Genomic DNA, 64,677 nt, shown 5'->3' on the forward strand with positions numbered 1-64,677 from the left:
GGTTACCGAAAGCACAGTAGTCACCGGGGTTGATATTGTCATGAGCCATCACTTACAAGAAACCAGCTTCACAAAAGAGGCCTACAAAAAGTACGTCAAAGATTACATGAAATCACTCAAAGGTAAACTCGAAGAACAGAAATCAGAAAGAGTAAAGCCTTTTATGACTGGGGCTGCAGAGCAAGTTAAGCACATCCTTGCTAATTTCAATAACTACCAGTTTTTTTATTGGTGAGATCATGCACCCAGATGGTATGGTTGCTCTCCGCCTGGACTACCGTGAAGATGGTGTGACTCCCTTCATGATTTTCTTTAAGGATGGCTTAGAGATGGAAAAATGTTAACAAACTGGACCCGTCACCATGACTGGCTGCTGTTTACCATCCATCCAATACCAGTGTAGGACAAATGGGACTGATGTCATCTTGAGCTTTTATCTTGACCGTGATTTATTTGGAGTGGAGGCATTGGTTTTGTTTTTGGTTTTGTTTTTGTTTTTTAGAGGCATTGTTTTTGTAAGGAAAAAAAAACATGTCTTGTAGGTTGTCTAAAAATAAAGTGCATTTAAATTGAAAAAAAAAATCCCTAGGCTACATAGAGAGCCTATGGCCAGTCTGAGACATGTAAGACTACCTTAAAAACAAAAACAAAAACAAAAACAAACAAAAAACAATTTAAGAAAATAATATACTCTGTAGCAGAGATATAATGTAATTATATACATAACAGGAGGTGTTGTTTACACTTTTCTTTGGAGAATAGTTTTGGGCTTTTTTTTCTTTTCTTTCTTTCTTTTGGTTTTTGTTTTTCGAGACAGGATTTCTCTGTGTAGTCTTGGCTGTCCTAGACTCACTTTGTAGACCAACCTGGACTTGAACTCACAGCAATCTGCCTGCCTCTGCCTCACAAGTGCTGGGATTAAAGGCGTGTGCCACCATGATTTTTTTTTCCTAGACAGGGTTTCTCGGTATACACATGGCTGTCCTAGACTCACTTTGTACAACAAGCTGGCCTCGAACTCACAGAGATCCACCTGCATCTGCTGGGATTAAAGGTGTGTGCCAGGACTCCCACCAGACTTTTTGTTTGTTTGTTTGTTTTTCGAGACAGGGTCTCTTTGTGTAGCCTTGGCTGTCCTGGACTCGCTTGGTAGACCAGGCTAGCCTTAAACTCACAGCAATCCACCTGCCTCTGCCTCCCAAGTGCCGGGATTAAGTGTGCGCCACCATGCCCAGCCCGAGACAGTGTCTTATACTATAGATTGGGTTGGCTTGAAACTTACTAGGTGTCCCAGGCTAACCCTGAAAGGGTAGCAATCCCCCTGCCTGAACCATTAGCACTTGGTTAACTTTTTGATTTATAGAAAAGTTGCAGAGATTTCCTTTAAAACCCTTCGCCCACTTCTTCGAAGATTAGTGAGTTGCGTAACTAGGGAGCGTTTGCCAAAATTAAGAAATTAACATTGGCACAGAACTGTGAACTGAACTAGACCTTTCCTGTCACCATCCCCACCAGCAAATATGTGACTTAACATTTGCTAATTATCCACAGTAGGAAATTAGGAAAAATAGATATAATAATTATGTATGTATATGTATGTATAATCCTGCAATCCTAGAATGTGGAATATATTGGGGCATGGAGGCAGAAGGATCAAGGTCAGCCTCAGCTACCTGGGGAGTCTGAGGCCAGCCTGGTCTACATGACTTTGGGGCTATCTGCAGCATTCATACGCGTATACCCACACTCAAAAACACATATACATACAATTAAACGTTTCAAACTTGAAGGACCAGGGAGGGAAAGTGCTTGCCTAGCGTGTGTGCCTCTTGGTCTGATCCCCAGCACAGTGAAAAGGAAAAGATAAAATTTAAGATTAAATAGAAACAAATTATAAAACTAAGTCTTGGAGGCCCAGGGTAGCTTTTAGTTCCAGGAGTTGAGAGGCAGAGACAGACAGATTTCTGTGAGTTTGAGGCCAGCCTCGTCTACATAGTGAGTCCCAAGCCAGCCAGGGCTACTACATTGTGAGACCCTGTCTCAAAAACAAGGCGAGGAGAAGCTGTCTGTGAAATGGGCGGGGCTATGCACTCTCCAAGTTCATAGCAGCTTGTCCCTGGAAGAGCTTATTCTCCAGACATCCATAAAATCCACGATGAAAAACCCCAGAGAATCCCAGCACTCGGGAGGCAGAGGGATGCAGATCGCTGTGAGTTCGAGGCCAGCCTGGTCTACAAAGTGAGTTCAGGGCTACACAGAGAAACCTTGTCTAGAAAAACTAAAAGAAAAAAAAAGAAAGAAAGAGAAAAGAAAAGAAAACCCCTAGAAGATTGCTGTATTCAAACTGTTCCAAGCTGCGTGGTGGTGGTTGTGGCGGCGCACACCTTTAATCCCAGCACTTGGGAGGCAGAGGCAGGTGAATCACTGTGAGTTTGGGACCAGCCTGGCCTACAAAGTGAGTCCAGGACAGCCAAGGCTACACAGAGAAACCCTGTCTCAAAAACACCAAAAAGAAAAAAGCAAAAACCAAAATCAAACTGTTCTGAACCGCTGCCTTACCTAATCTCTCTCTCTCCTCTGTCTCTGTCTCTGTCTCTCTGTCTCTGTGTGTGTGTGTGTGTGTATGTGTGTGTGTCTATGTGTCTGTGTGTCTGTGTATATATGTGAGTCTCTGGTCTCCTGGAGCTGGAGCTGTGAGCTGCCATATGGGTGCTAGGGTCTGCACTCTGTGGTCTTCTGCCAGAGCAGTACTCGCCTTCCACTGCTGATCCACCTCCCATGTTTCTGACGATGGAGCTGAGTACCAGTTGTTAGGTTTACGGTGAAATAAACGGGCAGCCAGATGGCTCTGCGTCTAAAGGCACTTGCTGCCAAGTCTGACCCAAGGTTGACCCTGGAGCCCACAGGATGCAAGGAGAGAGCCGGTTCCTGCAGGTTGCCCTCTCACCACCACATTCATGCTGTGCTACTCACACACATGCCCCTGCCTCCACCCCCCAAATAGATTTAAAAAAAAACTCTAAAATTAAATATCTTTAGAATTTTAGTTTCTCGATTGTACCAGTCAGGTTTTGAGCTCCCAATAGTGACTCTGGCCTTCGGCTACTGGCCACTACCATTGGCCTAGGTCTGTTCTGGGTGCAATATAATCTCTTTTTAGTGCAGGCATGGCACATGCACTTGCCATACGTAGCTATGGAAGTCAGAGAGCAACAGGCAGAAGTCAGTTCTCTCCTTCCTTTCTTCTTTCCTTCCTTCCTTCCTTTTTTGGTTTTTCGAGACAGGGTTTCTCTGTGTAGCCTTGCCTGTCTTGGACTCACTTTGTAGACCAGGCTGGCCTCGAACTCACAACGATCCGCCTGCCTCTGCCTTCCAAGTGCTGGGAGTGTGTGTGTGTCTGCACACCTGCAAACATGCCACGGCAGTATGCATGTGGAGAATAGAGGACAATTAGTTCTTACATATGGGTCTATAAATTAAATTTAGGCCATTAGGCTTGGCAGCAAATGTCTTTCCTTCACTGAGCCACCTGGACATCTCTAGCTTGCTGTCTGAGGCAGGGTATCTCTGCGGATCTGAGACAAGTCGGGTAAGTTTGGTGGGCTGGCCACTGAGCTCCCGCCATCCCCCTGTCTTTGACTTTGGGATCACAAGCATATGCTACCATACTTTGACCTTTTACCTGGGTGCTGGGAATTGAACTCTGGTCCTCCTGCCTTTGAGATCTGAGTGCTCCCCAGAGCCTGTTTCTTGTGAACCCCTGAGGCATGCTACCCACAGAGCCAACGCCATCCCCAGCTCTCTTGTCTTGCCCTCTGATGGGATCACAGTCATGTGCCAAAAAAGTTTAACTTAAAAAAATAAAAGTCGGGGGCTGGAGAAATGGCTCAGAGGTTAAGAGCACTGGCTGCTCTTCCAGAGGTCCTGAGTTCAATTCCCAGCAACCACATGGTGGCTCACAAACATCTATAGTGAGATCTGGTGCCCTCTTCTGGCATGCAGGCACGCATGCAGGCAGAACATTGTATACATAGTAAATAAATAAGTAAATAAATAAACAAATCTTTTTTAAAAAGTCTTCTTTTGCAGTTCTAAGGATCAAACCTAAGGCCTCACGAACGCCAAGTGTGTTCGCTCCCTCTGAGCGACTTGCCTGGCCCTTGGCATTTTAGAATGACTCAAATCAAGGCTGTGCGGCCGCCCCTCACCTTTCACAAGGCAGCCACTGTCAACTTGTTTCCAAAGTGGAGGAGAGAAGAACACAGAGGGCTGAGCTTTCTATTCATAGTGCGTGTGGGAGCTGCCATGGAGCTGGTAATATCTGTGCCCACAGGTTGGGACACCCTCTTCCACTCTCAAGGTACCTAGGAAACCTAATTAATTATGGAACCACTGAGCACGGCTGAGTTAATATAGAATCAAGGCCGAGGAAGTTAGGTGTCTTGGGGGATGTTTGTGACAAGCCGTGGGGCGATCTGGTGAGTCACCATTCTGCTCTTTAGGCGACACAATTGCCTCGCTGGAGGCAGCAAGGCCACTGGTTTCTCATAGGTCCCCCATCCCAGGCAGGGCTAGAGATGTGACTAGAGGCTGGGCAGCCCTCCTCACTCCCCTGGCTCCCCCTGAGAGTCAGTACACTCTGTCTATCCCTGCTCCCTTCAGAGCAGAGCTGCCCAACAACAGCCGGCTTCCCAGACCGCAGCCGGGTGGGTGTCCATGATGGTGCTACCGACCAGTTGTACCCTGGGGACATCTCTCTCTAGAGTCCTTCTGGAAAGGTTTCCTGTGGTCAAGCCCAGCTGGGCACGTACGTGCACAAGTTCCCTCCCAGCCTCTGTCCAGACCAGTTCCTGCACACAGAAAGGCCACAGCTGGAGAGAAGGCAGATATGTGCCTTTAGCTTGCTGAAGTGTCAAAGCAAGCTGTGTGGTTGGACACAGTGGCGCGTGCTTTTAATACATGGAAGGCAGAGGCAGGGCAGATCTCTGTGAGTTCCAAGCCAGCCGGGTCTACATATTGAGTTGCAGGCCAGTCAGGGCTACAAAGTGAGACCCTCCCCATCTCAAAGTAAAAATTGATGGCAAATATTCAATATGTTTAAAGCCATTCTCAGGTACATAGTGAGTTCAAGGGCAGCCTAGGCTATAAGAGACTCCAAAACAAAACAAACAAACAAAAAACAAACAACAACAACAAAAGAAAGAAAGAATGAATGAATGAAAAGAAAAGAAAAGAAAAAGAAAACACACAGCCGCATAAAAACCAAGTAGACCCAGGGAAGAATTCAGAGCCAGTTCTTTCTCTCTGAGAGAGACTAGTGACGCAAGTCCCACAGCACAGGGAAGACCACTGGGCAGAGACGGCCACTGGGCGGGATGAAGACAGCCTGGCTGTGGGGTCAGCAAGCCTCAGCCTCAGCTTCTGCTCTCTAGAACCTCCCAGAACATCACTGAGGGCCCCACAGTCTTCGGGAAACCTGAACCCACCCTGGCTACCGCCAACAAGGAGGGAGGGAAGGAAGCCAGGAAGGGGCCCCAGGTGACACAGAATCGGAGTCCAGATTCTTTCTCCAGGCCTTGGAAACTGAGACCAAAGTCACCTAGAGCCATCGATTCTCTAGGCCTGGTGTCCCCTACTTCCGCCTGGCGTTGATGTCCACCCCCTTCTCCCACAGCCTCCCCTCCTGCCCGCTGTGGCCATCTGGGTTTTAGGCATTTAGGGCAGTGTAGCAGAGACTGGGCTCCTGCTGGCTTGGGAAATCACTGTCCATTACAGAAGATCTTCTGGGGTGCCTACCTACGGGGCTACCAAACAGATGCCTTGTGTCAGGCCAAACCGTGGCTTGAACTTGGTGGCTTGCCTGTGGCTCACAAACCCAGCAGCAGAGGGAGCACCTGTGGGTGTGGCAGGTGCAGCTCCCCCTCAGAGAGAGAGAGAGCCCCACTGTCCCTCAATGAGAACTATTTTTGTAGAGGGAGGAGAGCCTAACGCAATTGATGCGGTCAGTTCCTGGCATCTGCCTGTAGCGTCTGCCTCATCTCACATGCCACTGCAGGAGGGACGGCTGGAGTTGCAGTGTTCCCCAGGCCTCTCAGCTGGATGGCACGCCCTTCTCACTGCACTATGTACCCAGCCACGTGGGTGGTGGTGGTGGGAGGCCAGTCCTCAGCCCCATGGTTCAGCCCACTCTCAACCACGTCCTTTAGAGAGTGGTCACCAAAACACCTGACAGTTCGGCAAGCTCAGAGCCAGCTTATGTGTGTGTGTGTGTGTGTCAGGGGACAGGACTGCATACCAGAAATGGGTAGCTCTCTGAGACAGGGCGTATGGGTGCATTAATCTCATGTGATCCCGGGGCTGGAGAGATGCCTTGGCAGTTAAAAGTGCTTATTTCTCTTGCAGAGGACCCAGGCTCAGTTTCCAGCACCAACACACATTGGGTGGCTCACACCTGCCTGTAACTCCGGCTCCTGTATGCATGAGGACACCCTCCCCAGCCCCCAGCCCCAACACATAATTTAAAACTAAATCTTTTAAGTAACACAACCAAAGAACATTTAAGGGCATGTCTGAATTGACAGAGTACTTTATGGTGTGTGCAAAGCCCTGAGGGTTCCAGTCTGGACACCGTAGAAACCTTGTGTCTGTCCTGTGTGTGATCTCAGTACTTGGGAGAAGCCAAAGAGAGGTGTTCAGAGGTTCAAGGTCATCCTCGACCACACTGTCACTTCTGGTCAGCCCAGGCTACCTGAGATTCAGTTTTAAAAGAACAAAATGAAAACAAGAACCCTGGTTGTCAGTTGTCTGTGTGTCTCTGTGTTTGTATAACGGTATCTATAGCATACATAAAGAATTTGAAGGGCTGGAGAGATGGCTCAGTGATTAAGAGCATCGCCTGCTCTTCCAAAGGTCCTGAGTTCAATTCCCAGCAACCACATGGTGGCTCATAACCATCTGTAATGTTATATGGCGCCCTCTTCTGGCTTGCAGGAGTACAGGCAAGCAGAACAGTGTATACATAGTTATAATAAATAAATAAAATTAAAAAAAAAAGAATTTGAAGACGTATGAATGTTTTTTTTTTGGAGACACTGTTTCAATGTTTGTTTTGTTTTGTGTGGGAGTTTTTTGTTTGTTTGTTCGGTTTTGGGTTTTTTTTTTCAAGACAGGGTTTCTCTGTATAGCCTTGGCTGTCCTGAACTCGCTTTGTAGACCATGTTAGCCTTGAACTCACGGCAATCCATCTGCCTCTGCCTTCCAAGTGTTGGGATTAAAGGCGTGCGCCACCGCGCCTGGCTGTGCATTTGGTTTTTGTCTTTAACTATTTACTTAAAGTTTTTTTTAGATTTATTTATTTTATTCTATGTGTGGGAAGTCACAGCTGGAATCAGCTGCCCTGTGGGTGCTGGGAACTGAACCGGGTCTTCCAGAAGAGCAGCTGGCACTTAACTGCTGAGCCGCCTCTCCAGGCCTGGCATTTGTCTTTTAGCTTCTGTACTTTATTGAGTTGAAAGAGGACAGCACCATGGGTGGTGTTACTTTATTCATATGTGGGAATTTTGGCAATCCTTAATATTTTTTTATTTTTAATACAAGATCCTTTTGTGATTATGAGGGAAAATGTCATAATAAAAGGACCAAACAGATGTGGTTGGCTGCTGGGTGGCCAGCCTGCTTCCCACTTCTGCAAACTGCCGGTCACAGCCATCACTCTGGGGAAGAGTTTCCAGATGGATAACGAAGGGAAGAGATCCGGTGGACTTGGTCCCCACCCTCTCCTCTCTCACCCCTAAGGACGGCAGACACAGTGGGCGATAGCGTACCATGGTCTGGTGTCCTTAGCCTGGCCCCGTCAGCACTAGCTGCCATGCCTCTATGTTTAGCTGAACTGCAGCCCAACCTTTCTGATCGGACCAGCCATTTTCTGGGCCTGGCAATGGCACAGTGTAGGACTTGTTGGCTTGTCTGGGCACTCAGGGCTGACCCTCCATCTGGAGAAGGCGTCTCCTGCTGTTTGGGTCAGGACCCACCCTAGTTTATTTGGCCATGGGATGTAGCACTGGGCCAGGTGGACACAGGTTCCTGAGCCAACCTGGGGTTCCCTGAGCCGCCTGGAGTCTTGCCTCTGCTCACTGCTACCGCAGCTGTGTGACTTCATATGTGTCCTTTTGAGGGTTGCTGTTGGAGTGTTGCTCCCCGACATATTCTTGTCCTCACCCCAGTAAAGTCGGAGATAGGAGTAAGCCCATATCAGTGGTGTGGGATCGCTGTAGGAGATAAAAAGTGTGCTGTGGGTAGCTTTGTTTAGTTGTCAAAGTCCGTTCTGAGGCCAGGATGTGACTCGGTTGCTGGGACTAGGACGCTTGCTTTGCATATGCAAAGCCTTGGGTTTCATCCCTAGAGCCGTATGTACTGGGTATGGTGACGGTGCACCTGTAAATTCCTCATCCTTGAAGATCAGAAGCCAAAAATCCTTGCCTGCACATCACATGTGGAGCTAGTCTGTTACTTATGAATGGATGTGCTTTTATTTTATTTATTTATATGCACTTTTGGTGATAATGTCTTACTATGTAGCCTTGGCTAGCATGGAACACACTATGTAGACCAGGCTGACTTCAAACTCACAGAGATCCAGCTGTCTCTTGCCTCCTCCCACACAGTGCTAGGATTAAAGGTGTTCTCTACCACACCTGGTGAGTTTTTCTTATCTTTTTTTTTTTTTTTTTTTTTGAGATAGGGTTTCTTTGTGTAGCTTTGGCTGTTCTGGTCTTGCTTTGTAGACCAGGCTGGCCTTGAACTCACAGAGATCCACCTGCCCCTGCTTTAAGTTTTTCTTATCTTTAAAATTTAAATAAATATGCATCCTGAGGCTGTTGTGGAAAGTCAGCATGATTATCACAAGCGCTACTGCTGAGTTCTTCTAGCATCTTCCAGTGACACAGCTAAGAGCGCAGAGAATGGGGACAGAACTCAGGGCCAAACGGCGGCGTGCAGGAGGCCTGGGTTCTGTCCCCGGCATCGTATATAAAACTGGGCTTGGTGGTGTAAGCAGGCAGGGGAGGCAGAAGGGTCAGGAGTTCAACATCATTCCTGTTGCATAGGGAATTCAAGGCTAGCCTAGGCTACACGAGAGCCCCCAAGGACTGATAGATAGATAGATTGATGATGGATAATGGATGGGTACAGGAAAAAGACAGAGGATGGACAGAGGTGGGAGGGAGATGACAGCTTAACCATGGTTCTGATCAAAGCACTGTGGGGCTGAGAGGGGGCTACTGTTTCCTGACCCTCTTCATGGCTTCCCGCCCTTTTCCTGGCTTCCAGTGGCGTAGGAGGACTTCCACTTTAATCTGTCATTTCCCCTTTCTCAACGAAAATGTCTCAGAGACAGAGACAGTGTGCCCTAGGGCTTTGAAATCATCCCGGTGCCTACCCTACCCCAGAGAACTTGTGGGTGGCCAAGCAGCTAAAGGATTAGGGCTCAGAAATGGAGACATTGGTCACCAGAGGGACACATGGCTAGCTCTGGTTGTCACTACTATCTGGGGGGGGTGTCATTGTGAGGTCCATAGTCCTCTGAAGGTATCACTCAGCCTTCTACTGTCCTTGGATGTCTCCGGGCACACCTGTCCTGCTAGGTTTGGGTGGGGGTGGGCATGTGCCTGGAGCATCAGAGCCCTATTATCCATCCCTCAGTGTCACAGGATGATGTGCCCGTGTCCTCACACTTCCATGCTTTCTAGGCCCCCAATTCCAGGATAGATCTGCTCTGTAACTAAATACCATTCTGTGAGCCTCATGGGTTAGAGTGGCTGAGATGGTCCCTGCTCAGCACAGGACAGGGGACAATTGGAGCTTGTCTAAGAGCCTTGGATGAGCCCGGGGAAAGGCAAGACCCACCTAGATGCCAGCGTTTGGCCCTGGAGCACTTCTCTGAGAAGCAGCTCTGTGGGCCTGTGGTTCCTACTCTAGCCAGGGTCAGCAGTGTCCCTGTTTCCATCCCCAGAGGCGCCTTTTTGCAGACATGACTTTAAATGAGGGGGGGGGGAGGGGCGCAAGGTGAGTTGTTAGGACCGCCGAGGTGGGAGCCGGAAGGCAGCTCAGGAGGCCAACACACAGGATGGTGAGGGTCTTGCCCGCTCTCCCCAGCCTGGCTCCCTTACAACGCCTGCAGAACACCCAGTACGCCGAGTTCTGTTGAGGGCTCGAGGCTGGCCCTCAGCACTGGGGTCTGCCTCCTGGCTGGGAGGTGGCAAAGCCCTGACTGTGGGCTGTGATTGATGGTGACTCAGGGTATTCACAAGGTCCCAGGGAACACCCCAGCTGGCCACAGAGGCAGGATGTCTGCTCCGCGTCAGAAAGCAGGGATTTTGAAATTTTACTTTGGGACTTTGGTAAAATTCTACAGAATCTTACGGAGAAAGCATCAAGCTTTGGGTATTTTGGGGGAAGTTACTAAAAAAGAAAACAAAAACAAACTTCACCTTCACATCTGTGTGAAGATAAATTGGCTGTTTCTCACTTCCATATTATATCCATGTCTTACGTTTTTTTGTTGCTGTTTTTTGTTGTTTTGTTTTGTTTTTTTTGTTTTGTGGTTGTTGTTTTTGAGATAAGGTCTCGCTGTGTAGCCCTGGCCGTGCTGGAACTTGCTCTGTAGACCAGGCTGGCCTAGAACTCAGAGATCCACCTGCCTCTGCCTCATAAATGCTGGGATTAAAGGTGCGCACTACTACCACCAGGGCCACATCCCCCCTCCTCCCCCCCTCCCCCCCATTCCCCCCCCCCCCCCCCGCCCCATCACCACCACAGGGTTTCTCTGTGTAGCCTTGGCTGTCCTGGACTCACTTTGTAGACCAGGCTGGCCTCGAACTCACAGCGATCTACCTGCCTCTGCTAGGATTAAAGGCATGTGCCACCACACCTGGCTACCACATATTATATTATATTATATTATATTATATTATATTATATTATATTATATTATATTACTGAGATTGGGTCTTCTTTAGTTGGCCTAGGCTAGCCTCCAACTCAATATATGCCTAAGGATGACCTTGCACCTCTGAGCCTCTGATCTCCGCCTCCCTGAGTGCTGGGCTTATAGATGAGAGCCGCCTTACCTGGCCTGCTCTCAATTATTCTGGCAGGGCGCTGTCATTTGAACAACACCTCAGAAAACAAACCACAACGCCCTAGCCATGGCCATTAGTCACCCCACCCTCATGAGCTGGCACGTCTTTGCTTTCATTGGTTTAATTTGGTCCGATTTTTTAGATATATCTTGCTATGTAGCCCAGGCTGGCATCAAACTTATGATTCTCCTGCCTCCGCCCCCCAAACACTGAGAGTTACAGGGAAGCACCATCATGCCCCCCTTTTGCATGTGTTTGTTAGCTTGTTTGTTTGCTTTTGGTTTTTCGAGACAGGGTTTCTCTGTGTGGCCTTGGCTGTCCTGGACTCACTTTGTAGACCATGCTGGCCTCGAACTCACAGAGATCCACCTGCCTCTGCCTCCCCAGTGCTGGGATTAAAGGCGTGAGCCACTATGCCCAGCTTTGCATGTGTTTTAAAACAATTTTTACTGCTTTGTGTGTGTGTGTGTGCCTGTGTGAGACAGGGTTTCACTATGTAGCATTGACTGGTTCTGGAACTCCCTTATGTAGACCTGGCTGACTTAAAATTCAGAGAGATCTGCCTGCCTCTGCCGCCTAGGTACCACCATGCCCAGCTGTGAAATATTTATTACATCTAATTTTTTTTTTGCTTAAACGTTATTTATATTATCATTATTATATGAGAAGGTTTTCCTCTGTGTAGCCCTGACTGTTCTGGAATTCATTTTGTAGACCGGCTGGCTTCGAACTCCCATAGATCTGCCTTTCTCTGCCTCCTGAGTGCTGGTACCAAAGGGGTGTGCCACCACTCCTGGCTTTGCATTTCGACTTTACAATGTGTTATTATGTGTGTGTAGCTGCACCGCAGCACAGCACACGTGTCGAGATCAAACGAGAACTTGAAGAATGGGTCCCGAGGACTGAACTCAGGTCGTCAGGGTTGGTGGCAATCACTTTCACGTGCTGAGCCACCTCACAGCCCCTTGCGTGCATTATTATTATTATTATTATTATTATTATTATTATTATTATTATTATTATTATTTTGCCTTTCATGAAGCCTCAGGCTCCATCCCTCATCAGCTGTCGAGGATCGCTGTGAGTTCGAGGCCAGCCTGGTCTACAGAGAGAGAGTCCAGGACAGCCAAGGCTACATAAAGAAACCCCGTCATGAAAAACAAAACAAAACAAACAAACAAAATGAAAAATAAATCTTTAAAAATGACAACCCCCATATCTTAGTCCTCCTGGCTTCATTTTTCACTATAACACTATCTTCAAGAGCTTATTATGGGTTGGGCATGGTGGTACAACGCTTTCAGTATCAGCACTCAGGAGGAAGAGACAAGTCGGGGCCAGCCTTGTCTACATAGGACAGCCAAGGCTACATACAGAGACCCTGTCTCAAGGATTATATGGCTCACTTATTTATTTATTGTGCATGTATCTATTTTTGTTTATGTCCTGTGTCCTGGGTGCTCCTGAACCCCTGGGTCTCGGCAGTGTCTCCACAGCCTCTTGCTAAGTCTCTCTGTGACAATGTGCCTTCTAAGAAGGGGAGGACTGGAGTCTCCCTGGTTCCTTCTGTATCTCCACCACTTAGCCCAGTGCCTGATATAAACAGCAGGAACTCTATACAACCCTGCTGCTCTAGGGAGGGCAGTGGGAAAGACTCTCCGCCCCTTGAGGTTGCCTGCTTAGCTGGTTCCAGTGGTGGCGACAGTGGGTGGCGTGGGGGTAGGGGAGCAAGACGGGGGGGGGGGGGGGACAGGAAGGTCCCCGACAGCCAGGTGAGTTCTGGGTGAATCACCCCTAATGAGCCGGTTAGGGCCACACCAAGCCGCTTCCCACACAGGCAGCCGGCAGGTCACTGCCTGTCCCCAGGAAACACCTCTCCCGAGGAGTGAGCAGGACCCTGGGCTGGGGAGGAAGAAAGTCCGCGTTTTGTCAGACCTCACCCATTCCTGAGTCCTGAGTCTCTCCCCTGGCTCCTCCGCCTAGCTGAGCCACGGCTCTGAGACCTTTCTAAAAGGAGTTTCACAACATCCATCCTGCGCCCGTCCCGGGTGAGGCCTGTTTGTCAGCCTGTTCCAGCTGGTCCCTAAGATAGCCAAGGGAAGAGCCAAGCGCACTGCAGACCCTCGGAGCCCCAAGGAGCTCCATAGAGACTCAGTCAACTTGAGTGCAGCACAAGGCTGGGTGTGAGCGGCTGGGGCACTCAACCCTTCCAGTCAGAGTGGGACAACCTCCATCACCATGCTACCCAGGACCTGTTGACACCCAGGAGGTGGGCCTGCCTGCCCAGGCCCTGTGACCACACTGGGAAACAGAGTTCCCTAAGTGTGCCGCCAGCTGTGGCATGGGGGCAAAGCTTCCTGTTGGGTGAGATCCTGGGTACCCATGGGAGGAATGTACGTGGGCAGCCTGGCTTCCTGCCTCATACGGAAAAGATAATGTGGCCTGAGTGACAGGTCCCTGAGGAGGAGACTCGCCAGGCCTCATCCCTGGGTAACTTTGGCCAGTCGGCCAGCTCTCCTTCATCTCTGGAGGGGTGGGGGGTGATTGAGGATCTTTGCCCCAGATCCTGAGTAGCCCAGCCCTCTCTGCATGCAGAATCCCACCCACTCCTCACTTATAGCTTTTGATTTCTTGGGGGTACCTAGGAAGATTAGTACTGTGGAGGTGCTAGGGTGGGGAGGCATGCTCCCTTCTTCAGGGAGACCCAGAGCGAGGACCTGTATGGAGCATTACAGCGACCCCCCCACACCCCACAAAACACACTACAATCCCTGTGGGACCCGTAGGGGCTGAGGGAAGGAAGTGATTCCTGGGAACCTGTGTCTGGAGTCAGGCAGCCCAGTGTCTCTTGCTGACCTACATCTGTCACTCAACTCCTCCCTGGAGCCAGGGACAGCCAGAAGCACAGGCACGGTCATGCCCATTTTATGGATGACACAATCAAGGCTCAAAGAGGTCGAAGGACTCACCCACAGCTTCGGTATTGTAAGTGGCAGGTTCCTCCTCTCTGCGGCCACATGACAAGCCAGTCCTGCCCAAGCAACTGTGAGCCGGACCCAGAAACTTCAGAGAAAACCACAAGCGCTGATCCGTTTGCCAGGGTGATTACTGTGGACCAGCAATGGCAGACTCCAGGGTCCAGCAGATAACCACCCTTTGGGGTCCTACATCCACAGGGTCTCTCTCTCTCTCTGTTTTGGTTTTTCGAGACAGGGTTTCTCTGTGTAGCCCTGGCTGTCCTGGACTCCCTTTGTAGACCAGGCTGGCCTAAAACTCACAGCGATCCGCCTGCCTCTGCCTCCCGAGTGCTGGGATTACAAGCGTGTGCTGCCACCACCCAGGTGGGGTCTGCAGAACCATGACAGGATGTAAGGGAGGCCACTCGTGCTAAGTGAGATGGAGTGGTCAGGAAGGCCTTTTGTTCCCAAGAGAGATCCTGTAGCTGTTTTGCAGTATTGGAGTAGGGAGGTATGTGCAAAGGCCCTGAGGCAGGAATGAGGTTGGTGGTGTTCTGAGGAGCCAGGGGAACAGAAGGGAAGGGAGGGAGGAATTGGAAGGGAGCTGGGGATCACAGAGTGAGGTATTTGACCCGGTGAGACAGGAGGCAGGAGAGGCTTTGGACTGAGGATTGATCTGAGCCAATCTGAGGGTGTTTTGTTTTGTTTTTGAGACAAGGTCTTTGTAGAGCAGGCTGGCCTCAAGCTCACAGAGATACACCTGCTTCTACTCCTCACACACGAGGCGTGTGTGTGTGTGTGTGTGTGTGTGTGTGTGTGTGTGTGTGTGTGTTTGCATGCATGTATGTGGAGGCCATAGGACATCTCCGAGGGCCGCCCTCAGGAACACAGGCACCTCTGTTGAGACAGGATGTCTCACTGACCTGATTAGACTAGGCTGGCTGACCACGGAGTCCCAAGAATCCCGGTGTTTCTACGTCCCAAGCTCTGCCGTCAGGATCATGTGTCACAATGCTTAACATTTTTATGCCAGTTCTGGGACAGGGAGGCCCAGTGCTTAGAGGCATGCACTGTATAGACTGTGCTTTCTCCCCAGCCCTTGTCCAAACTTGCTATGCAGTCCAGAATGGCCTCGTATTCCTGACTTCGGGCGTTAAGGGTATGTGCCTCGGCGCTCGGTCTTCTTCTTTTTTTTTTTTTTTTTTTTTTTTTTGGACAGGATTTCATTCTGTAGCCCAGGCTGGCCTCCAACTCACAGCAATCTTCCTGTCTCTAAGTCGGGTTGTGAGATTACAGGAGTGAGCCACCATACCCAACTCTGTTATTGTTGTTGTTGTTGTTGTGTTGTTTTGTTTTGTTTTGAGACATTGTCTCACTATATTGCTGGCCTGGAACTTAGCTACATAGACCAGGCTGGCCCCAAATTCACAGCGCTGGGCCTAACGGCATTCACCACTGCGCCCGGCTGCCTATCTGGGCTTTGGAGGGATCTCCTGGCTGCACAGGGTTGGGGGGGGGTTAGGGGTTGGGGGTGCTGCCAAGGAGACAAGGGATGGGGCTGGAGGAAGAGATGGTGAGGGGCTACTGAGGTTGCTGAGTAAGAAGTGGGGTGCGGGTCCCATTTGTATGCAGGCTGGACGTGGAACAGGCACCGTGAGTCCTGAGCAACCTTGCAGCGCAGGGCGGCTCAGGGCGCAGCTGGGTGGCCTGTGCTGGGTGACTGCCTCCTGCTTAGCTTCTCTCTCACGGGCATGAGTTGGTCTAGCAGGGGTAGGTGCCACCTGGGTCTAGCAGGCTGCCATCAGTCGCCCAGGGTACCATCCACCCGTGCAACCTCTTCAGAAAGCAGTTTGTTTAAGCACACGGAGTATTCAAACACTCATGCCCTTTGACCCAGTGAGTCCCTTTCTAGGAAGTTCCCTGGGGCGAGAGCCTTCTGAGATGCAAAGGCAGCACTTAAGGCGTACCGCCCTTCCCTGGGGTTATTTAGAAAAACTAAATAAATAACGAGCCGGCAAATCTGCATCAGAAAGGGGTGCGAATCCCACCAACACTTTCTCCTACCTTGCTGGGGTCCTGTGTATTTTAATGTCAGAGGTCAATGTTTGCTATACAGTGGGAAGTGGATTTAATGTCCTGTCCCAGGCAGACACTTAGCCAGGGAAAAGCAGAATTACCTTTATATGTTATTGCCAGGAAGCGCACACCTGTGACCCCTGTACTCAGAAGGCAGAGGCAGGAGGATCACAAAATTGAAGGCAGCTTGATCTACAGAGCAAACTCCAGGGCAGCCCAAGGGACCAGAGTGAGACTGTGCCTCAAAAGTACCCAAAACGCGGCTGGCAAGACGGCTCAGAGGGTAAGGGGACTTTGCCACCAACCCGGAGTTCGATCCCCACAAACTCAGATGCTGGGATGAGAAAACCAACTCTTTCCTGCAAACCGTCCCTCTCACTATCACCATGTTCCCCTCCACAAATGTATTTAACTTTTTTTTTAAGCATTGAAAACAAACACCACCACCACCAAAGGGGTCTGGGCACCGAGGTCAACTGGTTAGAGTGCTCGGCTAGCGGCTAGCGTGGGTGAAGTCCCTGCTGCAGTCCCTAGCCCACGTGAGCCCAGCACGGCGCTGAAGGCCGGGACGCCAGCATTTAGAAGGAGGTGGCAGCCAGAGGCTGGGGAGCCCAAGGCCAGCCTAGTTACAGGCGACTCTGTCTCGAAGAAACCCCAGCAACTTTTGTTCACTGCAGGTTTGTTTAACCTCAGCCTTCTGATCACCAGGAAAGCTCTCTGCCGTGAAACTTCTGCCCCGGGGCCAGAAGCGGGCTGCGATTATTCACCAGAGACTGGTCACTTTTTTTTTCTTTGCCACTTTTCTGAGTTGCACTGGTGTTCGCTGTGCCGGCCCTGCCCTATTTTTATGATAGGCTGTTTAAAGTCTAATATTGAAAAGGGAAAGGAAAGAGAAAGGAAACGTGAATTCCCAGAACCAGAGGCCCAGCGGAGGCCAGGCTGAAGGGGGGTGGGGGGGAACTGACCGCCCCCCCCTCCCGTTCCAGGGAAAGGCTGCGGCCACGTGGAATCGAGGAGGCTGGGCCTCCTGCCTGGGCCAGCGCCTGGGTCCACCTCTTCCAGGCAGGGCCTGCAGGGGGCGGGGCTGGCCATGCTGACAGATGTGGCGGGAAAGAGTGATCGACCCTCCTCCATTTCCTTCCGCCCAGGCTCCCGGTGGAGGGGGAGGCGTCTCCTCCCCAAGGACCCCTGAAGCCCTAGGGTGTGCCCATCTGTCCCCTCTGCCTCCATCCCCTCCTCACTGGAGGCTGCTGCTGTTTGCCTGGTGTAAGCCGGGTTTCCAGGGACTGTTAGCCTCCTGGGAGTCTCATGGGTCCCGCCAGAATCACAGCACCAGAGCCGCCACCCAGGGAACTGGATGGAAGCACAAATGCACGCAAATGCACGCTGCACCCCAGATCCTGCCAGCCTGCAACGTGGGACTGATCAGATATATTCTAACAAGCCGGACAGCACCCCCTCTTTTTTTTCCTTCAAAAATTAAAAAAAAATTATACACACACACACACACACACACACACACACACACGTGTATTTGTGTGTGCTTGTGAATAGCGTACGACGGGCATGCAGGAGCTAATGGAGGTTGGAAAAACTCCGTGAGATTGGAGTTACAAAGCATTGTTAGCCACCACGTGGGTACTGGGACCCAAACCAGGGTCCTCTGTAAGTAAGAGTGGAAAGTGTTTTTAAGCACAGAGCGGCCTCTGCCGACCCTCTTTTGACTCGTCTCATGCAGCTACAGCTGGTCCTGAAGTCCTGCTGACCCTGGAGTCTTCAAATCCACCTTCTTAGACACTAGAGGCACATTCAAGAACCCCTGCCCCCCAACAGGATGCCAACCGCCTGATGCCACCCAACCGCACTTTATGGATTGTCAACATCCTCTTTCTTAATCAATAATGATACTGATAATTATTATTAGTGTGGCCATGGGGGTGGTCAGAAGAAAGCTGGGTTCTTTTGTGTGGATTCTGGGAGTCAAAGCTTGCCTCATCAGGCTTTGCTGCGAACGCGTTGCCCACTGAGACGTCTCACTGGCCTGCGGCCCCTCTTCAAGAAACAAGAAAACCAGTTCTGAGAAGTTACTCTGCCAAGCAGAGGTAGCAATGGACTATGAGACTGGTTTTTTGTTTTTTGTTTTGTTTTGTTGTTTTTAAACTTCTTTACCCAGAACCGCCAGAATTTAAGGGGTCCCCTCAGGTCTGACTCTGACTGCAGATTAACGTGACTTATTTGGAGTTTGGGCTCGGTGGCATAACAACACACACACACACACACACACACACACACACACACACACACACACACACACACACACACCGTCCAGGTTGCTTCTTAGGAAGACCAGAATGACTCCCCAGGAGCCCCAAGCATCCCAGATCCCCCGGGAGCTTGCCTGCTCAGGCCCCTTCATTCCTGACAGCCAATGAGCGACTTTAAGCCTGGGCCGAGGCCGCAGAGGAGGCATACAGCACCACCTGCTGGCCAGAGAACAGCACTGCTGATGTTGGGAACAAAAAGAGGGCGCTCCCAACACACACACCCATATTTAGGAGCGTGTATGGGCGTCCGCGTCCACATGTGGCTGGCTGAGTCTGTGACCCTGTGGCACTCTCAGCCCCAAGGCCTCGCTGATATGTAGCTATGCATATTCCTCTATGTGTATTTCCTCATGGGTGTGGAGCTGCGCCCGGCCCACACTGACTGCCACCCCTGAGACTTCGGACAAAAGTCATGTGATCTCAAGGTGACATGAAACGGATTAGGTTTCTGGATGAACCCACCAATCTCTCATTTGGGCTGGGTCTGGAAACCCATCTAGAAAACGGGGCTTTTGTTGTTGTTGTTGTTGTTGTTGTTGTTGTTGTTGTTTCGATGCGAGGTCTCAGGGTGGCTGGACCTACCAGCTTTCCCTGAACCTGAGGTTGACCTCCATCTCTCTGCTCCCACCCACCAAGGGCTGCTACGGTTTGAAGTGTGCAGTCACAGGACCTGGTGTTCTGTGTGTGTGTCTACCGTGTGCTCCTGTGCTCCGGGACCTGTGTGAAGGAAGGGTCAAAGGACTATTTGCTAGGGGGAGTGGGTCCTCTTCTTCCACTATGCAAAGTCCAGAGAGCAAACTCAGCAAGTGTCGCTACCCACTGGGCCACCTCACTGCCTCCAGGTATTTATCACATAGGGAGGGACTTTACCATACCACCCAAGCTGGCCACAAACTCCCGTCCTGGTCCTCCTGTCCCACCCCCGCCACCCCCCAAGTGCTGGGAAGACAGGCATATGCCACTGTGAAGGGCTCTGGCCACAGGGCTTGCACTAGCTGCGGAGTCTGCCTTTTCTTCCCAGCGTGGTGGCCAGATTCTGGGTCACACAGCACTCCCTTGTCCTAGAAGCTAAGGACTCAGGACCTTGGGGGGGGAGGGGGCTGACCTTAGATATGATTGTTCCAAGTACACCCCCTCCAACTCAGCTGTAGCAGCTCTCCTTGCACGAGTCTGGGGTGGGTGACCACCTGGTTCTCGGAGGGAAGTTTGTGTCCTCTCTAGAATGCAGGGCAGATGGTAGCCACAGCTAAGTTCCCATGTACCCAGCATGCCCCTCTCCCCCTAGGCTACCATTGCTGATCACTCTGGGGTGTACGAGATACCAACCTCCAGCTTCATGTCCCCACTAGGAACCCCAGTCCGGACACAGTTGAGCTTTCCTGGGGACCGTGGCCCACGTGGGTTGGGAATTAGAAGGCTGGCAGGATCCGGGCTGGGTGGGTGCAGGACCAGAGTCCTGAGCAGTGAGGTAACAACACCTCAGAGGTGGTGGTAGCATCTTCCAAGGTGATGATGGCGGCTGTTGTGCAGCGGTCCGCTGGCCTGCCCCCACCTCCGCCTGCGGTTTTCCTCATCAGGGAAGTGGTGGTGGATTCCCAGAAGCCGCACTAAGACCTTCCTGTCAGGGGTGTCCAACTTCCTCCTTCTGGGGAAGGGGAAGTGGTAGAGTTTCTCCTAAAAGCTTTCAGTTTCATTCTAAGAAACTCGAGTGTTGCAGGAAGAGAAATTGGACGGCAGGGGTTTTCCCAGCTGGCCTCTAACTGAAGCTCATTTGCTGGGGCCTCTGGGTGGCCCTTGCACAAGAGGAAGTTGTGTTCCGTGGGGCCCATCCAGACCCTGCAGGACCATTTCTGGTCCCACTAGCACGCTTGCCCTGGTCCATCTCGGGGGTATCTTGGACCCTGGAAGCCAAACTGCAGAGCGCCTGTTCTTCTGGGCTTTCCTGACAAAAGAAAAATCCAATCAAAGCGAAGAAGTGACAGGTGACTTCCTGTCTTGGCTTGGAACCATTGATGACTAAAGAATTGAGATACTCTTTCCACTTTATGTGTGCATGCATGTATGTGTGCATGCATGTATGTGTGAATGCATGTATGTGTGAATGCATGCATGTATATGTATGCACACATGCACACATGTATGCACACACGTACATACATATGTATGTATGTATTTTGAGATAAGGTCTGGGATATCCTGTATTTAGCCTTAAAATCATACGGAGCGACCAAGGATGACTCTGAAGGCCCCAACCCCCTGCTTTCAGCTCTTCAAGTGCTGACCACTGCACCACCACACCTGATTTTACTCAGTGCTGAGGGTCCAACCCTGGGCTTCTTGCTTGTAGGAATCATTTCACCAGCTGAGCTACATTCCCCACCCCTTCAAGACAGGGTTTCTCTGTGTATCCTTGACTGTCCTGGACTCGCTTTGTAGACCAGGCTGGCCTTGAACTCACAGCAATTCACCTGCCTCTGCCTCCCAAGTGCTGGGATTAAAGGCGTGCGCCACCACGGCCCTGAGAAGGCACACGATCTTAAGAGAGCTCGCCTGGCAACAGCGCAGAACGGGCCTCGTTGGCCGCGGGTGCCAACAGTGCGCTAAGCACTAAACTGCTTTCCTGCTACAATCCCCACAATTCGAGTGTGAAGACAGATATTACAACCATTATCTCCACAGCCAGGAGCCTGTGCTTGGGAGGAGCCTCTTCACGCTACAGGCTTTGCCTGGAAAATGAGGTCTTCACTATCCTGCACTAGCAGCCAGCTGTGAAGAAGGAGTCAACTCCTCCAGTTGTGGACAGCCTCTAAGTCCTAAAGACCACCCCCACCCCAAGGCACTTAGACTTGTCACCTTTTCTGTTTCCATCCTACACGACATTATTTTGGGGTTTCTGCTATGCCAACACATGTTTTGACGACTGTTGGGGATTCCCCCAACCATGATGCAGTTTCCCTTCAAAAACATTTGCCTGCAGGTCACCAGCTGTGTGACTCATGCTGTAGTCGTAGTGAGGGAGGGCACAGCTGTGGCGGTAGTGGGGTTAAATCTGAATTTCAGATCAACAGCTAAGGGGACATCTTATGCCATAAACATTGTTCTCTGTCTTTTTGGAATTCATAGTTAGCTAATGTCCTGTTTTGTTTTTAAAGTAGGTGGTCCTTTGCAGTCTGCACCTGGGGCAAACAACAGGAACCCCCACCACCACCTCTCCCAAGCCCTCAGGCCTCAAGGCTCCTAGACCTTTCTTTAAACCATGCCAAGACCTCAAGTTCTAGACCCACTTTCCAACCTCTGGCCTGGCTTGGGAGCTCAGAAGGTCCCCTTCCTTCTCCTCCAGGAGGCTGAGCTTTACAGTGGGAGGGTCTAGGACTGCTGTGGAGAGCGATCATCAGACCCTGTTTTTTCTCACCTGCTGGAAAGCCAGCTGGAGGTCTCACCCCATCCCCCCACACACACAGCCCCACAGATTGGGGTGTTGCCACACTGAACCCTGTGTACTTTGGTGGGGTTTCCCCTCCTCCAGTATATTTTGGGATTTCCTTGCAAGAAGCTTAAAGGATACCCCACAATAGACTCTCTGGTCACAATGCCCCAGGCCATGGACGGTGTTTCAGAGGAAACATGCGAGGGCTTAGTCTTTTAGTTCCGAATTAGAAAAAGTATATGGGAGGTGTTTGCCGCTCTAGTTGGCGGTGTGAACCTGGGAGAGGGAAGCCTGAAAACAAAACAAAAATTAAGGCCACTTAAGTCTCCAGCAACAGCCAACTTTGGTCCGAGTGGCGGACTACTTACACGCCCAGGGTTGAGTCACGTGAGTAAAGTGTCCAATCAGAAGGATAAGACGCACCTGGCCGGGCAAGCGCACAAGTGGCAAAAATATGTTTTTATTCTTTTTTTTTTTTTTTTGGTTTTTCGAGACAGAGTTTCTCTGTGTAGCCCTGGCTGCCCCGGACTCACTTTGTAGACCAGGCTAGCCTCGAACTCACAGCGATCCACCTGTCTCTGTCTGCCAAACGCTGGAGAAAAATATGTTTTTCCATAGAGCCTTGTAAACAAATACTAGCCAGCTGTAATGAGTACTCTGAGCTAAATTCACTCCTATGTGCCACACCTGGGAGGGCACGAAAGAAAGCGGCGGCCAAGGACAATTCTGTGTTTTTGAAGAACGCGGGTTTCACTCAGAATCCCCCTCGCACAACTCCATCCTTGGACCATGTTCTGATGGTGAGAATGGAGTTATGAAAATGCTAAATGACATGGGGTGCATTCGAATACAGGGCCCACCGAAGCATGCAAGCATTCTTTGAGGGCCTTTAGCATCCCTGGCAGCCATCCAGGGGATCTAGGGGCGCCCCCGACCATCTCCTAGGTAACCAGGATTGTAGATGAGGGGGTGACCCTCAGCTACAGGAATCTCTGGGCTGACAGGCATCTTGAACCGAGGAGCAGGAAGGCTCTCTGAAAAAGAGCGCCGCACAGACCAAAGCAGACCCCACACAGTCACTCTAGAGGGGACAACTGTGGAATGTGGCAGGGACCTCAGGGACAGGGACAGGGACAGGAGATGAGGTTGAGGGGACGCATGAACGCTAAGTCCTGGGTGTTCCTAGCTGGGTAGGGTAATGCGCGGGCCTTTTAGACTTCTTCCTGCTGAGTCAGCAACTAACCTGAAACCTCTAGAGGAACTAACTGCCCAGGCACCTGGGGGACCCAAGACCCCATAGTCACCATCATCAAGTTCCTTAGTGACCCACAGAAGACCACAGTCTTTGCTTTGTTTCAGACAATACACATTCAGTCTTATTCAAAGTATGAATGAAAAGCGCCTTTTTAAAAATCTGGTGTTTGCCGGCCGTGGTGGCGCACACCTTTAATCCCAGCACTAGGGAGGCAGAGGCAGGCGGATCGGATCGCTGTGGGTTCGAGGCCAGCCTGGTCTACCAAGGGAGTCCAGGACAGCTAAGGCTACATAGAGACACCCTGTCTCCAAAAACCAAAATAAATAAATAAATAAATAAATAATAAATAAAAATTAAAAAATCTGGTGTTCATTTCTTATTTCTTTTTCTTTTCTTTTCTTCTTTTTTCTTTTTCTTTTTTTATTATTTATTTAAAGACAGGGTCTCCTCCAGCCCAGGCTGACTACAGCAAACAGCCCTGAGGAGTCAGAACAAATTGGAGGAGTCGTTTCTCTTTTTCCATCACTTGTGACCTGGGGATCAAACACAGGTTTGGCGGCAAGAGACTCCACCTGCTGAGCCACTTCGCTGGAATTCTTAAATTCCGAGTGTTTGCTTTTTTTTTTTCCTTACAAAGGAGCACATGCTTATTGTTGAAAAAATAAAAAGAGATTATAGAAAAGAAGAAGAAGAAAAGAAGAAGAAGAAGAAGAAGAAGAAGAAGAAGAAGAAGAAGAAGAAGAAGCAGCCAAAGCTGCAGAGGTGGGAGAGAGGGAGCCCTCCCCACCGTTTGGTTTCTGATGTCTTATCTGCAAATATCTCCCTCTTCATCTCCATCTCTGTTGATAGAATCAAACTGACTCCAAAGATGACAGGCTGTTTCACAACCTCCGGCCCGCTGCTAAGTTGTGTTCACTTTGAAGAACATGATATGGTTTTCTGTGGAGCTGTACACCGCTGTGGCAGAGGTGAATGCCAAGGCAGAACCAGTTCACATATTTCCTACCTCCTTCCCCGACCCCAGGACTGAGTTCAGACTCACCAGGTAGCCAGGGCTGGGACTGCAGGTGTGGGATGCTCTGTTCGACTATAATCAGCATCTTTTCTTGTTGTTTCTTTTTCTTTTTCTTTTCTTTTCTTTTCTTTTTTTTTAGACAGGGTTTCTCTGTGTAGCCTTGGCTGTCCTGGACTCCCTTTGTAGACCAGGCTGGCCTCGAACTCACAGAGATCCACCTGCCTCTGCCTCCCAAGTGCCGGGATTAAAGATGCACGTCACCAGCTTTTCTCTTTTTTGTCCAATATTTTGTTACAGTGACGAGAGAAGTAATAAACATAAGATGGCCCTGTGGGTTTGAGCAGTAGGTGTATGGGGTAGCAGCCAAGTATCAGTCATCAGCTGCCGTGTAACAAAACACCCAGAAGCTTAGTGACTTAAACAGAAGTAGATACATTTTTGCAGTTTTGAGCTGCTGATGACTTGGACAGTTAGCACTTCTGCAGGTCTCATGAGTGTGGCTGCCTAAGCTGCTGGGTGGGTGGCCGGGTCAGATTGTCTACCACAGCTGTCATGCCCGGCCCACCCAGGGGTCTTTCGGGCTGATAGAGCTTCCAAGGCACAAAAGGAAAGGCTTGGCCTCAGAGAAACTGGATGCCACCACTTGTGGCACATCTAGGTCAAAGCAAATGACGAGGTGCCCAATCCAAGAGTCAGCATTGCTGAGGTGCTTGGGCACAGGGGTGCCATTCTGCTGGGAACCCCTGCGGTCACAGGAGGATGTGTTTAAAGCCAGGGGTGTATGTCAGCTTCACGACGGCACAGCATGCCCCACACTGACGCAATATGCCCCATGCTGACACAGCACGCCCCACGCTGACGCAGCACGCCCCACACATGCCCCGGCTGCGACCTCACACACTCAGCAGAAACTCCGGTGTCTCCCTGCTGGCTGCTCGCCCCACTCCTCGCCCTGCTTGGCAGCCCAGGCTGCTGGCAGGCTCTGGCTCCAGCTTTGCTGACTTTTGGATGAGAGGATGTGATCTGGACCCTCCCTGCTCATCCCACTAACTCCCAGGCCTGGTTCTGATTCCCAGAACTCACAGCCAGAACCACAGCCCTTGGCTTCCCTCTGGCAAGCTGACCTGCCCTCCCCAAGGAGGAAGCCCCCGTGTCACCAGGGTGCTGGCACAATTTCCCAGAAAAACTGTACAATGTGCTTTTTGTATGGTTTGAGTCTTTTTCTCTCCTCTTCCCCCCTCAGTGCTAAGAATTAAACTCAAGGCTTCACACACGAGAGGCATGCTCTCTGTCACTGTGACCTATATTCCCAGCCCTTGTTTTCCCTTTTTAAATTTAGTTTGTTTGCTTGTGAGATGGGGTCTCACTGTACAGCTCCAGGGGGCCTGAAGCTTAATGTGTAGATCAGGTTGGCCTTGAACTTACAGAGATGCACCTTCTGCCTTGTTGTGGTTAAAAGTGTGGGCCAGCCAGGGTGGCTGCAGTGGCACATGCCTGTAATTCCAGCACTCTGGGAGGCAAAGGCAGCCAGATCACTGTGAGTTTGAGGCTAGTCTGGTCTACAGAGTGAGTCCAGGGAAGCCAAGTCTACACAGAGAAACCCTGTCTCCAAAAAGAAAAAAAAAGTGTGGGTCACCACTCATATGTGTACACACACACACACACACACACACACACACACACACACACACACCTTATTTGTATATATAAATATTTTGGTCATCTTTTCTTTTTTTTTTTTTTTTTTTTTGCTTTTTGAGACAAGGTTTCTCTGTGTAGCCTTGGCTGTCCTGGACTCGCTTTGTAGACCAGGCTGGCCTTGAACTCACAGCGATCCGCCTGCCTCTGCCTCCCGAGTGCTGGGATTAAAGGCGTGCGCCACCACGCCCGGCTGGTCATCTTTTCTTTTTTGAGACAGGCCCACATATAGCCCAGATTGACCCTGAGCTTCCAAGCCTTTGGCTCCCACCTTCCAAGTGCTGGAATCATGGCCCTGAGCCAACGCACCTAGCAAAATAATAAAATGCATTAAAAATATTAAAACCACTTGGTGGGGCTGAAGCAATGGCTTGGCTTAGAGTGCCCCAGCTGCCGGGGCCTGGGGGTGCCCACCTTCAGTCTCTGCCCTTGGGTCTCCCTGAGTTTGAGACCAGGCTGGTCTACATAGCAACATCCAGGCCAGCCATGGCTACATAGTGAGCCCTGTTGTCTCCTCTGTCCCCTACAAGAAGAGGTGCTCTCTTACTTGTCCTCTCAGAGGACCAGCTCCCAGCACCACAACAAGCAGCTCACAGCCATTGTGTCCAAGGGACCCCAAGTCCCCTTCTTCTTCTTCTTCTTTTTTTTTTTTTTTTTGGTTTTTTGAGACAGGGTTTCTCTGTGTAGCCTTGGCTGTCCTGGACTCGCTTTGTAGACCAGGCTGGCTTCGAACTCACAGCGATCCGCCTGCCTCTGCCTCCCGAGTGCTGGGATTAAAGGCGTGCGCCACCACGCCCAGCTCCCAAGTCCCCTTCTGTTCTTCATGGACGCCTGCACACGCCTGTATACAAATGCCATGCAACACAAAATAAATACATCTCAGAGGCCAGAAAGACTGGGCCACTGAAAAGACTCAGCAGGTAACTACCTGACACCTGCATGGTGATCATGCCTTCATCCCAGGATCCAGGAGCTGGTCCTCTGAACACACACACACACACACACACGCGCGCGCGCGCGCGCGCGCGCGCGTATAAAAAAGGGCCTCTGTCCTCAAAAAAATCTTTACAGATCATTGCATGTTGGCAGAAACCCAAGACAGGTTTTCTCTGTGTAGCCTTGGCTGTCCTGGACTCACTTTGTAGACCAGGCTGGCCTCGAACTCACAGAGATCCACCTGCCTCTGCCTTCCGAGGGCTGGGATTAAAGACGTGCGCCACCATGCTCGGCACAAGGCTGGGATTGTAAGTGTGTGGTCACGCCAGGCTTTTCACTCGGAACTCTGGTAACTCAGGTCCTTGGGCTTGCACGGGGAGCACTTTGCCTTGCACCCTCTCTCCGTCCCCTGAAGCTCTTCCTCCTTTAAAATCTAACTTAAAAATCAATTGATTACTGAGAGACGATGACTCACTGTGTATCCCTGGCTGGACTGGAATTTGCTACGTAGATCAGGCTAGCCTCCAGCTCACAGAGTCGCTTGCCTCTGCCTCCTGAAGGCTGAGATTAGAGGTGTGTGCCACCTTGTCCAGCCTCCTGTTTTTGAGTCTGGCTTGTTTCGATCCATCCCAGGAGGTCAGGAAGGACCTTGGACCCTCTATCCTCCTGGACCACTACACCCGACATCTGGTCTTCTGAGGGGCTAGAGATTGAAGCTAGGGTCAATGGTAAAGTTCAGATGTCACTTACTGTGAGGCCAGGCCCCTCTTGCTGGTACACAGAGGGCACAGGGGCTGTGCACAGCAGGAGGAGGCTCTTTCCTTTGTTGTCAGAGAAAAGAAAGCATCCCATGCAGAAAGTGCCAGAGCGAGGAATACAAACGTGGATCGTGTGGGAAAGTGGATGAGGAGAAAGTCAGACACAGAGTCTGGCCAGTGGTACCCGGCTGTCATCACAGCACATGAGAGGCGGAGACGGGAGGATCAGGAGTCCAAGGATTCAAGGTTATCCTTAGCTGCAGCCTCAGCTGTATGAGACCCTTAGGAAAAAATGTCTGGTGGTATAGCCCGGTTGGTAGAGCACTTGCCGTCTCCAGCACTTCGTAGGCTGAGTGTGGTGGCACAGTCCTACCATGCCAGCCCCTTTAGAGGCTGAGGCAGGAGCAGCAGAAGCTCAAGAGTAGCCTCTGCCACGTACAAGTTCCAGGCCAGCATGGGGCTGCTAGAGACCCTGACCAAACAAACAAACAAACAAACAAACAACAAAAAATTAAAAAAAAAACAAGCCTGGGGCTGGAGAGGCAGCTCAGAAGTCAAGAAGGCTTGCTGCTTTTCCAGAGGTCCAGAGTTTGGGTCCTAGCACTCCAAATGATCAGCTCACAGCCCTCTGGAACAGCTCAGGAGGATCTGAGGGCTCCTCCAGCACTTAAGGCACATTTACATACATGCACATACGCACGCACACACGAATGCACATAAGAACCCAAGCACACACACAAAGAAATAAAACAAAAATCTTAGCCAGGCAGAGGTGGCACATGTCTTTTTTTTGTTTTTTTGTTTTTGTTTTTTTCGGTACAGAGTTTTTCTGGGTGGCCTAGGCTGTCCTCAAACTCACTCTGCCTCCTGAGTGCTGGATTGAAAGTGTGTGCCACCGTACCAGGCAGCACATGCTTTTAATCCTAGCACTCGGGAGGCAGAAGCAGGCAGATCTCTGAGTTTGAAGCCAGCCTGGTCTACAGGACCAGGATATCCAGGGCTACACAGAGAAACCCTGTCTCAAAAAAAAAAAATTAAAGCCAGGTGTGGTGGCGTACACCTTTAATCCCAGCACTTGGGAGGCAGAGGCAGGTGGATCGCTGTGAATTTGAGGCCAGCCTGGTCTACAGCCAGGACAGCCCAAGGATACACAGAGAAACCTTGTCTCAACTGCCCCCCACCAAAAAAAATTTTTTTTTAATTTTTAAAAATACCTAAATCTTAAAAACAACAATATACAAAACCACAATGACAAACACAAAACAGGGAGAGGTCCAAGGGTGGAACGGCTCCAGCAGGTCCTGCTCAGCTCCTAGCTGGGCTGTGACAACAGACATGGGGTGACTGGCAGAGGCCAGGGTTGGGTCAGGAGCAGGGGCGGAGAGTATACTTATCCCACCTTGGCCTTCAACCTCCAAGAGTCGATGCCAAGGCCGGCATCCAGCTGGCATCCAGCCAGGGACACACGGAGAGCAGCAGAGCTGGAGAGGACGGTGGGGAGAGGGGAAGGTGTCTTCACCACCCAAGGGGTAGTGGTGTCCAGGTACACTGTGGCCACGGCTGGAGAATTCCTGGGTCTCTAGAGAGCCCCCTCCCTCCCTCCTTGCCCTGTCCTGGTTCGTGTGTGTGTGTGTGTGTGTGTGTGTGTGTGTGTGTGTGTGTAGGTGACAGGTTTGACGTCGGCTCTTTGATGGGGGTTGGGGGACAGAGGGACTGATTTGCCAATGTTCATGTTTGCTAATTCCCATGGTGTAACTACACCCACGGGGGCCGGTGTCAAAAGTGGCCCCAGGGGAGGGCCAAGCGTGTGAGAGGTGCAGGCAAGAGGGTGAGGTCATGGGCAGTTCCGGGGCTTTGTTCTGTTCCCCAGTCTCTCTGTGACCTCAAGCACATCATTTCACCCCCTGACCTCTAGTCACCCCAACAGAAGACAGAAAACACCTGCCACACGGTGCTAGAAGACTGGGCTTGATCCCAAAGCATGCTGGGATTTCTTTCTTTCTTTCTTTCTTTCTTTCTTTCTTTCTTTCTTCCTTCCTTCCTTCCTTCCTTCCTTCATGTGTGTGTGTAGTTCTTTGTTTTTTGTTTTTGTTTTTGTTTCTCGAGACAGGGTTTCTCTGTGTAACAACCTTGGCTGTCCTAGACTCACTTTGTAGACCAGGCTGGCCTCGAACTCATAGCTATCCACCTGCCTCTGCCTCCCAAGTGCTGAGACTAAAGGCACGCGCTACCATGCCCTGCTCCTACGTTCTAAAGATATTTTTAGCTACTTTTATTTACATGTATGTGTGGATACATGCTCGTGGATGCCTGCCATGTATGTGTGAGGCCTCTGGAGATCACAAGAGGGCTCCAGGTCCCTTGTGAGTTACCCAGTGTGTGCTGGAAACTGAACCCTGGTCCTCTGGAAGGGTAGCGGGTGCTCTGTCCTACTGAGCCACGTCCCCCGCCAGCCCCTTCCTGCTTTAAGTTAGGGTCTCATGTAGTCCAGTTGGGCTCCAAATTAGCTATATTGGCCAAGCTGACCCTCAACTCCTGATGTCCCTGCCTCTACCACCGTAATGCTGGGATTGCAGGCATACGCCGCCGTGCCCGGCTCCAACACAGTATTTTCAAGCCCTTGCTAATTGTTAACCTCTGGGAACCAATGCTGAACTAAAGAGTGGGTGCTGGGGGAACTGATGGAGCCGCACAAGTCATGCTGCCATCTCCCAACCTCCAATGAGGACAGACCTCAAGCCCGGGGCCCAGAGTCAAGGACCCTGTCCCCCAGAAGCCTGAACTTGCGTTTTTAGAGACATGACAAACACAAACCAGACTAACCAGCACTATTGTTAGGGTGACAGTTACAGACAGAGGCTAAGTCAAAGGGCAGCGTGGGAAAGGGTCCCCGGAAGGTGGTCAGGAGCCCCTCCGAGGAAGGCCACTGAGGCAGAGGCCCGAGTCAACCAGGGGATGTGCCGGAAAGCCTTGGCTGAAGGAGCAGCCGGTGCAGAGGCCCTGAGGTGCGTCTGGGGGTCTCGGTGATGGAGAAGGTTCTCCTCTGAGAGGTGACCCACACGGAAGGAGGTCCAGCAGATGGATTTCTAACCGATTGCTGCCACCGCAGATGAGAACCAGTCCTTACACACGTATCTTGGCTACTTTCCTAGTGCTGTGATAAAATACCACGGTCAAACCTCTTACAGAAGGAAGGTTTGTTTGGGCTTCTGGTTCTAGAGGCTTAAGAGCTAATCACAGGCAGGAAGCCTGGCAGCAGGCAGGCAAGGAAAGAACCGTGTGAGCCCACATCTCTAAAAGCCTTAAGCAGAGAGCGAACTGGCTGGTGAGAGACCTCAGAGCCCATTGCCCAGAGACAACAAGGCCACACCTTCCAAATCTTCCCAGTGTCTCCAACTGAGGACCAAGTATTCAAATGTCCGGCCCACAGGAGCTGTCTTATTTAAACCATAGCAACACTGTTTCGTGTGATGAAGCATGGTATTAGCTCCCACACTTGGGAGACGGAAGCTGGTGGATCTCAGAGTTCAAAGCCAGCCTGAGCCGGGCGCCGTGGTACACGCCTGTAATCCCAACACTCGGGATGCAGAGGCAGGCGGATCACTGTGAGTTCGAGGCCAGCCTGGTCTACAAAGTGAGTCTAGGACAGCCAAGGCTACACAGAGAAACCCTATCTCAAAAAAAAAACCAAATAAATAAATTAAAAAGAAAAAAGAAAAAAAGCTCACATACCTATCAGGTTATGAACAGAAACATTCAGTGGCCACCCTCCTCCCCAGCCTCGGGGATGTAGGACCAATCCGGAGTAGAGATGTGTCTTGCCCTAGAGGACACAGGCAGCAGGTGGCAGGGTTGTGTGGTGGGCTGGACACTAACTCCTAGCAGGTGCTGCCCCCTAGTGTTGGCTGGGTGCGACTCGGAAGCTGTCAGTTACTGACTGACCTTAGACAAGTCTTTCTTGGCCTCTCCTACTTCACCCATGTCTATGGGCGCCAAATATGGCCAGACTGTCTCGACCAACCAGCCGCCCACGTAATGACACAGAGACCGTTTATTAATATGAAAGCTTGGCCTCATCGTAGGCTGGCTCTTAAATTAACCGTTTATACTAATCTACCTTCTGTCATGTGGCTCATTACCTCTCCTCGGTACCGGCACCTGGCTCTTCCTCCGTGTCTGGCTCTGCACCTGGTTCTTTCCTGAGTTTTCTCCCCTCCCCTCCCAGACAGGGAATCCTCTTGCCTCTGCCTCCCAGAGTGCTGGGATTACAAGCGTGTCGCATGGTGCTGGGTTTTCCCCAGAGTTCTTATCTCTACCTGGAAGCCCCACCCAACTCTCCTGCTTTGCTATAGGGCCATTCAGCTCTTTATTAAACCAATCAGAAGGCAATGGGGAAGATGTTTACAAAATACCTAGACAGGTGATGCTTCATTAAAAAATAACAATGCCGCCAGGCGTGGTGGCGCAGCATGCCTTTAATCCCAGGCGGAGGCAGGTGGATCGTTGTGAGTTCAAGGCCAGCCTGGTCTACAGAGTGAGTCCAGAACAGCCAGAGGTAAACAGAGAAACCCTATCTCAAAAACACAAAACAAAACACACACACACAAAAAAACAATGCCAAAGTCTGGTCTAAATATTCAGCTCTCTGCGGGTATAGAAATCAGCATTTGAGCAATACGGAGTCAACCTTTACACAGTGCACAAGATTATCCCAACATGCTGGTACTCAGATATCTGGAGCAGAGGGCGTGGCTCCGGCTGGAAAGATGCTGTGCTGGCAACACAGTGCCCTCAGATCATGTCAAGAAGAAAAGGATGAATGGACCAAAAGGTCCTCCAATCCCTGACTGCCAGTGACAGGGTCAGATCCTTGGGCTGAAGAATAATGTCCCAAGGGGGACGTCAGGAGAGGTAAGATTTGTCCAGGCTCTGCCATATGATCCCTTGAATCAAGGTCCCCCTCCCCAGCATCTGGGATGCTGGGAACTGAACCCAGGTCCTCTGCAAGAGCAGCCAGTGCTGCTCTCAACTGCTGAGCTATCTCTCCAGTGCCAAGATCGTGTGTGTGTGTGTGTGTGTCCAGAAGAAAGTTCTGGATCCCATGCAGTTCTGACCTGCCTGTCATGGGCTATGGGATCCAAACCCTTGTTCTTTGCAAGAGGAGCAAATGCCCTTCACTGCAAAGGCGTCTCTTCAGCCCCTAAATTTGTTTTTTAAAAAAATTAGCATAAAGAGGGCTGGGGAGATGGTTCAGAGGTTAAGAGCACTGCCTGCTCTTCAGAAGGTCGTGAGTTCAATTCCCAGCAATCACATGGTGGTTCACAACCATCTATAATGAGATCTGGTGCCTTCTTCTGGCTTGCAGGCACACACTATATACTTAACAAATAAATAAATCTTTTAAAAATGAGCATAAAGAATGGGTTCGACTGTAGCACTCCTGCATGTACTTTGTTGTTTCCCCTTCCTCTGCGCTCTTCCTGTTTCCCCTTCCCCCTGCTACCGCCTCGTACCCTTTTTATTTCCGTACCTCATGTGCTCACCACCTATTCTTCCCCTTAACATCGTTTCTGGCCTCATGGTTCCCTTTCTAGTTTTATGACCTATGTTCCCCCGTGTATATACACATTCATAAATCTTAAGTCTAGGTCCCATGAATGAGAGAAAACTTGCTGTGCTCGTCTGAGTCTGTCTTATTTTGCTTAGTGCAATAACGTCCACCCATGTTGATGCAAACGCCGTCACTTCATTCTTCCGCATAGGATCCCACTGTGCACAGCCAGCACATTTTCCTTATCATCCGTCCGTTGATGCACACCTAGGCTGGTCCTGTTCTCTGATGAGCACAGATGGTGCAGCAGCAGTGCACACTCTCCGTGCAGGTGTCCCTGTGGGGGCTGACTTAGGGTCCTGGTGTGCGGCCAGGGGTGGCACATCTGGGCCATATGTTGGTCTATTTTCAACATTTGAGGAACTTCTTTTTTTTTGGTTTCTTTTTCGAGAGACAGGATTTCTTCATGTAGCCCTGGAGCTCACTCTGTAGACCAGGCTGGCCTCCAACCCACAAAGATCCACCTGCCTCTGGGATTAGAGAAGTGCGCCTCCACGCCCTGCCTGGTTTAGGAACTTCTATCCTGAGCCACCATGCTGGCTCCAAGAATTCTCCTGCCCCGCCCCCCCCCCCCCATTTTTTAATGCTGGAAGGGATGAGGCCCGGACAGAGGTGCCCATTTGTTCCCCATGTCTCTCAGCTCTCTTCCTCCCTCCTTTCTCTGGATTCATTTCCTTGGCTTTTGTACCCATTGGCTGTGTGACCCAGAGACAATCAGTAAACCTCTCTTTTCTAGATGACCTCATCTGAAAAATGGGGGGTGGGGATCTTAGCTCATAATGATTGAGATAGTCTAGATAAAACACCCAGCACATCCTGGTGCGGTGGTGTGCGCTTCCAATCCCAGCCCTCAGGAGGCAGAGGGAGGTTTTTTTTTTTTTTTCTGTGAGATGAACCTGGTCTACATAGCTAGCTTCAGGCCAGCCAGGGCTACCGGGCTATAATGAGACCCCAACTACGCACGCACGCACGCACGCACGCACGCAGACAGTGGCCCCATGGGAGCTTACTGCTGTGACCATGGTCCTACTGGTTTTGTCAGGCACCCTGAGTGTCTTTCAGTTTCCTCCCCAACCATGCAGCCCAGGGTACCCTGCCCTCCAGTGGAGGCACCCCAAGTTCTCTTGCCTCCCCCCTTCTCAGACCAAGCAAATAAAAAGCCTTGCTAGTAGACACGGACATTGTTTAATTTCAAAGTTAGTGGCTTTCTGTTTTTCACCCCAACCCTTCCAAAGCTTCCTAGGCGACTAAGTCATAGTCTAGGCTGAGATCCGTACTAGAGCCAACAATCCTGATTACTGGGACTTCTAATATTTTAGTTTGACTTGTGTGTATGTGTGCGTGTGCGCACAGGGTCTCATGTAGCCCAGGCTGGACTGTAATCATTATGTAGCTGTGGGCAACCTTGAATGTTCCTCCTTCTTCACCTGCCCAATAGCTGGGATCACAGGCATGCACTACCATGGCCCGTTTCTGTTACGCTAAGGACAGAGCCCAGTGCTTCATGCATGCCAGGCAGGCATCGGACATTCAACCCACCAAGCTACAACACTGGTCACATTTCCCTGTTTTAGCAATGTAGATCTCATGGTCCAGGGATCCTTCCAACCCTCAGCCAGCCGTAATGCATGGTTGTGTCTTCCTGAAGGAAAGACCCCCAAAGTGTCTGCTGGATGCAGAGTCAGTATGGACCGTCTGGGCATAGATGACAGATGGGTCAGGGTAGCCCAGTTTCGGATAAAGTGACAGGGCATCAGCATCAGCCTGGGAAGACTGTCACGGGCAAGGGTCATGAAGGACAGCTAGCTGTGGTCCAATCAGTCAGACAGGTCCTCTTCGTCAGGTCCCACAGGGGTCCGGCCACTGGCAGCTCGCCTGATAGCCCTCACCCAGCGGTCCTGCAGCTCCTCAGACTCAGCTTTGAAGGTGTACTGCTGGCCGGACTGCTGCAGCTGGAAAACCCGAGGGTCCCCCTGGGGCCCTGAAGTCACCTGATAGCCCAGCAGGGGGATGGAGGTGTGAGCCTTCATATCCTGGTGGGGAAGAAAGCCATCATCGGCCACTGTCCCCCCACTTTGACCCTGCTGCAACACAGCCACACATCCCTGCTCCCACCAGAAGGCCCCTGATGGAGACGGGATGCCGGAAGATAGAGGAAGAGGAAGAGGAGGAAAGAGTGGGCCTTCCTGAGGGCGAAGTAGCTGAGAGCTGCAGTCCTAGCCCCGCTCTGAAACTTAGTGACCTGTTAACATAGAAAGCCATGTCCCCAGAAGACCCCGGTTTCTCCATCTTCCCTCTGGGGCAAGTAACACCCCAAGCACTACTTTCCTCTGCCCTCTTGAGTATGGAGCCCTAGCTGGGGGCAGGCATGGCATACCTGGGGGGCTGCATAGACATACAGCACAAGAGGGTCATCCCTCGGGATCACACACCAGCCCCGGGGGCCGCTCCTGCCCCACTTGTCCCCCAGGAGCTGCAGGAAGCTGCACACCAGACTCTGGTCAGGCCTTGCTGAGGCCTCTTTCTGAAAGCAGAAAGGACAGTCAGGTGACAGGGTGCCCACAAGGTGTCAGAGGACCAGACATCAGCCAGGGAACTTCACAATCACTACCATTTCTTTCTTTCTTTCTTTCTTTCTTTCTTTCTTTTTTAAACTTCCCCCCCCCCCCAAGACAGGGCTTCTCTGTGTAGCCTTGGCCGTCCTGGACTCGCTTTGTAGACCAGGCTGGCCTCGAACTCACAGCGATCCACCTGCCTCTGCCTCTCGAGTGCTGGGATTAAAGGTGTGCACCACCACACTCAGCTCATTTTTTTCTTTTTGAGACAGAGGCTTGCATAGCCTAGGCTGACCTAAAACTTGATATGTATCAGGGGATGACCTTGAACTCCTGATTATCTTCCTTGCACCCCCAGATTTTGGGGTTATAGGCACATGCCACCACTCCTGACACAATCACTATCCTTAATCATTGCCTGTTACTATAAAGAACGAACAGGGCAGTTATCTCTGAGGCTCAGAGACACCCCACTATGTGGTGCTGGTCCATGCTGGCCAACAGCAGGCAGAACTGCAGGAGCAGTGAGGTGAGTGTGCTCACAGGGGCAGGCGCCAGAGCCAAGGGTGTCGTCCTGAGCTACTCAAGGGACAGAGCTGGGGTCTAGCAGGCATGAGACTCCGGGAGCAGGCCTTTCGCCCAGTGGGAGTCGGGGTGGGCATGGGGAAGGGGAGCAGGGGGAGGTGGGAGCAGGGGGATGGGGGTGGAGGTTGGGGCAGGAGCGAGGTAGGGTGGTGGTTGTGGGGGGTGGGAACAGAGGGTGAGGGTGGGGGGTGGGTGGGAGCAGGGGTAGAGAGGAAGCTGAAGTGTGTGAGGAGGAGCCAACTTGGTCATGGGACTGAGTCTCAGGCTGAAATAGGCTACTTTTGTCTTTTCCCAAGGGGCAGTGGGATGTCACTTTAGCCTTCGTGGGGGGCGGGGAGAGAAAGACAAGTGTAGCTAGCATCTGGGTTCTGATATTGCGTTTAAGATTCAGAGATGAACATGGCTGGTGCCCAGAGCAAGGGCTCACGGGATGGGCAGTGGCCCTGGGAGGCCTTGAAATGTGGCACACGGATCACAGAGGAAACGGGGAAGGTGACCTCACTGGACTGGTTTTCCAAGGCCTCTTCCAGTGAGAACAGTGCCTGCAGCCGGCCAGACTGGAGGAGCCTGGGCATCTCCAACTATCACACAAGATCAGCGGGACAACCGTGGGGGTTGGGCCCTGGGAACGGGAACAGGGACAGATAGGCCGTGCCATTATTGGATGGGGACTCAGAAGAAGGGAAGAGAGCCTACAGTCTGGCTACTTCCGGGTGTTGTCAGGCCTGGTGTGGTTGGAATAGAGGGACAGGGGCTGTGTGAGAGCAGAAAGATAAGGGAAGGAGAGACATGGTGGCTTGTTCCTCAGAACCCAGGACAGAGTCTCCTGGGATGCTGCCAGCTCTCACCTCCAAGATGCCCCGCCTCTTGTCCTCCTTACGATCAGGGAGCAAGTTTCCGGTGAGAAACGTGTAGCAGGCTAGGCAAACTCGGCTGGGCTTGTTGCCGTCATATTTCAGCTCTGCGCGGTAGTCAGAACACTTGGCACATACTACCTGAGGGTGGGGGCATGGGGGGGGGGTGTCGGGGTGTGGTCAGAAACCTTGGCTGGCCACAGGAGCCCAGGCTGGGAGTTCAGGACCCAGCCCCACCGCATAGCCCTACCCACTTTCCCTCCATGGGGCTGGGTCCTGGAGGGCTAGGCAGGACAAGCTGGAGCCGCCAAAACCTCCCTGGCCCCAGAAAGGGCAGGACGCCGCCCTCCCCTGACACAATGGCAAGGGCAGGGTGACTCAGAGGAGAAAGTGGCCACCCAGGTAACTGGCAGCTCAGGTACTCTCAACCGGTGCCTTTAAGGTCCCACGATTGAGAGCCGAGGACGCAGCTCCGTTGGTAGAGGCTTTGCCTACCAAGCACAAAGCCCTGGGCTCGGACCAGACTCCAGATAAAGCAGGCGTTATGGCGCACACCTGTAATGCCAGCATTCCTGTAGTGGAAGATAGGAAGTCCAAGGCTGCATTGCAGATGCAAGAAAAGTAAAAAGCTGCCTTGTGCTTTCCGTCTGTTTTATGGTGGCAGCCCACGGTTGAGTAGAAGAATACAGATGGGGGGGCGGGGGGAGAGTTCAAGGCCAGCCTGGACTGTGTGAGACCCTGTCTCAAAAAACACAGTCAAACAGTAAGGCTGCCACCTGCTGTAGAATGGATGGGCAGGAAGTCCCGCCAGGGGAACTGTGGGAGCCCAGCGGCCCGGCTCCCCACTAACGGTGAATAAGGATATTCGGAAAATGACGGGTGGGGAGAAATAAAGAGAAACTCGAGGTGTGACTCCGAGGAGGACTGGGGTGCCCTGGGCATGCTGGGTGTGGCCACTCTCAGGGAGTCACTGTGTACCCCACCTTCACGGGGTGGTGCCCCGAGGCAGAACGGGAGACAGAAACTGGCAGCTGAGCACGAAACGAAAGAGTGACTCACTGGCTCCCAGAAGAGGACATGTAAGGGCCCAGCCACCCTGGAGGCAGGATGAAGCCACGCGGCCCGGCAAGCGCGCCTTGGGAATGTATTACGCCTCTACTGAGAAATGTAAACATTTTTGTTTTGTTGAGACAGGGTTCCTCTGTGTAGCCTTGGCTGTCCTGGAGCTGTCTCTGTAGACCAGGCTGGCCTGGAACTCACAGAGATCCACCTGCCTCTGCCTCCCGAGTGCTGGGATTACAAGTGTTCGCCACTGCACCCAGCTGTAGATATTTCTTTTTATTTCCTATTTATGTGCATAGAGGTGTCTCTGTGAGCATCTGCCACCTGCATGTGGGGGCTTGGGAAGGGCAGAAGGAAGTGCTGGGTCTCCTGGGGGCTGAAACCCTCTGAAAGAGGAGCAAGTGCTCTTAAGCACCGAGCCATCTCTCCTCTGTCTTTATTGAGAAATTTGTCTTGTATAAATTATTAAATATTTATTGTCTCTTATCAACTTTGTTTTTCATGCAGCCATGTTCCAGGCTGACCTGGAACTCACTATGTAGCCCAGGCTGACCTGGAACTCACTATGCAGCCCAGGCTGACCTGGAACTCACTATGTAGCCCAGGCTGACCTGGAACTCACTATGTAGCCCAGGCTGACCTGGAACTCACTATGCAGCCCAGGCTGACCTGGAACTCACTATGTAGCCCAGGCTGACCTGGCACTCACTATGCAGCCCAGGCTGACCTGGAACTCACTATGTAGCCCAGGCTGACCTGGCACTCACTATGCAGCCCAGGCTGACCTGGAACTCACTATGTAGCCCAGGCTGACCTGGCACTCACTATGCAGCCCAGGCTGACCTGGAACTCACTATGTAGCCCAGGCTGACCTGGAACTCACTATGTAGCCCAGGCTGACCAGGCACTCACTATGTAGCCCAGGCTGACCTGGCACTCACTATGCAGCCCAGGCTGACCTGGAACTCACTATGTAGCCCAGGCTGTCCTGGAACTCACTATGTAGCCCAGGCTGACCTGGAAATCACTATGTAGCCCAGGCTGACCTGGAACTCACTATGCAGCCCAGGCTGACCAGGCACTCACTATGTAGCCCGGCTGACCTGGAACTCACTATGTAGCCCAGGCTGTCCTGGAACTCACTATGTAGCCCAGGCTGACCTGGAACTCACTATGTAGCCCAGGCTGACCTGGAACTCTATGTAGCCCAGGCTGTCCTGGAACTCACTATGTAGCCCAGGCTGACCTGGAACTCACTATGCAGCCCAGGCTGACCTGGAACTCACTATGTAGCCCAGGCTGTCCTGGAACTCACTATGCAGCCCAGGCTGACCTGGAACTCACTATGTAGCCCAGGCTGACCTGGCACTCACTATGCAGCCCAGGCTGACCTGGAACTCACTATGTAGCCCAGGCTGACCTGGAACTCACTATGTAGCCCAGGCTGACCAGGCACTCACTATGTAGCCCAGGCTGTCCTGGCACTCACTATGCAGCCCAGGCTGACCTGGAACTCACTATGTAGCCCAGGCTGACCTGGAACTCACTATGCAGCCCAGGCTGACCAGGCACTCACTATGTAGCCCAGGCTGACCTGGAACTCTATGTAGCCCAGGCTGTCCTGGAACTCACTATGTAGCCCAGGCTGACCTGGAACTCCCTATGCAGCCCAGGCTGACCTGGAACTCACTATGTAGCCCAGGCTGACCTGGAACTCACTATGCAGCCCAGGCTGACCAGGAACTCACTATGTAGCCCAGGCTGACCTGGAACTCACTATGTAGCCCAGGCTGACCTGGAACTCACTATGTAGCCCAGGCTGACCTGGAACTCACTATGTAGCCCAGGCTGACCTGGAGCTCACTATGTAGCCCAGGCTGACCTGGAACTCTATGTAGCCCAGGCTGACCTGGAACTCACTATGTAGCCCAGGCTGACCTGGAACTCACTATGTAGCCCAGGCTGACCTGGAACTCTATGTAGCCCAGGCTGACCTGGAACTCTGTGTAGCCCAGGCTGACCTGGCACTCACTATGTAGCCCAGGCTGACCTGGAACTCACTATGCAGCCCAGGCTGACCAGGCACTCACTATGTAGCCCAGGCTGACCTGGCACTCACTATGTAGCCCAGGCTGACCTGGAACTCTATGTAGCCCAGGCTGACCTGGAACTCTGTGTAGCCCAGGCTGACCTGGCACTCACTATGTAGCCCAGGCTGACCTGGAACTCACTATGCAGCCCAGGCTGACCAGGCACTCACTATGTAGCCCAGGCTGACCTGGAACTCACTATGTAGCCCAGGCTGTCCTGGAACTCACTATGTAGCCCAGGCTGACCTGGCACTCACTATGTAGCCCAGGCTGACCTGGAACTCTATGTAGCCCAGGCTGTCCTGGAACTCACTATGTAGCCCAGGCTGACCTGGAACTCACTATGCAGCCCAGGCTGACCTGGAACTCACTATGTAGCCCAGGCTGACCTGGAACTCACTATGCAGCCCAGGCTGACCAGGAACTCACTATGTAGCCCAGGCTGACCTGGAACTCACTATGTAGCCCAGGCTGACCTGGAGCTCACTATGTAGCCCAGGCTGACCTGGAACTCACTATGCAGCCCAGGCTGACCTGGAGCTCACTATGTAGCCCAGGCTGACCTGGAACTCACTATGCAGCCCAGGCTGACCTGGAACTCTATGTAGCCCAGGCTGACCTGGAACTCTATGTAGCCCAGGCTGACCTGGAACTCACTATGTAGCCCAGGCTGACCTGGAACTCTATGTAGCCCAGGCTGACCTGGAACTCTGTGTAGCCCAGGCTGACCTGGCACTCACTATGTAGCCCAGGCTGACCTGGAACTCACTATGCAGCCCAGGCTGACCAGGCACTCACTATGTAGCCCAGGCTGACCTGGCACTCACTATGTAGCCCAGGCTGACCTGGAACTCTATGTAGCCCAGGCTGACCTGGAACTCTGTGTAGCCCAGGCTGACCTGGCACTCACTATGTAGCCCAGGCTGACCTGGAACTCACTATGCAGCCCAGGCTGACCAGGCACTCACTATGTAGCCCAGGCTGACCTGGAACTCACTATGTAGCCCAGGCTGTCCTGGAACTCACTATGTAGCCCAGGCTGACCTGGCACTCACTATGTAGCCCAGGCTGACCTGGAACTCTATGTAGCCCAGGCTGTCCTGGAACTCACTATGTAGCCCAGGCTGACCTGGAACTCACTATGCAGCCCAGGCTGACCTGGAACTCACTATGTAGCCCAGGCTGACCTGGAACTCACTATGCAGCCCAGGCTGACCAGGAACTCACTATGTAGCCCAGGCTGACCTGGAACTCACTATGTAGCCCAGGCTGACCTGGAGCTCACTATGTAGCCCAGGCTGACCTGGAACTCACTATGCAGCCCAGGCTGACCTGGAGCTCACTATGTAGCCCAGGCTGACCTGGAACTCACTATGCAGCCCAGGCTGACCTGGAACTCTATGTAGCCCAGGCTGACCTGGAACTCTATGTAGCCCAGGCTGACCTGGAACTCACTATGTAGCCCAGGCTGACCAGGCACTCACTATGTAGCCCAGGCTGACCTGGAACTCTATGTAGCCCAGGCTGACCTGGAACTCTGTGTAGCCCAGGCTGACCTGGCACTCACTATGCAGCCCAGGCTGACCTGGAACTCACTATGTAGCCCAGGCTGACCTGGAACTCACTATGTAGCCCAGGCTGACCTGGAACTCACTATGTAGCCCAGGCTGACCTGGAACTCTATGTAGCCCAGGCTGACCTGGAACTCTGTGTAGCCCAGGCTGACCTGGCACTCACTATGTAGCCCAGGCTGACCTGGAACTCACTATGCAGCCCAGGCTGACCAGGCACTCACTATGTAGCCCAGGCTGACCTGGAACTCACTATGTAGCCCAGGCTGTCCTGGAACTCACTATGTAGCCCAGGCTGACCTGGAACTCACTATGTAGCCCAGGCTGACCTGGAACTCTATGTAGCCCAGGCTGTCCTGGAACTCACTATGTAGCCCAGGCTGACCTGGAACTCACTATGCAGCCCAGGCTGACCTGGAACTCACTATGTAGCCCAGGCTGACCTGGAACTCACTATGCAGCCCAGGCTGACCAGGAACTCACTATGTAGCCCAGGCTGACCTGGAACTCACTATGTAGCCCAGGCTGACCTGGAGCTCACTATGTAGCCCAGGCTGACCTGGAACTCACTATGCAGCCCAGGCTGACCTGGAGCTCACTATGTAGCCCAGGCTGACCTGGAACTCACTATGCAGCCCAGGCTGACCTGGAACTCACTATGTAGCCCAGGCTGACCTGGAACTCTATGTAGCCCAGGCTGACCTGGAACTCACTATGTAGCCCAGGCTGACCAGGCACTCACTATGTAGCCCAGGCTGACCTGGAACTCTATGTAGCCCAGGCTGACCTGGAACTCTGTGTAGCCCAGGCTGACCTGGCACTCACTATGTAGCCCAGGCTGACCTGGCACTCACTATGTAGCCCAGGCTGACCTGGAACTCACTATGCTGCCCAGGCTGACCAGGCACTCACTATGTAGCCCAGGCTGACCTGGAGCTCACTATGTAGCCTAGGCTGACCTGGAACTCACTATGTAGCCCAGGCTGACCTGGAGCTCACTATGTAGCCCAGGCTGACCTGGAACTCACTATGTAGCCCAGGCTGACCTGGAGCTCACTATGTAGCCTAGGCTGACCTGGCACTCACTATGTAGCCCAGGCTGACCTGGAACTCACTATGTAGCCCAGGCTGACCTGGCACTCACTATGCAGCCCAGGCTGACCTGGAACTCTATGTAGCCCAGGCTGACCTGGAACTCTATGTAGCCCAGGCTGACCTGGAACTCACTATGTAGCCCAGGCTGACCTGGCACTCACTATGTAGCCCAGGCTGACCTGGAACTCACTATGTAGCCCAGGCTGACCTGGCACTCACTATGTAGCCCAGGCTGACCTGGAACTCTATGTAGCCCAGGCTGACCTGGAACTCTGTGTAGCCCAGGCTGACCTGGCACTCACTATGTAGCCCAGGCTGACCTGGAACTCACTATGCAGCCCAGGCTGACCTGGAACTCACTATGTAGCCCAGGCTGACCTGGAACTCACTATGTAGCCCAGGCTGACCTGGAGCTCACTATGTAGCCCAGGCTGACCTGGAACTCACTATGCAGCCCAGGCTGACCTGGAGCTCACTATGTAGCCCAGGCTGACCTGGAACTCACTATGTAGCCCAGGCTGACCTGGAACTCACTATGCAGCCCAGGCTGACCTGGAACTCACTATGTAGCCCAGGCTGACCTGGAACTCACTATGCAGCCCAGGCTGACCAGGCACTCACTATGTAGCCCAGGCTGACCTGGAACTCACTATGCAGCCCAGGCTGACCTGGAACTCACTATGTAGCCCAGGCTGACCTGGAACTCACTATGTAGCCCAGGCTGACCAGGCACTCACTATGCAGCCCAGGCTGACCTGGAACTCACTATGTAGCCCAGGCTGACCTGGAACTCACTATGTAGCCCAGGCTGACCTGGCACTCACTATGTAGCCCAGGCTGACCTGGGACTCACTATGTAGCCCAGGCTGACCTGGAACTCACTATGCAGCCCAGGCTGACCAGGCACTCACTATGTAGCCCAGGCTGACCTGGAACTCACTATGCAGCCCAGGCTGACCTGGAACTCACTATGTAGCCCAGGCTGACCTGGAACTCACTATGCAGCCCAGGCTGACCAGGCACTCACTATGTAGCCCAGGCTGACCTGGAACTCACTATGCAGCCCAGCCTGACCAGGCACTCACTATGTAGCCCAGGCTGACCTGGCACTCACTATGCAGCCCAGGCTGACCTGGAACTCACTATGTAGCCCAGGCTGACCTGGAACTCACTATGTAGCCCAGGCTGACCTGGCACTCACTATGTAGCCCAGGCTGACCTGGGACTCACTATGTAGCCCAGGCTGACCTGGAACTCACTATGTAGCCCAGGCTGACCTGGAACTCACTATGTAGCCCAGGCTGACACTGAACTTCCCATCTTCCTCCTTCCTCTTCCCATGTGCTGAGCTTACGTACATGCACCATAACATTTGGTTTTGTGCTTTTTATTTTTTTACATTTAATGTTTGAGAGCACACACAACTGTCTGTGTATGTGTGCTCAAGCACACACACACACACACACACACACACACACACACCATGGCATAAGTGTGGAAATTGGATAGCTTTGCAGGAGTCAGTCCTCTATATGAGTCACTATATGAGTTCCAGGAATTGAACTCAGGCCATCAGGCTTGGTGGCAGATGCCATCAGCCCTGAGCCATCTAGATGACATACTGCTGTTTCTAAAAAGACTTAAGCCTGGGTCTTGCTGTGCCGCTCAGGCCGGTATGAACTCAGGATCCTCCTGCTTCTGCCTCCCAAGGACTCAAGTGCTAACATTATACTTTAGGACTCAGGTGGGGAAACTGAGGCCTGCACAAGAATGTGGAGTTCGCAACACATAAGGTGGGGGAGAGGATGAGATCGGGTGCATATCATGTGGTGAGACTGGCAATGTGGCAGGTGCTGGGTGCGTGGTGGGCGGGTGCTGGGTGCGTGGTGGGCGGGTGCTGGGTGCGTGGTGGGCGGGTGCTGGGTGCGTGGTGGGCGGGTGCTGGGTGCGTGGTGGGCGGGTGCTGGGTGCGTGGTGGGCGGGTGCTGGGTGCGTGGTGGGCGGGTGGTGGGTGCGTGGTGGGCGGGTGCTGGGTGGGTGCTGGGTGCGTGGTGGGTGCGTGCTGGGTGGGTGCTGGGTGCGTGCTGGGTGGGTGCTGGGTGGGTGCTGGGTGCGTGGTGGGCGGGTGCTGGGTGCGTGGTGGGCGGGTGGTGGGTGCGTGGTGGGCGGGTGCTGGGTGGGTGCTGGGTGCGTGGTGGGTGCGTGCTGGGTGGGTGCTGGGTGCGTGCTGGGTGGGTGGTGGGTGGGTGCTGGGTGCGTGGTGGGTGGGTGCTGGGTGGGTGCTGGGTGCGTGGTGGGTGGTGGGTGCCCACCCAGGGATAGAGACCCTCTCAGCGTTGGGCCTGGAGCCTTGAGAAAAGGAGGCTAAAGGGCGGGTGAACAGGAGGGTCGCCGAAGGAGGCTTCAGCAGGCCAGTTCACCTCTCTGAGCCCACCTCCCATCCGTGAGGCAGGGGCGCCACACACTGCAGCACAGGCGGGCACTGCGAGGGCAACGGACACACCCAGTGTGTCAGCCCAGGCCAGAGAGTTGGCCAGGACTGGCACCCAGCTGGAGGCAGGAACGGCCTGGGCAAAGGCAGGTCCTGGGTCCCGTCCCCAGCCCCTTGCCGGTGTACTCACGTAGCCGCACGCCCGGCAGTGGTGGCGCCGCCGCGTCAGGGCGTTGAAAGGCTCCTGGCAGCGCATACACATGGTCACCATCTTGTCTCTGACCCACTGAGGCGCTCGGAGACCCAGCTCTTCCGCCTGTGGCTGAGGGAGGAGAGCAGCTGGCTGCTGAGTGGGCACTTCAAGGCGTCTTGCACCCCTTGGGGGCCTTGCAGCCTCTGCTTGAGGTAGTTTATTGACTAATATTCTTACTGTACAGGTGAGGAAACAGGCCCAGAGAGGTCAAATAACTCAGGAGTGCTACCCAGGCTGACCTGGAACTCACTATGTAGCTCAGGCTGACCTGGAACTCACTATGTAGCCCAGGCTGACCTGGAACTCACTATGTAGCCCAGGCTGACCTGGAACTCACTATGTAGCCCAGGCTGACCCAGAAGGCCAGAGGTCAGAGCTCTTACATAGCTCCACTCAAGGCTCCAACTGCAGAAATGTTTGTCTTTGCTTTTGAAACAGAGTCTCACTCTGTAGCTAAGGCTATCCCGGGACTCACTACGCAGACTAGGCTGCCTTCGAAATCACAGAGCTGGCATTAAAAAGGCCTGATGATGCCACACCTAGCCTAGCTAAAGGCAGACATTTTTATTTTCATTTTCCAAGGTTCTTTTTGAGTGAGGGTCTCATGTGGCCCCAGCTGGTCTTGAACTCACTATGTATCAGATGGTGACCTTGAACTTCGGATCCTCCTGCCTCCACCTCCTGGGTGATAGATCACAACACACCTGGCTCCAAGAACAGATATTGCTAACTAGGAAACTGGCCCCGGGTGACCTGAGGGTGATGCTAGGTGGAGGGGCTTCCTCGGGCCTTTCATGTCAGTCCTAGTAGGGGACACCCTTTGTCCCTGAAACCCCGCCTTGGAGTGCAGAAGGTCCTATTACCTCAGGCTCCTGTGTGTCCCCTTGAGGTCCCTGGACAGCAGCCTTGAAGGTCTCACTCCGCTTCTCCACTTGGTCAATAGCTGCCTGGCAGGCCTAGGAAGAGGCGTGGGTGAGGCAGGTGAGGGATGTCTAAGGCCTCTTGCCCCTATACATGGCCTGGAGTAGGCCCCCGACTCTCAACTCCCCGAAGGAGAAGCTGTTTGGCACCAGGTTATATGTCCCCCAAACCGAGTCTCAATCAAAGAGGTTACAGGAGCTGCTCCAGACCGCCCCCGCGAGGCAGTGGGATGCAGCAGGATTTGAACTCAGGGCCAACTCCAAACTCCACAGGAGGAGGGAGAAGCTGCTCATGTCCAAGTGTGGGAGCACACACCCCCTCTTTCTCTCTCCTTCCCCCACGTAGGCTAGGCTCAGACTCCCCTAGAGGCCTGGAGTGTCCATACCTGCATCCAGGAAACCATTTCCTCTCTGGACCTTGGGAAGGAGAGATGACAGGACGCTTAGGGTAGTATCCACACCCCCGCCCGCCCGCCCTCCTGTCTGCTGGTCTCCTGCAGCCCCAGCCTGTCAGCGCCTACCGGGCCTGCAGCTCCAGTGTGCGCTGCTTTCCGGACACCAGGAAGGAGTGTGGGAACTCAGCGTCAGTCAGCTCCCGCACCTGTCAATGGAGGAAGGCGCCGTCGGACTCATAACCAGTACTGCAGGCAGAAACAGTCCTGCCCCTCCAGGCAGGTGCACACGCACCTCGCTCTGCACAAGTGGGACTGAAGGCTTCAGAGATATGCCAAGAGCGTGGAAGCTGACCTGATGTGAAGTGGAGGCACAGTTCCAAAGGGTCACGAGAAATAGAAACTGGAGCTCAAAAGAAGATGAGCCCGTGGGCCAGGCATGGTGGCGCACGCCTTTAATCCCAGCACTCGGGAGGCAGAGGCAGGCGCATCGCTGTGGGTTCGAGGCCAGCCTGGTCTACAAAGTGAGTCCAGAACAGCCAAGACTACAAAAACCAAACCAAACCAAACAAAAACAAAACAAAACCAAAAAAAAAAAAAAAAAGATGCGCCTATGAAAGCTTATTAGGCTATTTCTATGGCTTGACTATGTCTACAATGAGAAGCAGGGTCATTCTCACAAGAATCCTGGGGAGTGAGTCTCATCCTAATTAACACGGCGCTGGATGTGAAAGCCCAGGGCCCTTCTATTCCACAGGGTTCTTTGTGCTGATCACCAAAGGACTCCCTGCTTCAGAAGGCTTTCCTGACATCTGTTGGCCAACTGGCACCTCTCCAGGTCTTGTTAGGACAAGGCATTTGACTGCCACCTGCCGGCCAACTCTCACCGTAACTATGCAATCTGCGGTATATCACAGATGGCACCTCTGCGATGATGCGGTGCCCTTGTGCGCTGTACGAACCCTTTGGGTATGTGTGAGGTCCCTGAATGGCATGCCTCTGTGACCTCTCCTTTTTCAGGAACATAAGGACCAGCTCAGACCACAGACACGATCACCTTGTGAGAAGTATGTGGCCCTGGCACCAGGTCGTACGTAGGGCTACAGAACCACCAAGGTGAGTCAAACCGGGCTGTCCTTAATACCTGACTCAGGGGCCAGGCATGGTGGCGCACGCCTTTAATCCCAGCACTCGGGAGGCAGAGGCAGGCGGATCGCTGTGAGTTCGAGGCCAGCCTGGTCTACAAAGTGAGTCCAGGACAGCCAAGGCTACACAGAGAAACCTTGTCTCAAAAAAAAACAAAAACAAAAAACAAAAAAAAAAACCAAAAACAAACAAAAAAAAAAAAACCTGACTCAGAAAATGGTTTCCACTCATAGACAGCTTCTCACCCACCATGCCCAGAAATATCCAGCAGAGGGTGCTATGAGTCTACCAGCAAGGGAGCAGGCAGGCTTGCCAACTGGTGGCAGCAGGGGGCTGGCACGCAGGGAACACAGGGCCTTCTCAGACTCCTTTCTTTTTCTGAGTCAGGGTCTTACGTGGTCTCTGCTGTCATTAACCTCCATATGGCCTGGAACTCCTGACCCTCCGCCTGCCAAGTGCTGAGATGGCAGGTGTGTGCCGGTCACATCTGGACTAGGGCGCTGGGGATCTAATTCAGGGCTCTGTAAACGTTAGGGAAACCCCCAACCAAATGAGCTACACTGCAAACTCCGTTTTGTTTGGTCTTGTTATTTTTTGGGGGGAGAAGGCTTTGTTTGTTCACTTGAGATGATCTCTCTGTGTATCCCAGGCTGACCTTGAATTTGCAGCCGTTCTCCCGTCTCAGTCTCCGAAATTACAGGTATGAGCTACTATGCCAGGCTATGAAACTCCTTTGTTGTATGTACGTATTTTTTTGTTTGTTTGTTTGGTTGGTTGGTTTTTTTGAGACAGGGTTTCTCTGTGTAGCTCTGGCTGTCCTGGACTTGCTTTGTAGACCAGGCTGGCCTGGAACTCAGAGATCCATCTGCCTCTGCCTTCCAAGTGCTGAGATTAAAATCCTGCACATTCACACCTGGGCGTGGGGTTTGTTTGTTTTTTGTCTTTGGTGGCTGGTCTCTGCTATGGTCTTTATGCGAAATCTGTCCTTCCAATGTCGTTTTCTCACCCATAGCTTTATCTACCCTCCTTCCTTAATCTTGCTCACTGAGGGCCCCTCCCCCCCCCCCACAGACACACCTGCTCACACTCTGGCCCCTGGGACTCTCTAGCCATCTCAGGATGGATGCTAGAAGCCTCGCTTAGGGGCTGCACAGGTAAAGGACTCCACATAACTCAGAGCCCAACTATGAGCCCTCAGAGGAAGTTCGTACCCTGGAGACCTTCATGGGGCGAGGATGGGGGCTCTTCGGCTTCAGACACAGCATCTCTGAGCTTTTGCTTCTGGCTTGAGTACTCAACCCAGGGTCGGCCACCACCTGACTCCCACGGTTCTCAGGGCTGGGGTTACAGGTATGCCTCCCCCAAGCACTTTTGTGCTGGGCATGGAACCTGGGGCTTCGTGCATGCTAGACAAGTGCTTTCCCAACTGGCTCCATCCACAGCCCTAGAACTGACCTTGGAAGATAAAAAGATGCCTAACACAGGGATGGTTAGTGTTAGGATTCTGCTTCAGTTGGCCTATCTATGATGTCATTGCTTACACGCCACAGGGGCGTGGCCCTGCCCAGGGCTTATATAAAAGGACAAACCCTCCTGTGGCTCTCTCCTTTCTCTCTCTACCTCCTCTTCCTCTTCCTCTCTGTTCTTCCATCTCTGTCTCTGGGGTACCCCTCCCCCCTTTCCTTCTCTCCCCATGCTCGTTTAATAAACTCCTCGACAACATAATATCTGCTGCCTGTTGCCTCATCATCTTGTCATTCTCTTATTATGAAATATAAAAGTTAGTACCCCGCATCAGAGGGCTGTGGGAGGGTCTGATTGGAGGGTGCAGGACTGGCTCCACCCATTTGAGCTCCACTCTAGATGAAGACCCAGCCAGGGGCTGGGCCGACCTTGCTCTGCAGTCCTATTCAGCCTCAGTACGTGGGCAGGACTGCCAGGGTCCCTCGAGGATGCCTAGAAATGCAGGACCCCAGGGACGGGGTAAGGCTTGACCGAGTGCTGGCCAACCCTCTCAGGCAATGGGTCCATCCATGCCACACACACACAAGAAGAGGGAGCCTTCAGGGAAGGAAGGCTCTACACCCTCAGCCCCCAGGCTGTTAGGCCCAGCTGTACCTGAGGGCTTAGACTATTGGCTACACGTTACCATTTGGACAACAATGGTACAGATGGCAAGGAAAGCGCTAGGAGGCTGCCAGGGTTGGGCACTGCCCCAGAGTGAGCCACGCTGCTCTCACAAGGGCCTGCTCTGCCCTGTACTATCACCTACCCTGGATCCCCTTTGGAAGACGGTCCTTTGGAGGCTCACCTTCATGCCGGCCACATCGATGCGGGTCCGCACCTGGAACTGGGCACCCACTTGAAGGACTCGAGGTACACAATACAGCAGCATGTTGTTGAACTGGGAAGACACGGGCAGTACAGGGCAGCAGCTCAGAGTCCCTTATGTGACCTGGCCATCACCCTTCTCCTCCCCTCTGGCCACATTCTAGGCAGGCTCACACATAGGTCATCATCACAGATGGCCTGGGCAACGGAGAGAATGTAGCTGTCTGGCCCCCAACCCACACTGATGGGCTCTGAAGGGTCCCTCAGTACTGTGAGCACTAGGGTACCAAACCAGCCTTGGGAGCCTGCCAGTGACAGGAGGTATATAGAGCTCAGGCCAGCCCAGCAGATCTTCCTGGAGGCTAACTTAACCCTCTCCTGCTGTGCTGCCTTTAGAGTACCCAGGAGCAACCCAGGCCTTATAGCCAAGCAGAGCTCAGACTCTGATTTCTGCTTCCCAGGGCACACCTGACTGCAAAGCCAGCCACCCAGCAGCCCCTACCAAAAACAGGTAGCGCTCCATCGGGTCGCTGCGGCGGAAAGAGATCTTGAGGACAGGGCCCTCTCGGAGCAGGGTGTTGGAGGGGTCCACAATGTCATCCTCCAGGCCCAGGCGCTGGTATACCTCCCACAGGTCCTGCAGCCGCTCCTGGAGATGGGGTACACTTCAGCCTAGGCTGGGCAGGGTCACAACTTCTTGATAATGTGCCTCGCAGGGGATGGGGATGAGGGAGCCCAAAGGCATAGAGGCAGCAAGGGACAGGCACCCTGGGCAGGACCAGTGGATACAAGGACCAAGAGACAGGGTGTGTCCAGGGATGCCTCCACACTCCCTTCCAGGACAGGCCACACCCACTCCCAGGACAGGTCACACCCATTCCAAGGACAAGCTCACCATCTCGGCAATGGCTGCATTGGAGTGCTGAGCAGCTGAGAAGATCATGTCCAGGGCTTCTAGAAAGGGAGCAGGGCTCCAGTCATTTCTGGAAACCTGCGCCTGCGCCTGGGGCTGGGGCTCCACAATATGGCCTGGGGGGAGCGTGCCATAAGGACCACCAGGCACAACCCTGCCCATACAGGCCAGCATAGTGAGTGTCTAGAAGTCGGGAGCCACTCAGGATGGGGCCACTGAGGCCACTGGGAAGCTGTGATTAGGTGTATGACTTCGGCAATGCCCTCTACTCATAGTCAGACTTAGAAGGTATGTCCTACAGGTGTAGGTTCAAATCCCAGCCCTGCTCCTTTCTGGATCATGGGCAGATCCCTTAATCTCTCAGGGCCTTATTATCCTGTCTGTCAACTGTGGCTGTGAAGTGGATAATATGTATGAGGTGCCAACAGTTGATGCTGTGGTAGTAGGTCCCCAGAATAGTAGGCAGCCCTCCCCGGCTCCCTGGGCCCCAGGGTGTCCTCACTCTGGGCATCTTCGAGGTCTGGGGCCTGGGCTGGCAGCTTCTGCACATATTCTTTGAGCAGCAGCTCGTACCGCGGGATTCTCTGCACGGGCTCCAACATATGATGCTGCAAGGTCAGGCTGCCCGAGGCCTCGCTGCGCTTGGGGAGCAGGGAGCAGGGGCGGAAAGGTGAGAGCAGGGAAAGTGGGGGTGCCGGGCCTGAGGGTGTCCAAACAGCTTGGAGGGAAATGAGTCAGGCTCACCAGGCAGCTGTGCGGGCTCCTCCCCTGCGCCCCTCACCTGGATGCGGGTGACCACCTCCTGGAAGGGCTGAGACTTGTCCATCCAGGTGGCCAGTAGGTCCGCTGCCCGCTCAAAGTTCTTCACATACTCGCTGTACATCTTCAGAAACGGGGCCAGTTTCTGGATCACATCCCCAATGCGGGGTGTGGCTGTCCTGAGTTTAGGGAGGGGATGCTCTCAGCCCAGCCACCTCCTGTCTCAGTCCCTGAGCCAGACTTCTCAGGCTCTCCAGCCCCCTACAGCCTTTCCAGTACCCTTGGGGCAGATATCAGAGTGGTACCCCAAGGGTCTGCCTTCTTAGACTCTGAAGCCCGGATCCCTGCCTAGCCCTCCATGAGGCCCATCAAGGTCTGCCTGGCGAGACTGCTAAGGCACTGTGGAGCTGATAATACACCCCTCACGAGAGTGTTGCCCAGGAAGGCTGCCTGTCTCAGCCCTAGGTGTTCTAGACTGGCCTCCACATACTCTCTCTCTCTCTCTCTCTCTCTCTCTCTCTCTCTCTCTCTCTCAAGTCTATTTTACTTATTACCATTATGTGTGTGGGTGCTTGTGGCATAGCACACATGTGGAGGTCAGAGGACAATTTTTGGGAATCCAGTTCTCTTCTTTGACTGTTGGTCCCAGCAATTAAGTTCGGGTCCACAGGCTTGTTCAAAAGCACCTCACTTACTGCGACATCTCGCCAGCCCTCCATCCCCTGTCTCTCTTTAGATTTACTTATTATTTTATGTGTATCAGCGTTTTGCATGCATGTGCTCGTGTGTTGTGCCTGGGGCCCACAGTGGCCACAAGAGGGCTACTGGACCCTTTCTAACTAGAGCTACACGTGGTCATGAGGCAACATGTAGGTGTTAGGATCAGGGCTTCTTTTTTGTTTGTTTGTTTGCTTTGTTTTTGTTTGTGTTTTTTCCCGAGACAAGGTTTCTCTGTGTGTCCTTGGCTGTCCTGGACTCACTTTGTAGACCAGGCTGGCCTCGAACTCACAGTGATCCACCTGCCTCTGCCTCCCGAGTGCTGGGATTAAAGGCGTGCGTCACCACGCCCGGCCAGGGCTTCTTATATAACAAAGACATGAACATCACACAGATGGCTGGAAAGGCAGCCTGTTAACAGATGCCAAAACCAAGGCCAGGGGGCCCAGTCAGTTCAATGACCTCCATGACCTCTTAAGTTGGGGGGTGGCTAGGATTACCCCTTCTTCCTCAGTTGTGCAAGAGATATAGGCCTGCAGGAGACTAAACTCAAGCACCTAGGCATCACAGGCACCACTCGCTCTGGGTCCGTGACCCCACACCAAGTTGGGGTGCTGAAACCTGTCCCCTCACCAGCCGTCCACTCGCCGCTGTAGCTCTGGAAGGAAGAACTGTGCGTGGAAGCGATAGATGGAGGAGATGTTGGAAAAGATGAGCCTGACCACGTCCTCGGGGAAGGCCTTGCTCCGGCCTGCCTCCCTCAGCAGCTCCTGGAAGAACACCTGCACGGGAAATTGACGTCATATCCTGCCCAAGAGGAAGTCACCACCCACCAGTCCTGCAGGCCCAGGGGGACAGACAGCACAGGTCCAGGAGAGTCAGGCCTGCATCCTTGCCACACCCCTGGGAGAGATGGCTGAGGAAGACTAGACTCTGGCCACTTTACAGATGGGCAGATGAACCAGGAGTCCCTAGGACTCGGCCAAGGGAACAAGGGAAATAGGCCCATCTGTGTCTTCCGAGGCCTTGGGCAATCCCTTAGCTAAAGTACCATAAGAAAGTAGGGGTGCCTTGTGAGGGCAAACAGTGAGGAAGTCAGGCAGGGCTGACTAGGAACAAAGGCTCAGTGAATAGAGCTAAAGCCAAGTCCTGGGGCTGGTGTCAGCACTCCTGATGTGTGTGGGGGTGTTGGGGAGTCCCCACTGGCCTGGTCAAGCAGGTGCAGGCGAGCCACGTAGGCCTGCTCCGTCTCCAGAAGTTCCTGCACGACCCTCTTCTCCTCGGGTTCCTACAGGGGTTGAGGAGAAAGGTGGACGTCTTGGCTTGCTACACCTCAGACGACAGTGTTGCTACGCCTGAGGAACACACCCTCTGGACCCCCACCCTCCCACAGCACACTCCAGGTCTGGTGCTGGAGGGGTGCCTGGCTCCAGGGCTGAGCCTTAAGGTTAGGCAGCCTCCCCCCTTTTCTCCCCCCGCCAGACTTTCATAGGAGCCAAGAGACCACTGTAGAAGAGGCCTGTTTGCCTGATGAGGAGTTCCTCTAGGAGGCTACACACATGCAGAGTAAGACACAGCATTCCAGCTGAGCCATCCTCTGGCCCTTTGGGGCTAGAGGGGGCATCAAGGTTACAAGAGGTCATAAGGATGTGGCCACAAACCAATGTGGTTAGTGACCTTATAAGAGGAGGGAGAATTAGGCCTATTGGAGCATCCCTGTGGTCCCAACACTCGGGTGTGTGTAGGAGAATGAGATTTTAAGGCTAGTCTGGACTACATTGTAAGATTCTCTCTTGGGCCGGGCGGTGGTGGCGCACACCTTTAATCCCAGCACTCGGGAGGCAGAGGCAGATGGATCGTTGTGAGTTCGAGGCCAGCCTGGTCTACAAAGTGAGTCTAGGACAGCCAAGGCTACACAGAGAAACCCTGTCTTGGAGGAAAAAAAAAAAAGATTCTGTCTTGAAGAGGAAGAGGGAGACGAGGGAGAAAGAGGAAGAGAGATGTAAAGCTGAAAGGTCCCTTCTACCCAGCAGTCCTGCTAGCAACTCCTCACCTGAGTCTCTGGCCCTGGGCTGGCCCCAGGCTGGTGAGATTTCCTCCAAGCCCCACTTGATAGCTTATTCTTGAGGGAGCTCAGATATGTCCTGCTGACTGGCCGGGGCTCAGATTTCAAGGTCTCCCCATCAGGAGGTGCCTCCCAAGGCTGTAGGGACAGAGGCAGCTGGTGTTCAGGGCTCTGGGGCTGGTCCTCGGGGCTGTGGGGTCCTGGTGTTGCTTCCAGGGTCCTGCTGAGAACAGACTACGCTTGAGCCTCTCCTCGGGTAACTGGTGTGAGTTGCTGGTGTTCGCGGCCCCCACATGCCAGGCACGGTATAGGAACTTGACAAGACTTCTGCGTCTCCTCAGCCCTCCTCCTCCTCCCTCTTTTTTTTTTGCGCCTCGGTCCCATGCATCGCAGCCTGGTCTTGATCCCCCTTTAGAGTGAAGACGACCTTGGATTTCTGGTCCTCCTACCTCTGCCTCCCTGGTGCTAGGACTATAGTCGGGCACGAACCACCTCGCCTGGTTTACACAGTGTGGGGGGGACAAGGTTTGGTGCATGCTAAGCATGCGCTCTACCGACGGAGCCACACCCCCGGCACCACCACCACCATCTGAGACTCTCCTGGGAAAGAGCTCCATCAGTCCTCTAAATGAGTCATTGTGGACTCTTTTATTCTCTGGGGAACTATATACTTCCCTGTTTCAAATGCAACAACATCTAGAGAAAGCCTCCTTTGGCACACAGAAGTTTTTCAGGTGTTCCTTCAGGGTCACCCCCACCTTTGGACTTCAGCCCTCCCCCATCTTAATTTCTGTACCTCTCCTGAATAGACATCAAGGGAAAAGAGGATCCCATAGAGCAACACAGAACAAGGGCACAGATGCCAAAGATGGGGCTCTGCACAGGGACAAACCTATGCCCTTTCATACCATTACTAGGTGACAAAGTAACACCAGGAAGCAGAGCCCCTGACCCCCAGGTTTGGCCCTCAAAGGGCAGCTTTGCAGTTCTGCAGGCCAGAGAAAACCCACCCTGGCAGGGCTATCCCTGTCAGGCATCCATAGGGAAACAGATCAAGGTGACAGCACTGGGTAGGGTCCACACAAGAAAGATAGAGGCCAGACAGGTACCAAGCCTCCAAAACCCGAAGAGAAAGAGGACCACTGCCTCCGCACTGCAGTTGTGGAAACTGAGGCAGAAAGGACGGGAACACAGAAGTGCCACAGGTGGAGAGGCTGGGCCCGCATCTCCACGCTAAGCTGTCCTTTCTCCGGGTGGCGAGGAGAATGGGATGGGACGCAGACAGCTGAAGCGATTGGTCGGGTCACAGGCCTGAAGGAGGTAGGGGGAGCATCGGGGCCCCCATTCCAGGGGTAGAAGGCTGAGTTCCTTGGCCTCGGGGCCTGCAGCCAGGGGTGCTGGGGTAGGGCAGGAGTGGGCGTTGGGTGGAACGTGCTGAGTCCTAGGTTTTCTCTTCTACATTTGGTCTCAGCTTCTGCATTTCTAAGCACTCACATCTGTGGCTGTTTCCTCTCCAGCCCTCAGTGCCAGATCAGCTCAGTTCCCAGGCCCCACAGAGAACCCTGCATGGTACCCCTTTTTTCTTAGGCTGGCTCTCACACTACTGATCTTCCTTCCTTCCTTTCTTCCTTCCTTCCTTCCTTCCTTCCTTTCTTTCTTTCTTTCTTTCTTTCTTTCTTTCTTCGAGACAAGGTTTCTTTGTGTATCCTTGACTGTCCTGGACTCCCTTTGTAGACCAGGCTGGCCTCAAACTCACAGCGATCCGCCTGCCTCTGCCTCCCGAGTCCTGGGATTAAAGGCGTGCGCAGCCACTGCCCAGCTCTCTAACCGTGTTTCTTATGCCCCACTCCTGTGTAGGGTTACTCCACCTTCGAGGCGCAGCCTGACACAGCTCAGTGCCCCAAGGAGCTGACACCCACCCTCCAGCACTCTGGGTGTGGTGGTCTACTTCCGGGGTGGTGGGCCAGGAAGGCGTTGGCATGGAGCTGTCCCGGGTGCTGAACCGGAACGGCAGGTGGGGTGCAGGCCCCTGGAGAGGCAGGGGCAAGCTGCTCCAGAAGTGAAACTACTGCTGGCGTGAATATAGGGTTCCACGTGGAGGCCCCAAGCGCCTCCCTTGGCTAAAAGGGCCCCAACACAGCACAGAGGCCTTCCCAGGGCACGTAAAGCCTGTGGCCTTGCATTGTGGAAAGATGGAACTTTGGGTCCTAAGCAGACATCTGTCCCTCAGGTCCCTAGGCACTGCACTGTGTTCCCACGGCTCCCTAGGGCCGGGAGCACCTGGTGGCAGAGGCTGCCTCACCCGGCGTCTAGCAACTAAAGGCATGGGTGCCTAAGCCGGAAGCACCGGGGTGCACCCACTTTCTGGTGTACCCTAGCACAAACCAGGGCTCAGTCCCTCCCTCCACCTGCCCCTTCTCCCCTCCTCTTTCAGGTTCTACTGCACACAGCCTCCCCCCCCAAGCCTCCTGAGGCCAGCCTCTCTCTGGGGGTGTGCTTCCTGAGGGCAGTACCTAAGATCCCCCTCACCCCCCCCAAAAAAAAACCACAGGCCTGCACAGTGGCTTCATGTCTCACACTCACACCTCTCCAGGATCACCTAGGATCCTCTCCCTCCACACCTGGCCTTGTCTCTCTCCTCCACACACAAGCCCTAGCACAGACAGCCCCAAAGCGCGGAAACTTAAAGAACCTGGTCCCAGTGCCTTCTCTTTTCTCCCTTAAAGATGGGGACAGAAGGAGACGCACCCTAGGGCCCTGAGGGTAAGACCTGAGGTACACAAGGTAACTTAGGACACTGACATCATGAGCAGGGCTCTGCTTTGCCCCGCTCCCTCTGTGTCCTGCCCTCTTGCTCCCACTTAACTGTGTCCTGGTTTGAGTGGGATGTGTGTGCACGTGTTGCACATGCGCGGGGTGGGGGTGGGGGTGGGGGTAATCTCCCAATGTGTGCTGCTTGCTCACCCTGGTATAGCTTACTAGTCCAAGAGTAGTCTCCTGTACTGCCAGTCACCCATGATGGAGGAACGTGGGTGCTGCCCAGACAGGAGACCCTAACCCAGGGCAGAACCCAAAGTGCCAGGCAAAAAGAAGGGCTTGACCCCACCCCCACCCCCACCCCCTGCCATTTGTACCTGCTGTTCTCAAACACAGCCACCAGATTGCACACTGAGTCCTGCTTCTCCTCACAGCCTTGCTCCATCCTGCAAGCCGACAGGGTGGTCTTCAGCTACCACAGAAACAGGGAGGAAGGCAACCAGCCAGCGCACTTGACACTCCCTGGCCTGAGGGTGAAAGCAGGCCTAGGACGGCCTGGAATCTGTGCCCATCTCTTCTGACTGGTTGCTGGCGGGGCAGTTCCTATCTTCAGAGTGAAAAAAGAGGAAGTGGTCCCAGGGGCCTGGAGGAGAGGCCAGCTGTCCCTACTGTGGGAGGAGCCTGTAAAGATCTGCCCTGCCCTCTTGGCCTTTGACCTTTACCTCCCGGGAGATGTCTACCTTGCCCCTACCCTGTTAGCGAAGGTACCAGCAGTGGCAAGAGGGGCCATAGGATGTTTCTGGAGCTGGGGGCTTGAGGTTTTTTTTTAAAGTTTATTTTTATTATTCACACAGTATTCTGTCCACATGTGTGCTTGCCTACCAGAAGAAGGCACCAGATCTCATTATAGGTGGTTATAAGCTACCATGTGGTTTCTGAGAATTGAACTCAGGACCTTTGGAAGAGCAGACAGTGCAGTGCTCTTAACCTCTGAGCCCTCTCCAGCCCTGGGATTTCCCCCCCCTCCCCTTGGTACCATTATCAGCATCTTTCCTGCATCTGGTCCTGTTCACAGCTGTAAGGAAACAGCTTCTAAGTTAAAAAACGGGTCACAGGACTGGGGATGTAGCTCAGTTGGTAGGGCACTTGCTCGGCACGCAGGAGGCTCTGGGCTCCATCCTCGACACTGTAGCACTGGGTCTTGGCACCCACTGGGAAGGTGGAGGAAAGAGGAACAGAATCCAAGGTCTTGACTACATAATGAGTGTGAGGCCAGTCTGGGCTACATGGGTGGGGTGGCTTTAAGATGTCAGTGGGTAAGTGTACTTGCAGCCATGCCTGACAGTTTGAGTGAAATCCCAGAGCCCCTCATGGTGGAAGGAGAGAATACACTTTCTTTCTTTTTACTTCTTTTTATTTTTATGTGTATGAGCCTTTTGACCGCATGAGTGCAAAGCACACCGCATGTGTGCCTGGTGCCCACACAGGTCGGAAGAGGGTGTTGGATCTCCTGGAGCTAGAGTTGTGGATGGCTAAGAGCCACCTTGTGGTACCCAGGAACGGAACCTAGGTCCGTAAGAGCAGCTAGGGCTTTTAACCACAGAGCCATCTCCAGCCAAAACAGAAAGCTTTCAAGTTATCTCTGGGATCTGACCCCCACACACTGGGTCTATTGTGCCTCTTTCCTAAAAACCAAGTGTTAAAAAAAAAAAAACAGAACAGAACAAAACAAGCAAACAAACAAAAAAACCACAAACTGGGCACAGTGGCACACACCTTTAGTCCCAGCACTCGGGAGGCAGAGGCAGGAGGATCTCTGAGTTTGGGGCCAGCCTGGTCTACAGAGTGAGTTCCAGGACAGCCAGGTCAACACAGAGAAACCCTGACTGAAAACAAACAAACAAACAAAACAGTAACAACAACACAGTCTGTGAGGAGCTGCAGGGAGGGGCCCTGTGGTCCCCAACACCTCTCTGGTGCTTTTGTCTTGGTGGTGGTGTTGTCACCCCGGTGCCCCAGGTGGGAGGAGCTGAAGATGCCGATGGCAGTAAGCTCCTAGCTAACAGGTCTCTTTGTCTTCACTCCCATAGCTGCGTTCTGCAAGAAACAGAGGCTCAGGGAGGTCAAGACACCTGCCTGAGGCCACCCAGGAAGAACAGAGGAGAACTGCCATTTCTGAAGCTCAGGTAGGTGTCTTAAGACTTGAGCAGAGATCTGGGGAGCCTGGAGGAAGGCCTTCATGGCCTCCATCCTCAGGGTCCCCTGACCACAGTACCCTAGGGGAATCTCTGCCCACCGAATCCTGAGCCCCTTAGTCACTCAGGGCTTCTAGAACACGTGACCAGGGCCTCTGTTCTGCTCATTCAAGCTAGAAGGCCATTCATTCATCCACGGCTCTCCCATGAGTCCTGAGCCAGGATTCTCTGCTGAAGCTGGTCTTTGTCCTAGGATCAAGTGTGAGTCATCCTGGAGCCCAGAGCCCCTGGCACGGTTTATGTTCAGCAGCCGTGCGGCCCCCAGCTTTCCCTCAGCCGTGTTTCCCACCAGAGGCTGGCCCAGTCCTGAGGCCTAAACATCACTAACCCCACACCCAGGTCCCCTGCCAGAGCAACAAGTGCTCGTGACCACTGAGCCATCTCTCTGGCCCTCATAGTGCCAGCTTCATGGAGCGCTGAGCATGTGAGGCTGGCTGCACGCTCTGTGAACCGAGCACTGTCTTCAGCCCCGCTGGTACTTTGTCATGAAACCCTTAGAACATACAGGGGGCCTGATGGAATAGAGCAATTCATCCCCCACAAGCTCTCAGCCCACACGCAACCTCAGGCCCAGCCTGCGTGTGGCCTTCACCATTTTCCCTTCTGTGTCATGATTAAGCAAACCCCAAACACCAGATGCCAGATGACCCCCAAATATCAACACACACCCATGCAAATGTATGTATATCTACACATTTATTATATTAATATTGTTTTATTGTCGTGTATATGTGTGTGTGTGTGTGTATTGTTTTGTTGATTGGTATTTTTTTTTATTTTTATTTACTTTTAATTATTATTATTATTTTTTTGAGACAAGATTTGTCTGTGTAGTCCTGGTTGGTCTGGACTCACTTTGTAGACCAGGCTGGCCTCGAACTCACAGTGATCCGCCTGCCTCTGCCTCCCAAGTGCTGGGATTAAAGGCGTGCGCCACCACGCCCGGCTCTTGAATGTATATTTATACACATGTACAAACCTATAAAACAATACTGCCACTATCACATCCCAAGAGATGTTTGGCAGCAATCTCTCTGTGTAACTGAGTGTCCATCCTCCAGTGAGTAAGCTCTCACACATGCTCACACAAGCTGCCTTAATTAAGCTCAATGGGTCACATATATTCCCATAATATTAGTACTTGAGCAGTGAGGTAGGAGGATCAGGGGTTCAAAGTCATCCTTGGCCAAATAGTGAGCTGAGGCCAGCCTGGGCTACACGAGGCTGTATCCCCCCCTCCCCCCTCAAAAAATAATAATGGAACAGAAACCACCCAGGCACAAGTCCAGTCTAAGGTGATGCCGTGCCTTACTCCTGGCTCACTCTCTTATTTTTGTGTGGTTGGTGAAGACACAGCCGCTGCCCCACAGGTCCCTCTGCAGGCAGTGCCCTGCCTCGGACATTTCTGTCACAGGTTGAGCAAGTCCGGAATACTTCATCCTTAAGGACAGTTTCTCTGGGGACTCCTGGCCTTGGGGGATACTCCTCATTGCAGTGGTTTATCCTCTGCCTCAGCAGTGTGTGACAGGGCCCTGACACTGATGTTCCCAGTCCCGCACCGTGTCCCCCACCCCCCAGAAGCTGATGGAAGAGAATGAACTGACAATCACTCCCTCAGTCCAGAAACACCGTCTCATCACTCAGCTGTCAGGGCCTTGAGCTTTCAGAGGAGACACCTGCCTGAACAGTACAAGGCCTGGAAGGGCACACTACGCCCTGTTAGCAACCTCAGCCAGGCACACAGCACCTGCAAAATGGCAGGGAAGCCAGTAAGGAGGGCTGACACCAACAGCTAGCTCTGTGCTTTCAGCACTATCCTTACCCTCAGAGGCCTCATCTCCTGCTCTCTGGGAGCCCTAGGGGCTGGAGGGGGGGCCGGTGGTGGTGGTGCTGCTGCTGCTGCTGCTGCTGCTGCCTGGTTGGTCAGGTAGGCAGAGGGCCACTCCTGACCTCTGCTGGAGCTCAGGTGGTGCCTAGGCAACCAGTCCCTAGCTGTACAGGGAGGAGTGGGGAGGGGAAAACACTACCCTAGCCAATAAGTTTGACTGATGCTCACCCTGCCCGCCCCTCCCCCCAGACAGCCAGGAACTTCTGTACTTGTCCCTCTGCCAGAAACCCCACCACGTGCGCAGGCTTTTCCTGTTGGAAGGGCTGGCAGCTTTGTCCCCTCAGCAAGCACGAAGGTCCTTCGACCACCCCCCTCCACTCGCCTTTTTTTTTCCCCCCAAGGCAGGGTTTCGCTATGTTATCTTGGCTGTCCTGGACCCGCTTTGTAGACCAGGCTGGCCTTGAACTCACAGCGATCCGCCTGCCTCTGCCTGCCGAATGCTGGGATTAAAGGCGTGCGCCACCCGGCCCCTTTCTACTGTCCTGATGTTGCCTTTCCTAAGAACTTGCTTATGTTCTCGCTGCTGAGAGGCCCGAGTGTTTCTGTATTTTACTGTTAATCTGAGCAATGTCATCTTTGGTTAGTCAGCCCTGTGAGGACAAAGAGAAGACCACAAGGGGGAAAGCCCTCAAGCCAGGGCTGCAGCTAGGTGGAGGCCCCCCCCCCCAGTCTCTGCAATGACGCAAAGCCCGAGTGACTGCAAAGTACGTAGGCTTGACCTGACACCTGCGCCGCGTCAGTGGGCCACGTAAACGGCCTTTCATTCTTCCGTGTGCCAACTATCAGTTTCAAAGCTGAGAGTTGGCTGGGGCCTGGCAAGGCTGGTGCCAGGTCCTCAGGAAGGGCTCAAGGTCATGAGAGCTGGCTTCTGGGCTGGCTGGAGGCCAGGCGAGGCAAAGCAGCAGGGCCAGTCTGACAGAGACAGTACGGAGCTGGTAGGTCTGTCTTGGAGCCTGGCAAAGGCAGGGAAGCAGAGAAGATTGTTTTTCTAGGGGAGGAACAGGGCCCGGGTAAGGCGGTGCCAGAAGGGATCCCAGGGGAGGGACCAGGCAATGCCTGAGAAGGTCCCTGAGCCTCAGCGGGGGGGGGGGGGGGGGGGGGGGCAGGAAGTGGGCCTTCCCAGCGTAGCCTGGGCTTCTCTGTAAAGCAGTCAAGAAGAAACCCAAATGGCTTGGAGAGGAGTGGCCAGGCAGCCACTACCTCCAGCTTCCCGCGCCACTTGCCCCGCCCCCCTCGACTCCCCTCCTGCCCCACCCCCCACCCCCACCCACGCTCTTCCCAGGCTGCTTGCTCCTCTGGCTTCACATGCAGAGAGTCCTCTCACAGCCTGGCCATGCCATGATTTGCACGTTACTAAGCGCCTGTGTGAGAGCCTGCAGGGAGACCGGTTACATAAGCAAGGCCACCAGAGACACCAAAAGCCATTAGTGGAGGTGAGTATAGCCCAGGGATGCAGCGCTTGTCTAGCTTGCAGGGAGGCCCTGGGCCCCATCAGGTCTAGGGATTTGGCAAACTGACAAAAGGACACTCACCTGTGGTTTAGTCCTCAGTGGGTTTATGCCCACTGAGAGGGTGGGCATAGCTCATTTTTCCCAGGCCCCAGAGGCTGGCACAGAGCTTGCTGAGGAGCAGACCCACCACCCCTCTCTCCCAGAAGGTGACAGAAAGAACCTTGGGTTCTCTTCCACTTGGTTCCTCCAACCTAAGTACGGGATGGGCAGTCATAGAAATACAGAAGAGACCTTTATAGCGAGAAACCACGGGCAACACCCGACCCCAGATTGCAGGCTACCTTCAGGCCAGTCACCAGGTCTGAGTATGCCACCGTGGTCCCCATCCTGAGGTCAGGCTGGCTTCTGGGGCAGAGTCACCAAGAGCTCACTCAGGCAGGGCCTCACGTAGCCTGTGCACCCAAAGCTGACCTCCGACTTCCGAGCCTCCTGCCTCCACCTGACAAGTGCTAGGATTGCAGGTGTATGTCAGCACTGCTGGCTTGTGCGGCTCTGAGGTAAAACGCAGGGCTTTGTGTATGCGAGACAAACACTCTATGGACTGTGCTTGATCCCTCAGCCCTTGTTCTGTGGCCAAGCTTGGTCTGGAATTCACTGTGTAGCCCAAACTGATCTTGAATTCTCATGGCTTTACCTCTCCTGCTGCCGTCTCCTGAGAGCTGCACACAGGAGCCGCCACGCCACACCTGGTGAATAAAAAAGGTTTTGTTTTGAGACATTCTCACTATGTTTCCCTGGCTGGCCAGAACATTCTGTGTTGAACGGGTTGGCCGTGAACGCTGCTTCCACTGTCAAGTGCTGAGATTAAAGACATATGCCTATGCCTGACCCAAAGCTCTTTTGTTTTGTTTTGTTTTTCCTTTGAGACTGGTTCTCTGTGTTGCCCTGGCTGTCCTGGAACTTGCTATGTAGTCAGGCTGGCCTCGAACTCAGAGAGCTGTCTGCTTCTGCTTCCTGAGTGCTGGGATTAAAGGCATGTGCCACCAGCAGGTTTTAAAATGTGTAGCCCAGGCTGGCCTCGAACTTGTGATTCTCCTGCCTCTGCCTCCTTCCACCACCTACACCACCACAACTGTCCTAAAGCCCCCCCCCCTTTTTGGGTAAAGATTTATTTCTTTATTATTATGTATACAGTGCTCTGTCTGCATGTACACTTGCAGACCAGAAGAGGGCACCAGATCTCATTATAGATGGTTGTGTGCCACCATGTGGTTGCTGGGAATTGAACTCAGGACCTCTGGAAGAACAGACAGTGCTCTTAACCTCTGAGCCATCTCTCCAGCCCACCACCCTTTAAAAAAAAAATGCTTATTGGCTTATATTTATTTTGAA

General features: G+C 53.0%; 1 protein-coding gene and 1 pseudogene across 3 annotated transcripts in view; one reads left to right on the top strand and one right to left on the bottom strand.

Annotated features, from left to right (window-relative positions):
- The window catches only part of LOC311580978 (translationally-controlled tumor protein-like), a 683-nt pseudogene extending 214 nt beyond the window's left edge, over nt 1-469 (top strand). The window contains exon 1 of the transcript in view: nt 1-469. This exon is cut by the window's left edge and continues 214 nt beyond it. The product of the transcript in view is annotated as a translationally-controlled tumor protein-like (transcript).
- Nucleotides 470-34,364: 33,895 nt separating this feature from the next.
- FGD2 (FYVE, RhoGEF and PH domain containing 2) lies at nt 34,365-58,362 on the bottom strand. 2 transcript variants are annotated; one of them, XM_084752142.1, is made up of 16 exons: nt 58,069-58,362; nt 54,923-55,154; nt 54,077-54,157; nt 53,503-53,651; nt 52,175-52,331; nt 51,896-52,034; nt 51,376-51,434; nt 50,983-51,129; nt 50,461-50,553; nt 47,133-47,212; nt 46,998-47,028; nt 46,555-46,647; nt 45,629-45,760; nt 37,184-37,330; nt 35,573-35,719; nt 34,365-35,228 (listed from the first exon to the last, which is right to left on the bottom strand). In XM_084752142.1, the coding sequence occupies exons 1-16, from the start codon at nt 58,134-58,136 to the stop codon at nt 35,013-35,015; spliced, it is 1,971 nt and encodes a 656-aa protein (XP_084608268.1). In that variant the 5' UTR covers nt 58,137-58,362; the 3' UTR covers nt 34,365-35,012. The 2 variants fall into 2 exon arrangements, with proteins under 2 accessions (XP_084608268.1, XP_084608267.1); XM_084752141.1 differs by having other exon boundaries at nt 54,923-55,157.
- Nucleotides 58,363-64,677: the final 6,315 nt, after the last annotated feature.

The sequence above is a fragment of the Acomys minous genome, assembly GCF_964271855.1.
Source record: "Acomys minous genome assembly, chromosome: 13".
Lineage (NCBI taxonomy): Eukaryota > Metazoa > Chordata > Mammalia > Rodentia > Muridae > Acomys > Acomys minous.

Coding starts and splice junctions, on each gene's coding strand:
- FGD2 (XM_084752141.1), bottom strand. CDS start 58,136: ATGGAGCAAGGCTGTGAGGAGAAGCAGGACTCAGTGTGCAATCTGGTG. Junction 47,029..47,132: donor ACACTGGAGCTGCAGGCCCG/GTAGGCGCTGAC, acceptor CTCCTTCCCAAG/GTCCAGAGAGGAAATGGTTT. Junction 46,648..46,997: donor AAATGGTTTCCTGGATGCAG/GTATGGACACTC, acceptor GCCTCTTCCTAG/GCCTGCCAGGCAGCTATTGA.